At 34.3% G+C, this 61,088-nt stretch overlaps 5 protein-coding genes and 1 long non-coding RNA gene across 6 annotated transcripts; 4 read left to right on the forward strand and 2 right to left on the reverse strand.

Moving 5' to 3' along the window:
• Positions 1-7,106: 7,106 nt before the first annotated feature.
• On the forward strand, positions 7,107-9,918 carry LOC132614322 (ankyrin repeat-containing protein At5g02620-like). Its single transcript, XM_060328736.1, has 3 exons — positions 7,107-7,868; positions 8,583-9,061; positions 9,231-9,918. The coding sequence occupies exons 1-3, from the start codon at positions 7,235-7,237 to the stop codon at positions 9,735-9,737; spliced, it is 1,620 nt and encodes a 539-aa protein (XP_060184719.1). The 5' UTR covers positions 7,107-7,234; the 3' UTR covers positions 9,738-9,918.
• Positions 9,919-25,650: 15,732 nt separating this feature from the next.
• Positions 25,651-28,770, forward strand: LOC132614299 (uncharacterized). The gene is made up of 3 exons (XR_009572245.1): positions 25,651-26,692; positions 27,469-27,516; positions 28,455-28,770. It is a non-coding gene; the product is annotated as an uncharacterized LOC132614299 (long non-coding RNA).
• A 7,682-nt stretch (positions 28,771-36,452) lies between these two features.
• On the forward strand, positions 36,453-39,413 carry LOC132613432 (disease resistance protein RGA2-like). Its single transcript, XM_060327454.1, has 3 exons — positions 36,453-37,839; positions 37,973-38,962; positions 39,271-39,413. The coding sequence occupies exons 1-3, from the start codon at positions 36,453-36,455 to the stop codon at positions 39,411-39,413; spliced, it is 2,520 nt and encodes an 839-aa protein (XP_060183437.1).
• Positions 39,414-39,968: 555 nt separating this feature from the next.
• On the reverse strand, positions 39,969-42,515 carry LOC132615933 (protein DUF642 L-GALACTONO-1,4-LACTONE-RESPONSIVE GENE 2-like). Its single transcript, XM_060330539.1, has 3 exons — positions 42,232-42,515; positions 41,369-41,866; positions 39,969-40,751 (listed from the first exon to the last, which is right to left on the reverse strand). Exons 1-3 carry the CDS (start codon positions 42,314-42,316, stop codon positions 40,228-40,230), a joined length of 1,107 nt encoding a protein of 368 aa, XP_060186522.1. The 5' UTR covers positions 42,317-42,515; the 3' UTR covers positions 39,969-40,227.
• A 553-nt stretch (positions 42,516-43,068) lies between these two features.
• On the reverse strand, positions 43,069-45,651 carry LOC132614765 (protein DUF642 L-GALACTONO-1,4-LACTONE-RESPONSIVE GENE 2-like). The gene is made up of 3 exons (XM_060329290.1): positions 45,529-45,651; positions 44,247-44,744; positions 43,069-43,865 (listed from the first exon to the last, which is right to left on the reverse strand). The coding sequence occupies exons 1-3, from the start codon at positions 45,614-45,616 to the stop codon at positions 43,342-43,344; spliced, it is 1,110 nt and encodes a 369-aa protein (XP_060185273.1). The 5' UTR covers positions 45,617-45,651; the 3' UTR covers positions 43,069-43,341.
• Positions 45,652-54,026: 8,375 nt separating this feature from the next.
• On the forward strand, positions 54,027-58,471 carry LOC132613433 (NAC domain-containing protein 86-like). The gene is made up of 3 exons (XM_060327455.1): positions 54,027-54,234; positions 56,583-56,842; positions 57,900-58,471. The coding sequence occupies exons 1-3, from the start codon at positions 54,027-54,029 to the stop codon at positions 58,263-58,265; spliced, it is 834 nt and encodes a 277-aa protein (XP_060183438.1). The 3' UTR covers positions 58,266-58,471.
• Positions 58,472-61,088: the final 2,617 nt, after the last annotated feature.

Genomic DNA, 61,088 nt, shown 5'->3' on the forward strand with positions numbered 1-61,088 from the left:
TAATTTTAAAATTGGGCCGGTTCCGGTTTCTAACTTTCCAACCGGTTAAGCGGTAACCGGTTCGCTTTTTTTGACTGGAGACCGGTCGGTTTTCTAACCGGTTGCCGTTCGGGCCGGTTGGCTTAGGTATTTGTACATATCTGATATAATATAAAATAATTTTCATGAAAAATAGTGTTGTGAAAAATGTTTTACTTTGAAAAACTATTTGGTTCATTAGTTTTCGATGTTTGAATGAATATAAACTATCTCACGATAATAGTAGGATGTGGAGTATTGAGAATGAGGATGTTTGTTAAGCAAGCGCATATTAAGAGTTGGAAAAGTTAGTGAAATCATATGAATTACGTCATCAATAACATAATAGTTAAATCATATGAATTACGTCATCAATAACATAAGCTAGGTAACATATTTTGTTTAATTTAAGGCGCCAATAGAAAATAATTTCGCCTATGTACTAAAATTATTTAACAACATACTCCCTTCTTTTACATTTACTTGTACAGTCTATTAAAACTAAATTTTCACGTTTATTTATTCACTTGAGCATATTAAGAAAAAATATTTTTTTTTCTATTTTTACCTTTAACATTTATTACTCGTCTCAAATCATTTCTTTAATACGTTGAAATTATACATCAATTAATATGGATATTATAGTAAACTATACACTTCATTTATTATTTCTTAAAGAGAATGCATCGTCCATTCTGAACAAGTAAATGGAGGGAGTATATAATAAAAGCTATCAAAAAATCATTGAGAGGTTTGATGGATTGTTAGGATTTCTCCATCATTTAGTTATAGGTTTGGGGGTTGATCCCGAGAAATGAATAGGTTTTTTTTTTGATAGAAAACATTTTACCCTTAATAAATATACACGGTGTGTGGTTATCGCGAGTCTTTATTTGATAAAAGACAAGATGCCTGGTAATAAAAGATATATAGCTTTAACGAAATTAAGTTGTCATCCATTTCACATGCAGATGGACATGGTAACAAGTATATTTATTTGTGAATCGAATAGTAATGATCATTATCAAGGGCTATAAATATACCAGAGGATGCATGGTATGATGAGCTAGGCTTTTGGCGACATAAACTACCTCTCAGGTGATTAAAAACAGCTTAAAGAAAGAAAATGAAATTTCCCTAGAACTTTTTCTTTTCCACTTTATCCAAGCCAAACAAAAGCATGCACGTTGGTTCCCAATAACAATGATTACCGGACAGCATGATAAGTATTATTACATTAAAAAAATTGGAAAGCTAAGGCATGATTGAGAGCTTTAGTGGGAATCTTGGAAAGTTAAGGCATGATTGAGCGCTTTAGAGGGAATTTACAGTAAGTTTGATGTTACATCCTTGGCATGAATCACTATTTAGTTTGGTCTAGAAGCTGGTTAGTCATACTTTTGGAAATTAAGCCCCTACTTTTCTCTTTTAGTTAAAAAAAAAAAAAAAGGAAACTTTATTAAAGCATAAAAAGTTATTGTAAAATATTAGTATATGGAAGTCTAAATCCATGTTTCTTTGCTCCACTTTATTAATTTAGAATGTTAGTGAATTTTCCGTATGTCCTTATTATGACGAACCGCCATGACGCTTGTATAATATAATCAGAATGATATCATCAATAATTTAATATCTCTTTTGTCTCTCCAAAAATTAAAGAAAAGATTCATTGCCTTACTTTCCAAAAGATGATAAGGATCGAGTTTCCATAGTTGCATAATTTCCAAAATACAACACAAATGTACAATAATCAGTGACGATACAATATAGAGAATTGTAAGGATGGATAAGATCGGTCACCATTTAATATACGGGTTCGATAAAATTCTATAATTTTAGTTCAAATACTGTATTTGTATTAAAATTTAATATATATGTATAAAATTAATTTAGAACTCAGTTACTGACACATAATACCGTTATCCTAAAAGTTATAATCCATAAAAATTTAAATAATTATTCTATCTCTGCCCTTATCGGGAAATCCATAAAATTAAAATCATTTTATTGACAGATTATTGCAAATAGCTATTATACCCTACAAGTACATTATTTCAATGGAACAGGTGAATGAGCAATAATAAAATTATATATTTTCGTATTTTAATTCGAGAAAGAAAAAGAAAAAAGATCTTTATTCAAATAAGGAAAATCCTCATAAGAAAATATTGCATAAGGGGGTTATCGTTCTCATTCAATATTTGGAGGGGCTATTGTTTCCCAACCCTTACATCTTAGGGGGTAAAATGGGATTGACTCCACCGTAACTATAGAATACCAAAAATATTCATATGAGTGAGCATAGACTTGACACATTAGGATAATACTTTTATGATACCTAGTAGAGATTTACCCTTTTTTCCCCTTGAAATTACATCTTTACCCTTGGTCGTCCATTCTTCATATATATATATATATATATATATATATATATATATATATATATATATATATATATATATATATATATATATATATATATATATATATGTATATATATATATCTATATACATGTATGAAAGTATTAATATGCAATTTAAAAAAAGTTAAATAAAAATGTGTTGGATACTTGAAAAATATACCGTGGAACCATAAAAGAAGACAATAAGAGCCTGTTTGGATGGGCTTATGCCTATAAGCTGAAAATAACTTATAAGCTAAAAAAAATAAGTTGGGGTAGTCTAACTTTTTTTTTTTAGCTTATAAGCTGATTTAGATAAGCTAAGTCAAATGAGCTCAATTATTTTTTTGAGCTTATTTTAAGCTCAAAATGACTTTAAGCTGGCCAACAAACACTCAAAAAAATTGAAAACAGCTTATAAGCAACTTATAAACAACTTATAAGCCAATCCAAACGGGCTTTAAAACACCCCTCCATTTGGCAGCCCTTAATGATTGGTCACTTGCCGTGGAAGAGATTATTGAGCAGTGACCAGATTCTAATGAGGCGATCACAACTCAAGGCCATAATGCTCTTCGCCTTGCAAGGCTAAATGGCAGTAGGAAATTTTTATCTTGGTTTGCTTTATAGAACGGTGCAGTATGCCAACGACCTCCATTATGCTAAACAGTCGAGTGACCCAAGCGTTGTCACACGTCACCCTTACTTGGAGCAAACGGATCTATGGTCGCGGGTAACATTATATAATACCATATTGCGATACTCTTTCTTTCCTTTTAGTAGAATTAAAATAAAAAAAATAAAAAACTAACTGTGCAAAAAAAAAATGAAAGTTTTAACAAGAGGAATAATTAATTAGGATTTTTCTGAACCAACCAACACCACCATAAATAAGTAAGATAATGAATATCATAAAAGTGATTGATGTAGCAATCAACAAACAAATAGACGCATAAGTGTAACTTCAGAAAGAAAAAACAAAATTGTGTACGTCCTATTGCAGCCTCTATACCTATGCTTATTTGGGATTAGTGTGAGTTAAGAGCCCATTTGGATTGGCTTATAGATTGCTTATAAGCTGTTTTCAGCTTTTTTGAGTGTTTGACTGGCCAGCTTAAAGTCATTTTGTGCTTAAAATAAGTCCAAAAAAGTAATTGGGTCCGTTTGACTTAGCTTATCTAAAGCGGCCAATTAGCAGAAATGCCCTTATTACGGGGTGGTCTTTAAGTTTTGCCCTTCAAAATGGTGGTCTTTAAAGTTTGCCCTTCGTGAGGGACTGCTTGGTCACGGGTTCAAACCCCCACTCAGGCGAAAATTAAAAAAAATAATCACAAGGCATAAGTTCAGAAAAAAAAAAGACAGAGTTATATAACTCTGCCTTAGGCGGGCATAAATTCTGCCTGAGGGCAGAATTTGCAAATGCTACCCGTTTCTACCTTAAGGCAGAATTTCCATGGGGAATTTGCAGAAATGGGCAGAATTTGCAAATTTTGCTCCATGCAACTTCTGCCTTAAGGCAGAAATTCTGCCTTTTTTTTACAACTTCTGCCTTGCGAAAAAAAATTTAAATTTTCACTGAGCGGAGATTCGAACCTGTGACCAAGGGGTCGCTAGCGAAGGGTAAACCTTAAAGACCACTAATTTGAAGGGCAAAACTTAAAGACCACCCCAAATGAAGGGCAATCCACAAAAAAAAAAGAGATCTAAAGCAGCTTATAAGCTAAAAAAAAAAAAATTGGGCTACTTTTTTAAGTCCATCCAAACAGGCTCTAAGTCCTTATTATACTATACACGTGAATTAAGTCCCTATTCTACTATAACTCTTCATCCTAATGTGTATTACTCCAGTTAAGTCCTTTCATTGTGAGTTTTTAATCAAATTAATAAAATATTTAAGGGCATAAAGGTCGATCAACATTTAGAGGATATTTTGGTCTTTCAACAATTAGCGAAAATTATTCGTGCTTTTAATATATGTAGACTAGTCTCTATAAACGTGCAGTTGCACGTTATTCGCGGTCAATCTCAATCACAGTAAATATATTAGATAATATTATTTGCAATACATTTATTTTATGAGTCATAAAAGTATTACAATACATAGTATAAGATTGTATCTACTTAATACTTCTTTGAAATTGATGTTTTCGATATTTATCTTCTTTTTTTCCCATATATAAAACATTTTACCACTAAGATAATCTAATATTAGAGATTAGGTGACCATATGTTTATCTATTGTCAATTACAGATATAAAAATGTTGAAAATCGTTACTAAACAAAATTAGATTATAAGAATATCAATCAGTTTTAATAATATTTATTTCTTATTTTAAAAAAATTAAGTTGATCAGCAAAGTAAGACGTAATAATATTTTCTATTAAAAAAATCAAGTACATACATAAAAACATGTACATATAAACAATCCATAAAATAAGTGTATATCAATTCACCAATCTGCACCCTATGAAGAATAAGTTGACGTAGTTAAACAAACCACAAAAACATATATAGGAAAATAAAACTCATACCTTATCCTATACAATGCAACAACAACATACCCAGTATATTCCACAAGTGGGGTTTGGGGAGGGTAAGATGTACGCAAACATTACCTCAACCTTTATGGGGTAGAGAGGTTAATCACTACAAAAAAAAATGGATAATTTGCGGAGGTTGAAAGTTGCAATTCGCAAAGGTTTTAGCCTCTGCTAGTTGCTAAAAGAGGATAAAACCTCGGCGAATTGCAATTTTCAACCTCCACAAATTACCTTTTTTTTTTTTTTTTTTTTTTTGTAGTGGTTGTTTTCGATAGACTCTCGGCTCAAAAGAAATCCAGTCAAATGTAGGAATGTAAGGGAAATTAGACAGCAAAGTATCAATATACCGAAAACATGGAGCAACACCTAGTAATACACACATAAGGATAATGATCTATGCGATACCAAAATAATACTACTAAGAAAAAGGAAAAAGATGGAAAAGCTAGCCCTCCATCTCTCTCACACACAGCGCAACGAAACTCAACTACCTACTAACATTCTATCCTAATCCTCAACCTCCAAATCTTCCTATCTAAGGTCATGTCCTTGGTCAGCTGAAGTTGTGTCATGTCCTGTCTAATCACCTCCCCCCAGTTCCTCTTTGGTCTACCTTTACCTCTCCTAACTCCTGCAATCGCCTATCTCTCACACCTCCTAATAGGCGCATCCTCACGCCTCCTCTTCATATGCCCAAACCATCTCAGTCTCACTTTTCTCATCTTGTCCGCCACGTAGGCCACTCCGACCTTATCCCGTATATTTTCATTCCTAATCATATCCCTCCTAGTATGAACACACATCAATCTCAGCATTCACATCTCCGCGAACTTCATCTTCTGAACGTGAATGTTCTTGACTGGCCAACATTCTGCCCCATACAACAATGCTAGTCTAACTACCACTTTGTAGAACTTACCTTTCAGCCTATGCGACACCTTCTTAATGCAAAGCACCCCGAAGGCGAGCCTCCATTTCATCCACCTTGCCCCAATACGATATGCGACATCATTGTCAATCTCCTAGTCCCCTTGTATTATGGACCCAAGATACTTGAAACTTCCTCTTTTGGGTATAGCTTGTGCCTCGATCTGTACTTCTACATCTGTCTATTGCGTCACGTCACTAAACTTCCACTCCATGTACTCCGTCTTGGTCCTGCTTAACCTGAAATCTTTCTATTCTAAGGTCATTCTCGAAACTTTCAGCTTGTTATTAACTCCACTGCGCGTCTCGTCAATCAAAACGATAGTGTCTACAAATATCATACACCACGGCACCTTCTCCTGAAGATGTCGCGTCAATTCGTCTATCACTAAGGCAAATAGAAATTAACTAAGGGTTGATCCGTAGTGTAACCCCATCACGACCGAAAAGTTAAAAAGAGAAGAAAAAGACGTGAGGCCTAAAGAGGAAAAAGAGGGAAAAATCAAATCAAGTGGGGCCTAAATCAACGAAAAAAATGAGGCGCCTCTGAATTACTTGTATTAGCCAAAAACTCTTCCGACTTTTTTGAACTAACAGATTGTATTAATACTTATATATACATATATATATATATGTATGTATATATGTGTATATATGTATATGTATATGTGTATGTATATGTATATGTATATATGTGTAAATATGGTGAGCCAAAATTCGATTTCAACAACAAATATGGAAGTAATTGCATTTTTAAGCATCCGTAAAGGAAAATGAATGAAATGCTATTACATTTAAGTCTGCTAATGTATAAAATAGGGCTTATTGTGAAGGTGTATGATATCATGTTGCTCGGTGTACATTTACATGATATAAACACGTACTAATATGTTGTACTTGTATCATATTATTCCACTAGATAAATATAGTATCATTTTTGCAGTATATTGATGAAAGTGAGCCTAATATTTCTTTTTTGGCAGTATTTGCATATTACAACTCACAAGGTTAGATCTAATTATTTTAATTTCATTGAACTAAACAACTCTTTATCTTAAAGTTATCTTTTTGCGAATTGGTAAATAATCTTTCTAAAAAAATTATACATGACTTTAAAAACCCTGTAACTATAAGTCTTCCTTTATTAGCCTAGTAAGTCATTTTTTATCCAATATAAAGACAAGGCCAGTGATCCACACACCTATATAAATGTGGCAGTATTATTCCATGAATGAATTCATCTATCCCTGCAAGAACTTGAGAAAAGAAGAATTCCAATATTTATTGTCACTTCCATTTTCTTTAAAGTTTGAGAATAATTAAACTCCACTTTAGGTCTACAAGTATGCCAATGGATGAAGGGCTATACAGAGCAGCTCAAAGTAGTGATATGAGGGTCTTAAGAAAATACAAGGGCCAGCTCACCACGCAGTTAACTCCATATAAGAACACGGTCCTTCATATTGCAGCTCATTACACTGATTTCTCTCCCAAAGAAGCCGAGGAATTTCTTGCTATTGTTGGTCTAGACCTGTTATTCTGCTTGAACTCTAATGAGGATACTTGTATTCATGTGGCAGCTAGGAAAGGCCATTTCGATCTCATCGAAGCCCTTATTCGCTACATGAAAAAAAATTGCTCAGCTGACCGCGAAAGTCGTATTGAACCTGTCCAGCTCTTGAGGATTTCCAACAGTAATGGAAACATGGCCTTGCACGAAGCTGTGATTCATAGGCGTCACCGGGTGGTGGAAATGTTGGTTAAAGAAGATGCTGACTTCACACATCCGCCCAACAAAGCTTCGAAAAGTCCACTATTTCTGGCTATGGAGAAGAAAGACAAGGTTTCTGCTGAATTGATCTTGGACAACTCCAGTTCACCATCCTATGAAGGCCCTTGCAGCACTACGGCGCTACATGCAGCTGCATTAGTCCTATATGGTGCTTATGGTATTTCCCATTTTTTACCTATTGGCGCAGGTAATCGGTCTGATTTTCAAGATTATAAATTAAATATTTTATAAAAGGTTACCTGTAATTATCTTTTTGGTGACTCGGAAATACAAAAATTATTTTACCTTGTCAATATGGGTTAAACATTTTTTGTTTATCCTTTTTATATCATCACCTATGCACGATGTATAGATTACACTATATACAGTAATAGAGAAACTGGGCTACACATTTAATGGGGAAAACTACAAAAGATTGTATATTCACTTCCATTTACCTTTTGCATTTGATCATGACTCATGAGTATTAAAACTTGGGCAATTATGCAAATACTAGTTTATGTAGAATCCTTACGTTTTTAAAGAAAAAAGGTACTCATATTCTGTAACACTAGTATTATCCTTTTCTACCTGTGTTATTCAAATTTTTAATTTTAATTCAGATTTGTTTTACTAGAGATCTAGAGTTGAAGATCAACTTATTATTATTATTATTATTATTATTATTATTATTATTATTATTATTATTATTGCAACAAGTAAACTTAATTTCGTATTTGATAAAGTATATCATTTTAATGTCAACAATTTCAGTTGTGGTAAGCCCTGTTTGTTCAAGTACTTCAGCAAAAAGTTTCTTTGGTCTCCTCTTAATATATATACAGTGTGTGTGTTTTTAATTATTTATTCTTTCACATTGGCTCGCGTGAGCTTAACTTATTCGGACTATTCCTTTGGGCAGAATGCTTGGAAATGATACTAGGAAGGAACCCAGCAGGATGCTTGGAAAAGATACTAGAAAAGAACCCAAAATTAATAAATCAAGTAGATGATGAGGGATGGAGTCCGCTCCATTTCGCGGCATTTTTAGGGACTTCACGGACAGTGAGGACATTATTAAAGAAAGATAAACGGATGGCATATGAAACCATAAAACAAGACAATAAAACACCCCTCCATTTGGCAGCCCTTAATGCTAGGCCATTTGCCGCGAAAGAGATTATTGAACATTGTCCAGATTCTACTGAGGCGGTAACAAGTAAAGGCCATGATGCTCTTCGCCTTGCATGGCTAAATCGCAGTACGAGAGTACGAACTACTGTTGATCTTGGTCAATTCAACATTCTGCAATCTGTCTTGGACCACCATGCTGAACAGTCAAGTGACCCAGGCGTCGTCATACATCACCCATACTTGGATGAAACAAATCTATGGTGGCGGGTAACACTATTTAATACCATATTGCAATACTCTTTCTTTCCTTTTAGTAGAAAGAAAAAAAAAAAACTAAGTAAGTTTTAACAGGAGGAACAATTAATTAGGATTTTTTTGAACCTATGCAGTAGTTGGAAAAGTGATTAATAGAAAACGTTAATTATTTTTTATTCAGGGGAAAGAAGTAAAAAATAAACTCGCAGAAGACAAAGACTCCTGGACAGACAGAATAAACACACATTTGCTAGTGGCTACACTCATAGTGACAATTGCTTTCGCTGCTGGCTTCACCATTCCTGGTGGATATGAGGACGATTTTCCAAATGAAGGCACGGCAATCTTATCGAGGAAAACAGCCTTCCAAGCGTTCGTGGTAGCTGATACACTTGCCATGATATTTTCTACGTTTGCAGTAATTCTGCACTTCATTGCATCCCTTAAGCGAGGGACTATGACGTATTATCGTTACATGTGGGCTGCAATATTCATCACAATTGCTATGGTAGCAATGATGATAGCATTTACGACTGGCTTGTATGTTGTGCTACGTCCTTCCCAAGGCCTAGCCATAGCTGCCTGTGTCATGTGCTCTGTGTCACTTTTCGGTTTTATGTTTGTATTCGATGTGGAAGGGCTCTTACATACTACTAGAAAACATGGAAGGGCTCTTATATACTACTAGAAAACATGTCCGCGCTTCGCGCTGTATATAAATAACTTTTAGAATTCTCTGTTATGTACTAGTTTCTCGGCATGTGCGTTGCACGTGTATGCCAACTTATGTAGACATAATCTTGTAAAGTAATATCCATATTATTAAAATAGTGCTACATGATAATAATGTACCAGTTTCCATGAATGATCAATGTATATCGTAGTATGATGATTTGTTTGTTGAGGTCAAGATGATTGGATATCATCTGAATCTACAAAACAATCAAAGTTTTAGGATACTTATGATTTTCGTACTTATTTTAATTTTATGAGGTACAAACATGCAATTAAGTGCATCCTGACCTAATACTTCCTTATATACATATGCTTGAATATGGATAAGTACATTTTTGGGTCATCTAATTATAAGTGCTTAATAAGCATCAACAGTTAAAAAGCACTTTTAGATGTTAAAACTGATAATTACCAGTTAGTCTGCTTCGTAAAAGCTGTTGATAAATACTTTTTTTCTATAAAAATGACTAAAATCTCCTTAAAGTTATTTACAAAATTCTAAATTTAGAAGTATTTTGACATGAAAAAAGAAGAAGGAAGAACGACAAAAATATAATAGAGAGATAATTAAATGTTACATTTCAGGAAGAGCATTTTGGAGATTACAAAAGATATCAAACATAAAATCGTATAAGATTCGGTCAAATCAAAAGTCCTTATAAGCTGTAAATTATAAAACCATATATCAGGAACAACCAACTTATGACTTTTGTCTTATAAGCACGTTCGGTGCTTACCTACGTAAATAAGTCAAAGAGAGTTTTCTAGCTAATTTAACCAACTTATAAGTTTCGCCAAACATCCTTTCACACTACATGGTGCGACACCAATAGAGTTTAAGGACACGAAATAAATAAACTCTCTCTCTATATATATATAGAGAGAGAAAGAGAATGTGAACAACTTAATCACATCATAATTAATAATGTGAATAATTATTTAGAGAATATAAAGCATGTAAATAATTCACATTTTAATAATGTGAAAAAAAAAAGAGCACTTATAATTTAAACAGGGTTCATATCTACCCCTCGAAAATCTGTGCAATTAAATATTGCGCAACATTAAATCCTAATTAAATTGTACGTAATGCATTAAATCCTTTGCAGTTAGAATCAATTTAGGTATAAAAACTCGGTAATAAAGAAATGCATTAATATGCAGGTCATCTGACAATCTCCTAATAAATTTCTACTTGCCGCATCACAAATTAAAACCTCAATTCATCAAGATTATCTTGTCTAGATCTTGTGTTATGATTCATTCATTCCTCGAGTAAAGCTTCATATTTTTCCCATAATATCCTTTTTTACTTTTCCTCAATATTTAACTCGCCGAAATATTTAAATTTCACATAAAACGGACAAAGAAAATTATTTGATTACAATTAAAGTATTTTTAAAGAATAGAAGCTATCGAACAAGATAAATTCGTTGAATGTCTAGCTAATCAAATTAACTAAACTACAATAAAATGATAGTACCAAACATTGTACCCAACTACAAAATCAAAGACATTGTCACAAATGAAGAAAAGCAAAAACTTGACTTATGCAGTGCAAAGAGCAACCCTGTGAAAACCACAAAAAAACAAACTGGAAAATTGTATTGTGAACATGAATTAGAATGCTTGCATCACAAAAATATCCCAATGAAATACAACATAAATTCACCTCGGGCTAACATTGCCAATGCAATGAGGAATTGTTAAGAACTTGTTGTTCATGTTTCGGAAAGGTAAAAAATATTCCTAGCCAAACTACAAATTACGTTTTTCAAATTTCACAATTTTCATGGTCAAACGGGCCTTTAGTATGTTCAAAACTACTATCAGACACCATAAAGGAAAATCTTTAAACTCGATATCTTCACTTATTTGATTACTATTATGAAAAGAGGCACAATCCACATGACTTCAAAGAGCGATCTTATAATTTAGGAAAACCACAAAAGGAAAATATTAAAAATATGAAGCAACCCCAAAGAATATCCTTAAGGAATTAAGAACATAATAAAATTTAACACGAAAAGATTGTCCATTGGCTTTTCTAGGAATGCAACTTTTAAAGCTTCAGAGTATAACTCATGAAGATACTGAGAAATAATTCTAGAGGAAGATGGACAAATATAAAGGGAAGCAAGAGTCAATAAGCAGTGAAACTCAAACAGCCAAAAACGGCAAGGTTTTTTTCCGATAATTTATTAGATTTTCAAATATGGATAGTTCTGATGAAACAAAACAGAGAAATTGACTCAAACTTTCTTTCCGAAAAGATTAGGAAAAGATGCAAGCAAATAAAAAAGAGAAGACGAAAAATCTACTTGCCCGAAACACCATTAAAATAGTTATGCCGCGGCCCGACATTTTAACTGTAATTGAACCAAATGGTGTAACTCCAAGAAACAGGAATAACTAATAATCGAAGAACAAAATGAAAAGTAAAAAAACTGATCATTGTACAGTAAGAAAAAAACAGATAGTTGTACAAAAAAAAGTGGTATGAATAGGGATCCCAGCGGCACCGCCGTAGCGATGGGATGGCCGCTGAGGCGGCCAAGCTTATTTTGTCGGGACCGTCCCGACGGTCTGAGTGGATGTAGGGAAGGCGGCGCTGTGGCGGTCCCGATGCCGCCGTAACGGTATCGGTCCTGTTATTTTCATTAAGTGTGTATTAAAAGCCCTTAGTCTATCATTTATTGCCATTACGAAAATTGAGCTCTTGGGAACTGTTCTAGAAGACTCTTGTGGGGAATTCTTGATGATAAGTCCGGCTAATCTCATTACTAATTCATTATTCTTAATCATCTTAGAATCCCTCTTTCCTTGTTAGTTCCTTAATAATGGAAGATTAAAAAAAAAAAGTGGATTTAATGGATATTCTACCTAGGCTTTTAAATAATGAAATTGATTGGTTTATGCTAGATTATGATATATTTAAGGCTGTTAATCATATATCTTCCATTATTAGTATTGAATCCTTGAATCTAAGAGTTAGGGTTTATACCCTAAATTGGGGGTTTTGCTTGGATTTTGAAATTGGAGGAATCCTGAGTTAATTTAGCCATTAGTTGATGGGTTTTGATCGCCTTGGGTTTAATTGGATATTTTACCCTCGAATTTCCTGTTTTGACCTTGTGGGCCCCGCTTCCCCAAATTCTAGGGTTGATTTTGACCTAATTTGAATGATAGTAATATAGGTATCGATCTTCATGATTTCTAATCTAGATTTCAAATATGCCTAGACTTTCTTAATCTTGAGGCTCAGCGGAAGGGCAAGGCTAAGGAGTGATTATTGGTGTATTGTTGTTCGGCCATCCAGGTAGGTTATAGCTTACCCTTAGTGAGACTTCGTGTAGCGAAACATATATTTAGATGATATTGTCGGATACAGCATGTAAACCTCGGGTATGAAGTTGGATTGTATATTGTCTTAGTTTGAGCCCTGCTGTGTGATTGGGGTTAGCCATCTCGTTGTGTTGTGACTGGATTGTTCTATCATTATTGGCTTGATACCACATGTTGATAGTAGAAGTTTGGGACTGCTGTTCCATCGTGGTTGTGATATTGTAGTACCTTACTTGTTAATATTGATACAGGGATAGAGTTTTATATGACTTATGTAGTCTTTCATGATATTGTTGACGTACCCATGTTTCGTACTTGTGATATTGATTTGATTATTGATATGGACACATACATTGCACGCATTCTCATCCTTCATGATATGCTGTTGATATATTGTTGATACTTGATGAAACACTATGATGAATTGGGCTCGGTTTGGATGAGAGTGATATGAGAGTCCGATCTCCGATGTTTTTTCCGGAATCGTGGATTGAGTGAGTGCATGGACTCCGCGGGTCCCCTGGGTGGTGCTGATGAAAATCCTCCATGGGCAAAGATCCAGAATCTCACCTATCTGTTAGGTAAAGAGTCGGGACGAGTAACACTTAGACTTTGCGAATCACCTTGGATTGTACTACCATGACGTGGAGGTTTCCGTCTGGAGTACATGTGTACACAGCATTGCATTTGCATTCCTACATTATTGCATTGTGGCTTATATTGTGATGATCTGGTGTTTTAGATGTTGGTTTCGGATTGGACATATTGAGATTTGGCATATTTGGGTTTAGATGCTTCTACCTAGGCGATAACGTGTATTTGATTCTGATTATGTTTGACTTATACTTATTGATTTATCTGCTTATCTTGGTATATTGTCTGAATTATGTTAGTTATACTTAGTCAGTCTATGATACCTACCAGTATTGTGGTTTTGTACTGACCTGCACTTGCTTCATTCTTTTATAAGTGCAGAGTTCTATGTTGGATCTTCTTCCGTCTCCCGTGGCTGATATTTGCTATCGGGACTACTTCGAGTCTATAGGGTGAGCACGAGATGTCCGCTGCCTTGAAGACTCTTCCTTATTTATGTCTTACTTTTCCATTCTGAGATGTATTATTATACTTCCATACTTGTATATTTCGGATCTAGATAGTCTTGTATGGATTAGACCAGACCCTGGATGTATTTTCTCATTTCCGCACTATCTTCCATATTAGTATCGTAAAACTTACGTCATTATTCTCTTCTGCTTAATTGATTTATTTATTTATGCCTTTATTTTTGTTGGGTTGAGGGTTCGCTTACCGTGATGGGAAAGGTAAGTGCCCGCACGACTTAGCTGAAGTTGTGCCATATCCTGTCTAATCACCTCCCCCTAGTTCTTCTTCAGCCTACCTCTACCTCTCCTAACTCCTACAACCGCCAATCTCTCACACCTCCTAACTGGCGCATTCTCACCCCTCCTCTTCACATGCCCGAACCATCTCAGTCTCGCTTCCCTCATCTTGCCCGCCACAGAGGCCACTCCGACCTTGTCCCATATATCTTCATTTTTAATCATATCCCTCCTAGTATGAGCACACATCCATCTGAGCATTCGCATCTCCGCTAACTTTATCTTTTGAAGGTGAACGTTCTTAACTGGCTAATATTCTGCCTCATACAACAAGACTGGTCTAACCACCACTTTCTAGAACCTACCTTTCAGCCTACGCGGCACTTCTTATCACGAAGCAACCCAGAGGTGAGCCTCCATTTCATCCACCTTGCTCCAATTTGATGTGCGACATCATCGTCAATCTCCCAGTCCCCTTGTATTATGGATCTAAAATACTTGAAACTTACTCTTTTGGGTATAGCTTGTGCCTCGATCTTTACTTCCACATCAATCTCTTGCGTCACGTCACTGAACTTTTACTCCATGTACTTTGTCTTGGTCCTGCTTAGCCTGAAACCTTTCGATTCTAAGGTCGTTCTCCAAACTTCTAGCTTATCATTGACTTCACTACGCGTCTCGTCAATCAAAACGATATTGTCTACAAATAGCATACACCACGGCACCTCCTACTGAAGATATCGCGTCAATTCGTCCATCACTGAGGCAAATAGAAACGGGCTAAAGGCTGATCTCTGGTGCAACCCCATCACGATTGGAAAGTGTTCTGAATTACCTCCAACTGTCCTAATCCGAGTCTTGACACCCTCGTACATGTAAAGTCTTTTATAGATGAGCAAAGAGGTTTTAAGAATAAGTAAAGATTGTTCCATATTTCGGGCCAACATAGAAAAATAGTTTGGGATATTACCAATTATATAGAGATATTACCATACAAATATAATTGAATAGTTCTTGGTATTATGTTTTCAATGTGAATTTATTTTTGTATTATCAAATTCTAGTTAGCTTATGATTAGACTGAATACAGAGAGAATTATCATAAATAAGATAATATAGTTGAGTTGTGTTCCTAGTAGCTAGTGATATATAGGACAACATTCCTAACAGTGCTAACGTATTTTAGGCAGTATGTTTTCCTAGTAGTAATAATGGGATAACATTCCTAACTTATAGAGCCAAGTTTAGTCAAAGCTAGTCCTGACGTATGTTGAGTAGTAATGTTTAACAAGAAATAGAATTAGAGCTTATTATTAAGGGTATAAAGGTCGTTCGATATTTGAAGGATATTTTGATCAATTAACATTTATATTCATGCTTTTATTATTATTATTATTATTATTATTATTATTATTATTATAATAATAATAATAATAATAATAATAATAATAATAATAATAATGAGGATATGATAAAAAGGAAGAATATATAAGCAGCCTCTTAAATTTGTCAGTTTTTTTTCATTATGATACCTATACTAAGAATGTATACTATATATTAAACACTTTATTTGTGCTAAAATTAACCTCCAAGCATGTGAGATCCACTCTTCAAATCGACTTATTCTACCACATCACACAACACCTCATAATGTACACCGCCCTACCCTCGTACAAATTACCCTTCCAAACCCCACCAACCCAACCAAAATATCGTCGGCCTCACATTTCCGCTCATACTTGTAGGAGCGAAGAAAAATGCAACATTGAATTCTTCAATCACATAGGCTTGGGACACAACATTGTCGAATTTTGGGACGTCTAGAGACGTACACTCACACTCAAAAAGATGTTCAATGCATGTGATTGTAATGGCTTGGCCATCATGTATGTATCCTCTAGTGTGAGAACCCTTGGAGTAGGATCATGTAGGGCTAGTTATCGGGTTGTAACGTTGGTTTGGGACAAGGGTAGGATATCATTTGGATAAAGAGTGACTAATCCTTCCCTGAGCTTTGCATTGTGTCCGGTTTTTTTATATTTGTATGCTCAGAGGCTGATGTGCTTCGTTATATTGTCCCTTTCACTTGTACTTGTGCGACTTCTTTTTGCAAGTCGATTATTTTTACTTTGGGTTGTATGCCCTAGACTCTGTGGGAACTAAGAGAATGGACCTGGATTTTATGCCTGAAGTCCTGATGCTAATTCCGGTTGTATGCCTGAATGTGTAAAAAATAAAGAGGAATAACGGGTTGTATGCCTGAGATCCCTAATGATGACTAATGATTTTTTTTTGGCTCCTTCATGCTTTGGAGGTCATCCTTTGTCTGTGTTTTTCTGGGATTTTTATATCTTTTTGTCCTTGACAGCTTTAGCTTGGATCTTTATCCACGGTTACACATTTCTATTGCGCTCAGGGCGGTTGGGCCAGAAAGGGATAGTGTGTGTAGCACTCAGAAATTGTATAGGCTTAAGATGTGGTTGTCAAAGAAAAGGCTTTAGGATCAAAAGGGAAATGCTAGGAATAATGTTATTTAGAAGGCTAGAAACTCTCAATCGGGTCAAAGAAAGCCTATGATCCTTTCCTACATCAAGTGCTACTCAGGATTTCACCTCAAGGGACATTCATGCCAAGTTTTAGATCACAATGCAATACAATTTGAGCTTAATCTAAAACTGAACACATAATGCACATGAAACGATGAGGTCAGTTTTGTTCTTATCTCAGATGCATGCAAGAGAACATTTTCAAGTGCCACAAAAGTATGAATAAGAGGTACCAAAAAAATATATGGTTTACTGCGAAGCCAGTTCTTTCCATCATACCAGTTGTTTTTTGTTCTTTCCTACGCACACTCATGACTTTGTTGGTACCAACTAAGTCAAACTATGATTCTAAAAATATTTTTGTATTTTTTGAATAAGGGCTACTGAACCCAAAAGGGCTGCCTAAGTATCTCATTGAGATGAGAATAAGGTGAATGAAAAGTAAAACTATCCATGATGGGACAAATTCAATGTAAGACTGTCCACAATAGGATGAATGGAAAGTGAAATGACTGTCCATGATAGGATGAATAGGACGAATGCAATGGCCCTCTTAGCTACTGATCACTGTCCAAGATAGAACGAATGCAAGACTGACGACTTTCCACAATAGGACGAATGCAATGGCCCTCTTGGCGACTGATGACTATCCATGATAGGACGAATGTAAGAATGACGACTGTCCACGTTAGGACTGTTACATCTCGCCCTTCGAGAAAGTAAGTACGTTACGTATTTCTTAATGTAAGCCCGGAGAGGCCATGGAAATCTTAAGAGGTCAAGGAATACTTTTCACAAGTGTTAACTATGTATTCAAAGGCTCTGGGCTCAAGTGACTCGAAAAAACTAAATTTGTCGAAACTTCGAGAAGATTTGGCAGAATTTTGGACCAAAATTTTAGTCCAAATTTGGGGAGGGATATCTCCTAGTATATAAGGAGTTATCAAATGCATAACCTATCCAAATTAAATTTCATTGAGTCTAGTTTCTAACACAATAAACCCATCATCGATACGACATCGGACTAGAAAGTTATGGGTGTTTCAAAACAGACTGCCAGAGGCTTGCAACCCTTCGCGTTCGTGAGCCAAAGGCCTCGCGATCGTGAAGGCCAGTTGGTGAGGCTGTAGAAACCGACCTCTCATACTATAAATAACTCACTCCACCCATTTACATCCCATTCTTACACCCTTAGAGGTCCACAAACATCAGGTACACCTCTCCCAACATTCCTTTTCATTAAAACCAAGAAATCATAATGAGGTTATGTAAACTAGGCTCGGGAAGTGTGGGTAATGTTGTGAGCTTGGATTTCATCTTTGTATCATCGTTTAAAAAAAAAATAGTCCCATGGGACTATTTTCTATTTATTAATCCAAATCCAACAAATAAAGAAATGCATAAAAGCAAAAAATAAAAAAAATAAAAAATGGGGAAAAAAGGCAGGAACTAAAACTTGGAATCGGGTCAAATGAATCCCTAAAATATCGGCATTTCTAAATGTTGTCGACTTCTCTACTTCAGGCAAATCAGTGGAGCTTCTTCAACAATCTCTACTCGATTTTTCTCCTGTATGCTCTTCATCTTTCCTTGCTTCTGTGTTTCTTTTTGCTTGTATCTCTCCTTTTTATTATCGCTTGTTTTCTTCATGTTGATGTCATTGTTGTTTCCTCTCCAATCGGAGCTCTGTTGACTTGACAAACGATTTTCGAAGTACTCCAGTGTTAAATTGTTGCGCTCCACACTTGTGGTTCACACATTTCCAGTCGATTGTAAGTTCCTTTTATCCTTTTGTGATACCTAAACACTGTTGCTTTCTTCCCAAATTTGTGCATAAGATTCATCTTCTCCCTTCATTGTATGCCTATGTTTGTACATCAACTGTTGTCTTCCTATAGCTTGGAAGATGATAATGACTGCCTTTCTTTTGTACTTACATGACATGATGTTTTTGTCAAACTCAATTATAATATCACTGTGGGAAAGTTGTATCTCGGGTCCAAACTAATAGCAAGTACTAATTAACTCAATTGAGGTAAAATTCCTTCTCTATAATCAAAGAATTTAGTTAATTCGCAGTTATATTTGTTAGATTGTCGCGTGTTAAGCCTAATTGGCGAAAGATGGCGTAACCCTCTTATGGGATGTTGTTAATGGAATTATATGGATATTAAATTAGATCAAATGCCTTTGATGTTGGTTTTGGTTGTTGTTGAGATCATGGGAACATAGTAAAAACAGAAAAAATGTTGCTCGAATTCTGTTAACCCCAAATCAAATAGTCTCAATGATACATCACATTTGTGTTGGTGTATGAACAATTAAGGCCTAACTAAGGTCATATATCTCCATGTAGGGTCAAGGGACGAGCGGGCTCCGGAATAAGGAATTCCTTCAAGTAGCGGATCGACGATTTAAGGGATGTAAGGTTTTTATTTCCCTCTTCCTTTGGCACGAATCCAACTAGAACATGAACACGAGTGTTCCATAACAATTCACTCCAATCATATATCACTTCTTATAGATGTTCTTTATTGGATTACTTACTTGTTTCCCAATTATTTTGATTTACATCTTCAATGATTCTTGAATTATGATCATGTTTATTATCCTTAAGTTATTTCTTTGGATTCGATATGAAATTCATAATTCTTTCGGAGGTTACCGATCTTACGTCACATCGAAAGGCCCGATGTTAGTTCATTTGTACATATACATACATACATATACATACATACATACATATATATATATATATATATATATATATATATATATATATATATATATATATATATATGTATATTGCACTATTTTACTATACCGCGCCGCACTATAGTCGGCCGTGCAAGCACATAGAAGTGCAAACCACTACAGTGGGCATGTTATAATGTTACCCCAGATGCAGGATGATGATGACATGATGATGATGCTACTATATGTATATACCTGCATATGATTTTTTTTAAAACTCATGCGTTGCATATTGAATGCCCTCAGATGGCTTATGTTACTTATATCCTTCTATATTTACATCTTACTTATGTTATTATTTCCTAGCTTACATACTCAGTTCTTTTATCCGTACTGACATCCCATCCTACGAGACACTGCATTTCGTGATGCGGGTCCAGACAGGCGTAGCAGAGGACCGCCGCCATAGTAGAACTTCCAGCTTCAGTGGGTGTCAGCAAGTGCCACTACTCCGGACTTGTTATCTTTTGGTATACTTATTCTTGCATCTCGTACTTTCATACATTAGTTTGCGTCGTAAGTTCACCGACATAAGCTCGAAGGACAAGATAACTTCTACGGATTATAAATAAGTGGCATGAAGATTAGAGGTTAACCGAATTGAAGAGTATAAGTTTTACCGATGACATGCCCTGTTATTTCGGGCTATGGTTTGAAGCATTCGACGTAGGTAAGTAGACCAGAGCCACGGAGGATTTTAGTCATATTCAAGTAAGCAAATAAAGAGGTCATTGTATAAGAAGATGGAGTCCCGAAATGAGTTCAGACTTAAAGATGACGATGGTTGGAAATAATATTTTAGGGTGCACATAAAGAGGCTATGGACTAGTGTTGTATCACATGACCATGATAATGAATATATGAAGTCTGCTAGAGGTGATTAATATTTAAGTAAATTGAGACAAGAAATCATTTATATTGGTAATTAGTTAAATGTTGAGATGTTGTGGGAATTAAAAATAATTAGGCAATGTTTAGCGGATGACATGTCTACGTGGGTCCCATAAGGGGAAAGATCATTTTTATAAGCAATTATTGGATCTATACATGATTGGTTTAGGGGCTGTTAACGTGGAGTAAATTTGGTCGTTTATATAGGTTACTCAACTAATCAAGTGGCTAGCTAATTAAGTGGGAGGGGCCCACGTGTCTCTTTCATGATTTAAGTAGACCAAAAATATTCCACCTTGTCCCCTTCACTTGGAGAATTTGTTTCTTTCATTTTGATGATTAGTTCTTCCACTTTTGGGATTGTTTTGGAAGCAAAAATGTGCAGAAACCATTTATGGTAACTTTGGGGAATTTCACAACTTTTTAGTAGCTTAATTCTTGAGAATAGGAGGGCAACAACGTCCCCATGTTGCAGTAATATAATACTCCCTTATGCAGCAACATGGAAATATTCACAAGATCAAAATATAATTTCCATCAACAACGCGACAAAACGGAACAACGAGATCGAAGCGTGCACGAAACTAAAAGAATAGTTCTTGGCATATAAGGTTGAAGTGCTAATTGAGGCGAATTCGTTATTGAGTGCGTACTGGCGACAAGAGGTATGTTAAAGCTAATCTTTCCTTCTTTTGGCATGTCCTTAATAGTAAGTAAAGTGCAACGAAAAGTCTCGATCTGTTTCCACTCATGATAACCGAGAATGTCCTTGATTCTTATTCACTTCTTGATAGAAGAGCCTTTAGGTGTAATGAGGGGTTATCCCTCATATTCAATATATTCCGAGTGAGTCGTTGACATACGGGATTACTTTATGCTATTCTAGTGTGTTTAATACTTGTTTATAATGAAAGTTTGTAGTTATGAGAAAACTATGGCAGATAAAATCCTCGACAAGGTATATGATGGCCTTATGTCTTCCTGAGCATTTACATATCATTTTCCAGGGAATTCTTAAGTGCTAGTTAACAGGTTAGTCACTTGATAATTGAAAGACTAAAACTAATTGTAAGAAGTACTTATGTGATCTTGCATAGCATTGGATCGAGTTGCACGTTCAACAATACTTGCATAGAATTAGATCGGGTTGCATGTTCCGCAATACATGCATTTGAATCGGGTTGCATATTCCGCAACACCTGCATATGATATGGATCGGGTTGTACGTTCTGCAACACATGCATTATTTTTAGATCGGGTTGCACGCCGCAACACATGTGCAGATAATGGTAAAGACAATAAGTTAATTAGAGCCATAATATGATATAGACATATGTGTTGTTGAGATCATAAGAGCATGATGATAGACCTATGTGTAACGGTATGTTAGATGTCCATTGGTAAGTCAGAGATGCCAGGTTATATTCTTAACCTTTCTTCTTGTGATATGTGGTTATTGTATTGTGTTTCATACCTTACATATCAGTACATTCTTTGTACTGATCGTCCTTTTTCCTGGGGCGCTATGTTTCATGCCACGCAGATTTGGATAGACAAGAAGAGGATTATCTATAGTAGGTTGCCTCTAGACTACAGCTTTTGTTGGTGAGCTCCATTTCCTGCTGGACCATTACCGAGTCAGGCTTGTATATATTATATTTTGATATTATGGGTATGTCGGGGGCCCTATCCCGACTCATATACTTTGATTATGCTCTTAGAGGCTTTTGCAGACAAATCCTGTGTATAGTTTAGTTATTTTTTTTGTCAGGTTGGGATGTCGGCCTTGTAGGCCCTTGTACCTACATATATATGTATGTCCTTTGGGTTGTTATTACAAAGATATGCTAGCCTAAATGGCCCCAGGCTTATTTATGTATGATATTGTATTCACAGGTTGGCCTCGTTGGCCTTGCTTGTCCTTCGGGACTAGACTATCAGAGTTACAGTCTGGTTTGCTCGGCCCTAATTAGGTGTCGGGTGCCAATCATACCTTCCCAAGGTTGGGGTGTGACACTTATGTTATCATGATATATGTGTTCATATGTTATGGGTACGTCGGGGCCTTGTCTCGACCTTTACGCTTTTGCATGCACACTTTTAGAAGCTCATAGACACAGTGGGGTATGTAGATGTTATGTCTTGCCTTGTCGGCTTTGTTTTGGTTTTGATGTTCTCCTGATAGCCTTGCCGGCTTTATGACATTCATGATGTTGTAGCGGCCTTGGTGACTCGCTTATATAACACACACACACATATATATATGTTAGATTATTGCTTATTTCTATATTTAGGACTTTTCTACATGCAGGTGTCCTTCAAGTCATGTTTGAGTCATATCATATGATAATCATGGTAACTGTTACGCCAGGTGGTATCCGGCCAATAGGTCGGTGCCCGTCTTGCTCCTTGTCTGGGTGTGACAAGGACGAATGCAATGGCCCTCTTGGCGACCGATGACTGTCCACGATAAAATGAATACAAGACTGATGACTGCTCATGAAGTAAAGTAAAATGGCCCTCTTAGCACCAGAATGTTTGTCTACGACAGGACAAATTCAAGGTAAAATTACCCTCTTGGCAATGGAATGTTTTTCCACGACAGGACGAATGTAATGACCCTCTCGACAACTGATTACTGTCCACGATAGGACGAATACAAAGTAAAATATGTCCATGATAGGATGAATGATGGTTGTCCACGATAGGAAGAATACAATGTCCCTTTCAGCATATAAATGGTTGTCCATGATAGGACGAATGCAAAGTAAATTTTGTCCATAATAGGAAGAATGGAATGGCTATCTCGGCATGCAAACGATGGTCCACGATAAGATGAATGCAAAGTAAAATGTTTCCACGATAGGACGAATGCAATGTCCCTGTTGGCGACAGGTGTTATCCTCGACTGGATGAATGTAAAGCTGAGTAAGCTGAATATGTCCCTTTCTAAGGTGGACAAACGTAATGTATCCTTTTCTGAGTTAGACGTGTCCCTCTCTAAGGTGGACAAGTCGAGTACATCCCCTTTTCAGGTGGATGAGGTGGATATGTTCCTTTCTGAGGTTGACGAGGAAGCGTGTCCCTTTCTAAGGTGGAAGAGTCCCTTTCTAAGGTAGACGAGGCGGCATGTCCCTTTCTAAGGTGGATGAGGAGGTGTGTTCCTTTCTAAGGTGGAGGAGTCCCTTTCTAAGGTAGACGAGGCGGCGTGTCCCTTTCTAAGATGGATTAGGAAGTGTGTCTCTTTCTAAGTTAGACGGGAAAATGTGTCCCTTTGGCGGGTGAGTTGTACTTTCGGCGGGCAAGGACTAGATTTTATTTATTTAAGTGGTGTCGAACCCGAGAAGGGTTGGCTACGTATCACACCGGTGTGGTGAGAATTAGAAACGCGTAGTTTGTGAAGATATGTTATAAAATGTATGATCTAAAGGAAATTATCTCTGAAAGGACTATGTAAAGAAAATCACGAATATCGATTAAATGTACAAAATACAAAATTATAGACAAACTCAGAGTGATGCCTCATTGAACCTAGTGCCAGCTGACTTTTAAATCGAAGGAATGTCTCTCAATTATTTTGGGAATCAATTGTTGTCGTGTTTTTTCCCGGAACGTCTCCAGAGACTTTGTATTATTGTGACCATCCGTTTGCAGGGACAGTCTTCCTGCAAAAACAAAAACAAAAATCCAATGGGTGAAAGTAAGAAAGTCATGAAGGATAATAAATAGAGGAGTGTGACATCATGGTCAAAGACTCCCCTGATTTATCCGTTCGGACAGAAGTTTGGCGCTTCGTGAGATCTGAGCTATGATGTTCAAGAATGTTTTATCCTGCAAAGTTCACAGAAGAAACCATCAGAATAAAAAATATAAGATCGATAGGAACTCGAATTAGTCCATATGGCCAAAGGAATGTCGATTTGTGATTGGAGATCGATGTTGCTCTCCAGTAAGTTCCAGGAACAACATTGTCCCTCCTGTAAAATGAGAAGGATCGACTTGTGTTTTGTGAAAAAGGTGTTGATGGTTCTCACGAGTCAATAATTTTTTTGTATGTATAATTTTTTTGAAAATTGTTTAAGTAAGGAAAAATAAGAAAGGGAAAAACACGTTAGTACGTAAAGATAATAAATAAAGACACAACAAATAAAGTCATTTAGCATAAATAAATGAATCGATTTGTAAAATAATCAAGTAATAGCGCATCCTAATATACACGTGACCTTTTATGCCAAAGGTGGGGCTAGGAGTTTGAAGGATGTATATGCTGTTACAAGATGTTTGGTTTGCCCCCAAACATATATATTTTGTACAAACTGTATTAAGCCGAATAGGGGATACACAATAAAGGAAAGGGATACAAATGTCATTCCTGCACATGGAAATTTTTAAAATAATACATGTGGAAGATCCTTTGCTTTCGGACTTATCGAAAATTCTGAGCATTTTTCAGATGAAGAATACCTTTCTTTCGACTCATGATACCTGCGAAACAGAGAAACGGTTAAAAACTCTCCAACCCCAAGAGCATAGGATTCGTATAACTTGGCACGTGCATCCTTCACATTTATCAAGTAGTTGGATGAATGTCTTTAGGTCGTGGACCTTTTTCGACATGAGGTGGTGTACTAATGGACTGAATACACCTCGGATATTAAGCCAACTTAAGTCAATGCACCTAAGAAAAAATGGATTCTGGTTTTTCTCTATCTTAGGTTGACTAGAGTGGGATCTGAAAAGAGACTTGTACCCGAGCGGACAACTCGAGCTGGAATAATGACAACCATTGGACAGCTCGTGAACTAGTTCATTGTCATGAAATTCCGGAAAGGATTTTATAGTAAAAGACTACTACGAAGATCGCATAACCGCTTTGTGAGTGTGTGAAAAGTGTTTGTTGCCATTTGGCGGAAATATGCCATGAAATGCAATGTCGGCACACGTATGAAATAAATAGATAAATAATTTAAAAGTTAGTGTTACATCCCGTATTTTCATGTGTTGGAAAGCGTGTGAGTTAAATGATATTAGTAATGGGCACGAGGTTATCCCCCAAGCTTATAAGTGGTTAAAGTTATGGTACGCATGTATCGTAAGGAATTGAAATTTAACCAATCGAAGAAAATAAATTTCGTCGAAGTTCAAAATTTATTTAAATGGAATACGGTCTAAGCTATAATATCCCGTATTTTTGGACTAGAAAATTTAATCGTCCAACGTGAGCAAATTTACCCGAGCCCGGAGAATTAGATCATATCCAAGGATAAAAATCAAGAGCTCGGTGTATACGAGGAATGAAGGCCCAAAATTATTTAAGGCAAAAGATGTGACAACGGTAATTGCAAATAATATTTTATGTGTGTCATTTGGTAACTACTGAAATGTTTCTTTTTGAATAATGTTAAATATCTTATAAGGGGGGCTAATATTTTCAGTTGGTTTTCTCCACTAAGTGGGGTCTACTAATTAAATAGCTATTCTTATGACTAACATGGAAAAGCACCAAAGGTTTGGTCAAAAAGGCCCATACGTGTATACATAGTAGACATACTAGCTATGACTCATTCTATCTAAATTAATAATAATTTATGTTGAAGATGGGCCTTATCTATTTTATATTACAATACTAGGACAAGAACACTTCCTCCTAGAAGCATTTCTCACGATTGAAACCATTTTGATGGAAACAAAGCCATTCATTGGAATTCTCGGCTAAGCCCCATTTGGAGAAGTCCAATAAACATATATGGTAAGAGACCACTAATTGTTGTCTAGTACGGGAGTTTTAGAGTTCAGCAAACACAAGTCATCAATTGGAGGAGCCTCACATATATAGCACTACATGTTCATTACAAGATTCATTTATTTCAAGTTAAGCAAAGAAGAAAAATTTCTTTTGGAAAAACAAATATAAGGCTCTCGGCCAAGGTGGGTTCTAGTCGAGCAATGGAGGAGTGATGGGGAGAAATTATGCCTCAAAGTGTTGAATTTATTCAAGTGATTAGCAAGGTTAAGGAGCCAAGTTGATTAAGGTAAGATTTGATCTCTTTTTTATACACATTTAGGAGGATGCTAAACTCGTTTAATTTGAGAAAGGTGTGTTGAATATGAAAGATTGTAAATGTTGTTGTTGAAATTTAAAGTTAGCCGTGTGAAAGGCTTATATGAAGTAATGTTCAATCTTATTTTGCATATATTGTGGATGGTTTGAACGTGTGGTAATGTGTGGAAATGAATAAAAATCATGGAAATTTTGTATGTTGGTATTGAAGCCGTGTAGGGGCTGGTTTAGGGGAAATTGGTGGATTGATTTATTTGATGGTTGGTTGATTGTTGTTATGGACGTGTGGTGAGGATGAAGTTTAATGATTCAAGTTGAAATTTAAATTGTTTGTGGGCTGTTGTAGGAGCTAATATGATGCTAATATAGTTATTATAATTGTATAAATGATGTTTTTAGACGTGTGGATTATTAGTGTGATTCATGAAATTGAAAGAAAGAATGTGTTGTTGTGATTCTTGTAAAACTTGGTAGATGTATGTTGAACACAAGGAATTGGAAGTATAATGGTGTCCATATATTGTTATTGGTATTTTTGTGTCTACAGGAGAACAATTGAAAATTTGGGATAGGTGAACATATAGGGGAAGTGCTGCCGAATCTTCGCTAGAATTTTTGATAATAGAAAACTTAAGCGAGAATATATATATATATAGACTGAAATGTAGGTCCTATAAAAGAGTGAACTATGGACTTGCGAATTAGAAAATGTAGTTACTAACGATAACGTCACTTTTACATAAATAGGCAAAAAGAGCGACGAGGCGAAAAGGATTCACGAATAGTCGCCAACAGGTATGTAAAGTAACCTCCTTTCTTTTGGCATGTCTTAGTTTTACATAGGCTAGATTAAAGCCTTAAGGAAATTCCTATGATTCGAAATCCGAGCATGATATGATCCATATGTATTCTTGGGCACTCTTATGCATGATTTGATAAAAGTATGAACCTTCACGTCTTTGGAATAATCGCTTTCTGAACTTTGTATAGAAAGGTTTCACTTTAAGGATTTTTCGTAATTCTTGAATGCCATTTCTTGCACATAAATGCTCGGATTACCTCAATACTTTTGTAGGAGCCTATATGGCATGTGATATGTATGTTTTCTATAGGCGAGCCCGACTAGGGTAAATAACCATCCGTGGGCCCCGCGACTTTCCTTTATGAAATTCGGAAACTTTTGAAAGAATTTGTTAAGACTATTATTTCGATTTCCAAATATGATCATTTTACTTATGTTTGAGTTATGATAATGATTTTATGCATATGACTACTCACGACTCTATTCGTGCATTCTGTTATTCGTTTCGCCGAGTCCCGGGCCGGTTCTGTTATCGTGCGCGCTTTGATATACTCCGGAGTTATGCTGTGTTTATGGTTCACCGAGCTACTCGCAAAAGAGGGTCGGGTTCCACCTATATTTGGTGTTATGTTGTGTATGGTGTTATGTTGTGATGTGATATGTGACGGGGATACGGAGATTTGAAACTTTCTGGTGTTATGCTGTGTTATGGCGCCATCGACGGGTGGGCGACCATATTCTTCTGTACCCTATGCATTACTTACATATTTTTGAAAGTAAGCAAATTTTGATATGTTGGATTTGCACTTATGTTTGATACTTCCATTTCGTTTATGTCTCAGATTTGCTTTCTGTATATTCTGCTTTGCATACTCAGTACATATTTCGTACTGACCCCCTTTCTTCGGGGGGCTGCGTTTCATGCCCGCAGGTATAGACGCACAGTTTGGTGATCCACCAGTTTAGGATACCCTCTTCTGCTGTTTGGAGTGCTCCTCTTATTCCGGAGCCTACATTTTGGTATATATTCGGTCTTTGCATATGTATATATTTGTTCAGGGGTACGGCGGGGCCCTGTCCCGCCATATGATACGGTTGGTCTGTTTAGAGGTCTGTAGACGTACATGTGGGTTGTGCCTACTTCTGTTCAGATGTGTTTGTATGATCCTACTCGTTATGGCAGCCTTGTCGGCGTGCATTTTGTATATGTTTTGGGGCCGTTGTGCCATTTGATAGCCTTGTCGGCTTTTGATACATTTGATAGTCTTGCCGGCTTTTTGATATATATATATATATATGTCCGCATATGGTTGCGTTGAAATGTGTTCGATACAGTTTGATATAGTTTAAGACGACATATAGTATTGTGGCCGTATATGCTATCTGTATGTGATTCGATTTGGATAAGTGTGTTACGATTTGATATGTTTGTCTGTCTGGGTGTCCAAGTAGGGCACCAGTCGCGGCCCACGGGGCTGGGTCGTGACAGTTAGCCACAAAAATGTCACGAAAACCCTTTTGGTTAGAACTTTGGATAAATCCCCAGCGGAGTCGCCATCTGTTACGATTCGTTTTTGACCTTGCGGTAAGAACGTCCATAACTTGGCTATTTGTGTGAAAACAGAGTCGCCACCTAATTTTTACGGAATTAGTAAACCATTTTAAAAAGATATCACGAAACCTTATTTTTTGAAAACCAGAGAAAGGATAAGGGTTTTGATGATTCCTCGGGGAAGGTATTAAGCACCCTAAGAAATCCGTAAATACGGTTACCGACGGATTTAAACATTTTTGTGGCTAAAATAACAACTTATGTGCAAGAATAAAAGAATAATTTTAAAAAAATTATTTATGTAGTAACAAAATACAGATATTGACATATGTATATGAAAGTATATGTAATTAAATGTTAGTATAAAATGATAAGTAAATAATGCTACATAGAATAGTGTCAAGTGTAAAATAAAGAAAAGAGATGATGTTAGTATGAATAACGTTAGTATAAAAATAATGCTAGTGTATGATAAAAGTAATGTTACTATAATTAGTAAAATAATGTTCATATAATTAGCAAGATAATGTTAGTATAAATAAAAGTAATGATAGTAATAAATAAGAATATGTTAACGCAAATAGTAAAGTTGCTTTAGCATATTTGGCCTATCATGTTAGCATTGATAACATAAGTAAAATGACATTATAAATATTTAATAAATATAAAATAAAGGATTAATAGAGTGTATATAAAATGTATATTGGTGTATATAGAGTAAAGAATGTATAAAAAAGAGTGTAAAAATGTATATCAATAAGTATTTGATAAAATAATCTTTAAGAAAGGGGATGAAGTTAATTTGACTTGTAAAAAATACCATTTTGTTTTATTTGAAAAGTAATTAAAGAATGGAGAAAACATTATAACAAATGACCAAATGAATTGTAGCAAAAAGTTGATAGAATAGTCATGTATAGAAAATGAGATAAAATGTGGTGAGTTTAAAAGAACAAAAATGAATAGCTACTTCCAATTGAAAGATGGCCTAATGTTTTGCCTAGCATTAAAGATGTAAATTTAACCAGGTGTGTATTTAGTTAATCTAGTAATAAAAATATGTTTACGGCTTAAGTTTTGCCAAAACGAGTAGTGAACTTGAAGTAAACACAAGTAATACTCTCCTGTCCGATATTCCAAAAATAAAGTGTTCACTATAATATGAGTTTATGTTTTATACAATTTTAAAAGATACATAAAGTAAATACAAACAGTGGTTCAATGAAGATCTTCGGATTCTTTTTGGGCGTTGTCTTCGGAGTGTATTTCCGGATACCTACATAAACACTATGTAAAAATGTTAATAAAAAGTATAAATAAATAAAATGCAAACCTTTGACAGAGAACAACTATAAAACATGTAATTTTTTTTTGGGACCACATCCTTGATAAAATTAATATATCTCTGTCTTTTAAAAATGAAGGCCTCAAAAATTGAAGGTTATTTTTTTCATAGGCCAAAAGTGTAGCATTTTTTCAATATTAATAAACCAACAAAAACAAAAACGTGTCAAAAACAGTCAAAAAAAATTCCATAATAATAACAGTGGCGAACAAAGTAGCAACAATGAGCAAACAATACGGTACAAGTCACTGGAAAAACACAAAAAATTAGTAGCCAAAAATGGTGATAGAAGTGGGTTATATAAGCGAAAATAATATTTTAACACAATGGAGCATTAAGAACATAGATTCTCAGACCAGCATCTATTTCTCCCCTCGATCTTTTCTTTTTGTGTTTTTTTTTAAAGTAAATATATGTCTGTGCAAAGTATTTAACAATTAAAAAAATTTAGAGCAAACAATGAGTGAATAAAAATGTCAAATATATAGTAAAGGAAATCTTAAAAAAAAAAAAGAGTGGAGAACCCAATTTTAAAAAATTCCGTTCATAGCGTGCGTGAGTGTAGAGAAAGAGATAATAGAAAAATTTTACTAAAGAAAAAGAAAGAAAAGATGGGAGCTTTTTTAGGGAGAAGAACATCATTGAGGGCCCGTTTAGCTTAACTTAAAAAAATACAGTTTATAAGCTAAAAAAATAAATTGAATGAATTTATTTTAAGCATAAAATGACTTATAAACTGGCCAATCAAATACTTAAAAAAGTTAAAAATAGTTTATAAGTTGTTTTCAGCAACTTATAAGCTAATTCAAATGTGCTCCGAGTGTAGAGAAAGAGATGACAGAAAAATTTTAGAAAGAAAAGATGGGAGCTTCTTTAGGGAGGTGAATTTTTTTGTTTTCATTCTCAGGGGAAGAGGGGCGGCTGAGTGGATAGTCAAATGATGGGGGAGAGGTGAGAATAATAGGGAAGAAAAAAGTTGAAACGAAAGAGAGAGAATTGAAAAGGTGAGAGAGTTAAAAAGGGCAAAAATAAGTTTAAAAAGGAGAGAAGCAAGAGGAAAAAATCAAATCAGGTGGAGCCTAGATCAAGAAAAAATGAGGAGAGAGTTAAAGATGGGGTAGGTGGAATAATCGATGGGTAGATAAATTTAATTTTACACTGAGTAGCCTAATAATTAATAGAAAGTAAATTTTGAGATGCTTTTGAATTATTTGTATTGGCAATAAACTCTTTCGGCTTTTCTGAACTGATATATATATTACTACTACTAATAAGCGGGAATACAATAAACTCTTCGGGTAAATGTGAAATTATCGAAACCCATATGATCTCACTTTATTCCATTCTTGGTGACACGTGGAAAAATCCAAATCCAACATTCCCTGCTACCCTTTTTCTGAGCGGTTGGTCCATACTTGTGCGCCTTATTACCTGAAGTGTAGCTTTTGTAAATCAGGCCAAGTTTGAGTCATTTTTTATGCCCAAAAAGGTTTTGAATGTGCTGATGCATTGTGACGGTGACATGTGACTAATTTGGTGAAAACATTGTGGAGCACAGTATTAATTTATTGGCCAAATCTATCTATGATTAGCAATAACAAGTGTAGAGATTTTGACCAAATATTTGATCCGTTAATACACTATTTATGACAAAAAATATCATATAAATATATATATATATTCATCATTAAAAGATTTTCCTTCATTATATAAATGTGATTAAGCTTAGAATTTGACAATTAAAAATGAAAAAATAGATTTTATTCATCATTTTTGCCTATAACAGCGAAATATTATTTAAATGTCAATATTGTTATAGGTATATAACAACAATTCTCTATAACAGCCAAAAAAATTCAGACCCAACAATGCTGTTATAGAGAGATTTGACTGTATAATATATATATCGGCTAACCATTTTTTTATTTTGATTAGAAGAAGCGGCTGATATTAATTATGCATATGTTAAAATAATGGAATTTATATTCTATACAAAACTTTTAGGAAGTACTTCTAATTAGAAATGATAGGTCGGTTTTTTCAATAATTAACACAATATCAATTATTTGACACTTTTCGTTTTTTGAGAGTCAAACGAGTTGGTCTTTGACCGTAATTTTTCCATATATCTTTTAAATATTTTAAATTATTAATTATAGTGACTTATAGTACAGGACAAAGGGAGTATGAAACCAAGTCTGTTTGTAAAACACAAGAGGTAGACATAATGAAGGGTTGAGCTACTATAACATATTGTTTTTAGTCTGATTCAATATGAAAAACAATTTCAAAAGAAAATTAGAAAAGGAAAATGGTTGCCTTTGATTATTAGAAAAAGGACTTACATTCGTGCCTTTAATTTCGCAAAAACAATAAAAAGTTGGAGATAAACCGTTGAAATAAATAATCATTGCACTAAGAAAATACAAAGTTAGGGATAAATTATGCATCGCATATTTAATACGAAGAGACAAAAAGAAATACGAATTTCGAACAAATAAATTATTATATATGATTATATCGCAAAAAAGAATTCTTCTTTACGAAAATATACTTAATCAACACAATCAATGAAATTCAGTTTGGAGTAAGAAGTTAGTTACCATTTTATCCTAGAAATATATTTTTGATCAGAGCAGGTTGAGGGGGGGAGGGGGGTGGGTGGATAGAGGTAAACGTGAATTTAATATTTAATTTATAAATTTCATAAATAATTATAATTTTCTTCATGTTGGGCCCGGGCAAAGCCCAGGCTACCCCACTAGTATATACATATAATAGAAATGAATCAAATAAAGTATTAATCATCATATATTATTAAAAGTGGAAAGTTCTTTAGTGAAAAATTAGATTACTAAAATGACCATCAAATGTTGAACGACCATTTACCCTTTATTTAAATACTACTCCTGTAATCTTTTTGTACTAAAAGAGTAAATTTACTTACCTTTCAATAAATAAAAAGTAGATGGTGAATAACAAAACGGTATAATTAATTTGGTACATTAGTATGTAGTCATTAGGAATTGGAATATACACGTTACGTCAATTATTGATATTGAAGACCTCATTGGTGATGCACACTCATACTAATGTATTCTGCCAAAAATGACCAAAAGTCACATTAATTACCCCTCAAACAAAAACTAAAACTTCACGTACACATAAACAAAAACCCTCCAAATTCTTGGCAGCATTGGTATCATATGCAATAAGGTCTTTTAGCCACACTATTTTGGCCATAATGATTCAAATGAGATAAATTCATATGATTATTTAGGATAAATTTAATAATTTATGCTTACTTAATGTCATTTCTATCTTTTTTTTTCAAAGTTTATCTTAATTTAAAATTGTACAATAGAGATTATGGTGATTTCTATCTTTCTTTCTCAAAGTTTATCTTAATTTTACATAAGTGTGGCCAAATTTAGGTCAAATTCGTGTGGTCATTTAGCAACTCTCTATGATATGAATGACTACCTTATTTAATGTTATCAAATTTAATGGTAATAATACCTATACTGAATGATAGGAAAGAAGAGCTTCTGTCATTTTACAGTCTCTCCAAAATCGTGCTAAACCAAACACATTTCCGGATGATTATATTTATAGGTAATTTAAAAATTAATAGTGGGTATGCGATTTATTGAAATCTATTAAATGCTAAATAACTCCTACAGAAAATAATTAGTGTGAAATAACTTACAGCAAGTTATGGCTTTGTACACGTTGCCAAACTTTTTGTTTTCCTTCATTTATCAATTAGCACTAATGATGAGTTTTTATTAAATTTTGATCAATAAGTATCTTCTATAAATGGCACCAAGAATGTGTGGCAGAGCCACATAGTGCCGAGGGTGTTCATCCGAACCCTCTCGGCAGAAAAAAATATTATTTTTACAAGGTTAAAATTATTTTTTATGTATATCTAGTAGATGTTGAACCACATTAGGTTTCTTCGTATGTTTACTTTTTTATATTTTAAACCCCTTCGGCGGAAATCCTGGCGGAATAACCCGGCTCATCTTTACCTTCGGCTTCTACTTTCATTTTGGTGTTCATTCTTTTCACAAACCAGTAAGTAGTACGGTGAAGCTTTTACATACTGTGTAAATTTTATGACATCACATTTTCCTGTTTGTTATGCAAAAGGAAAATCTGCTTTGCGTCTTCAAGTTGTAGCAGTGATACAAAACAGACACGAGATTGTGCTTCAAGTTCGGAGTTGAATGAATCAAATCCTTTCTGTTCTGTTTAGGAAAATTGCAGAAAATATGCATGGGGACTTACATGTGCCTTCTTGGCTTAAAATACTAAATTCTGCTTAGGTTTTTATCATTGAAGATGAGAAAAAGAATATACTTTCATTAGAATGTAGAAATGTGAACAGTATTCGAGCCACGAACCTCTCTCCATTTAGTCTATGCCAGTGGCGCAAGAGTTTGTATTTGTCTTTAAGTTAAAGTATTACGCCGGTAAAGTCGAATCAATGTAACGTTTATGAGATTTTCTAACTTCAAATAACTAGGTAATTACTTTATGTATGTTTTGATGTCTATTTTAATAACTCAAAAAGGTTCTTAAATATGTGTACCATTAAAATTTTATCTTTAACAATACAAAATACATGCTAAGTATTTTGCGATAAACGTGCAACTCACGTTAGTACTAAATAATGGAGGGATGATTCAGCATAACTTTGTCTAAATTCCAAATCTGATTCAGCATAGCTTTGTCTAAATACCAAATTGGAAACACTAGTCAAATTTGGTGTGAACTGCCTTTTTGAAGGTGAAGCTCTCCGTTTGATAAATGTCTCTGAGAGGAAATTTGGTTGCTCCCTCCGGCCCAATTTATATGACACTTTCTTTTTTAATCAATCTAAAAAAGATGACATATTTTTTTTGTTTGATAATAATTTAATTTTAAACTTTACTTTTTATGCTTAATGAGATATTTATAATCACACAAATATCTTTCACTTATTTTAGACCACAATATTCAAAGTTTTTCTTTTATTTCTTAAACTCAATGCCCAGTCAAACTACATCACATAAATTGGGACGGAGGGAGTATTTTGGACCAACTGAGAAATTGTGGCAACTGGCAAGCATGTCAAGTTTTGTACAATTAGCAATATGGTAAGATTTAATCGTAAAAAACACACATGAATTATCACTTTTCACAATTTTCACACCCCACTATTAGCATCTATGTATTAAAACATACCTCAAAACTGATTAACCCAACCGTCAGTTGTTCCCTTTTCATAACTAAATACTCAACTAGGTGTGTTTTTAATACATAAATGATGATAGTTCCGGTAGGCAAAGGTAACAACTTATAAATGTATTTTTGACCAATATCTCATATGAGGGCATGACCCTAGATAGGAAAGTGTGGAGGTCGAGAATTAGAGTAAGGGATTAGTGGGTAGCTGAGTATTCTCTTTATTAGTAGTATTAGTTAGTAATTGCATAGATTTTTTTCTTCAAGGTGTACTAGTATCTGTTTCTTCTTTTGCTTTTATCTTGCAACTTTATTGTCATATTTTTCTTGATATCATGCTTTTTTTTCTTCTTTTGCTTTTGTCATGCTACTTTATTGTCATATTTTTCTAATCTTTTTTCTTTCGAGCCGAGGGTATATCGGAAAGAAGCTCCCTACCTACAAAGATAAGGCGAAGGTCTGCCTACATTTACTCCCCAGACCCCACTGCTGGGAATGCAGGTGTGTTGTTGTCATTGTTGTATCTCATATGGAAATGCTGCAGCACCTTCTATGACTGACCTTAGTTAGTTCAAGGAAACTTCCAGTTTTCTAAAAGTAGTTATCTTTTTCACTTTTCAAATTTGTTGATGTTTCTTCCAGTTTGTAAAGTTTTCATCTTTCCACCAAGAAAATTATAACCTATAATTTTCCCATTAGTCAAGAAGGATCAAATCTCTTCAGTTCTATGTAAAATTCTAAAGTTTGTACTTTACTTTCTCTGCCAAAGGAAATTGTAAACCAAGAACCAACCATTCTTTATGGATCTTTTTCAAGAATCTGCAACTTTCCCTTCCATCACCATGGATGTGGAAGTCCTAGTAGATATGCTTCGAGTGAAATTGTACTCTGTTTCTAACATTGCAAGGGCTTCGAATATGCATTCCCAACTCAGAAAACTAGAGCACTTTATTCGACTTTCTGAAGGTAAATGTCATTTTGATAATCTGGAAGCCAAGAGGATAAAGCTCGAGCTAAAGCTCGTTTTATATGATGCTGAACATGTCATTGACGAGTATGAAATTTGGTCTTTGCAAAACCGGTTGCTTCCCAGTTCGACATCATCAAAGGTCTGTGGTTTTTTCTCTTACATTGCCTATCGAATCCGATTGTGGCTTGAAATTCGAAAGCTCGTTAATAAATTGGATAAGATAGGCAAGTACAAAATTTATATCAGGTTGCATTCTGGGGGTTTTAGTCTTTTTAGAGCAAGAGGGCTCACGCATACACGTGCATTTCTACATTTCTCTGGTGTTGTGGGGAGGGACATCGATAGAGATACTGTTGTTGAAATGCTTTTAAAATCAGGTGTTGTGGGGAGGGACATCGATAGAGATATTGTTGTTGAAATGCTTTTAAAATCAGGAAATGAAGCAAACCTTTTTGTATTTCCGGTTGTTGGAGTTGGAGGCATTGGAAAGACTACTCTTGCAAAGTTGGTGTATAATGATCCAAGGATAGTTAGTCATTTTCAATTGCGTTTGTGGGTTCATGTGTCTCGTGTGTTTAAAGTAGAGAAATTGTTGGAACACATTGTGAATTCAGTTAGAGAAGATATATGTGAGAATCTTGATGTGAATGAACTGCAGAATCTAGTTCAGGAGACTGTGTGTGAAAAGAATTATTTGATTGTTTTAGATGATGTGTGGAATGAGGACCCAGTGAAGTGGGATGAATTGAAGAAGTTGTTGATGGTGGGTGCTTGTGGAACCAAGATTCTTGTAACTACTAGGTTAGAGGAAGTAGCTTCGATGATGGGGACAGTTCCTGCATACTGTTTGAAGGGTTTATTAAGTGAAGATTGTCTGACTTTGTTCCTGAGAAACGCCTTTGAACAAGGTCAAGAAGTGCTATATCCAAATCTTGTTGGGATTGCATCAGATATAGTGCAGAAGTGTGAGGGAAATCCCTTGCTCTTAATGATTGAAGGATCTTCATTGTGCATGGAAACTCAGGAGTGGAAGTGGAATAGGATTAAAAATCATGCTATGTGGAACTCAAATCAGAATGACAAAATTTCACCTGCACTAAGAGTCGGCTATGAACAATTGCCATCTAATCTCAAAGTCTGTCTTGCTTACTGCTCAATATTTCCCAAGGGCTGTGTGATTGAAATAGATAAATTAATACAGTTGTGGGTAGCAGAGGGTCTCATTAGTCAGTCTTCTAATGAATCCGAAGATCTTGAGGACATTGGACTTCGATATTTCCAAAAGTTATTGTCGAGATCCTTTTTTCAAGATGTTGAAGAATATCGTTCCATTTTTACCTCACTCTGTAGATTGCATGACTGTACATGATCTTGCACTGTCAGCAGCAGGGTTTGAATTTTGTACGGTAACTTCTCATATACAAAACATTTCTGATGAGGTCAGACATGTGGCATTTTCTGACTATGGTTTGTCAGGCAAGGAACTTCCAGCATCCCTTCTCAATAACCAGGCATTAAGGACCATATCCTTCTCCGTCGATGGCACAGGGCCAATGAGTACATTGTATGTTGAGAATTGCATAGCAAGATTCATGCAACTCAAGGTTCTAGATATCAGTGATTCATGTTTTGATGAGCTGCCTAGCTCTGTTGGCGAATTGAAGTACTTAAGATATCTTGACATAAGTGCCAACGGTAGCATTAAAGAATTACCCCATTCAATTAACAAGCTGCTGAGCTTACAGACACTTCGAGTTTCTCATTGTGCACAACTTGAAGGGCTACCTAAAGATATTGGAAATTTGATCAGCCTAAAACACTTGTATATAACCACCAAGCAAGCCTGTTTTCCTGATAAAGCAATTGGCTGCTTATCATCTCTTCGTTCTTTGTTTATTTACAGCTGCAACAATCTCGTATCTTTGTCTGAAGGTCTGCAACATCTGACTAGCCTTCGCACATTGGCAATCATCGGCTGCCCAAGACTGACCTTTTTCCCAAGTGCTATGAAACACCTTACTGCTCTGGAGAATCTGTTGATTGTTGACTGTGAAGAACTTACATTGTTGGAGTGGCAAGATATTGAAGGGCTTAGGATGCTCCGGTCACTGGTTATCGGAGGCTTACGCGAAATGGAGTCAAAAGATGTTCAATGTCTTGGGAGCCTTCAGATGTTGGTGCTCACTGGTTTACCACAGTTAGTTACTCTGCCTCGATGGCTTGAAGGTGCTAGTTCTACTCTACAGTATCTGAGGGTAGAAAGGTGCCCGAATTTTGCAGCATTGCCAAAGTGGCTGGAAAATCTCACCTCACTTGAAAAACTTGAAATATCCAAGTGCAGTACATTATTTTCATTGCTTGCCTCACTAACCTGAAGGTACTTAGGACCGACAACTGACTGAACTTGAGTTCAGAATGCCAAGGAAGGACCTCTCATATTTCTCAGGCTCAAATAAATGGAAATTGGCTCAATGACCCAACAATCCTTTGTTGGTTATCATGTTTCATTTTTATGTATTTTCCAGTTTCTTCAGTTTTTGTTTTCTTCCTATCTGCTTGTTCTTATCTTGGCTGTTAAGTGGGCACTCTAATTGCTTTGTTTTATGGGAAAATAAGCTACATTTCTTGGATTATCATGTGCTGATTAGTGTTATGCCTTAAATGGTGGTTTTTTGTGCCTATTATCAAAGATAATCGTGTAAACATTGCACCATCACAGCCAGAAGTACTTTGGAGCTATGTTGCTCAGACTCTTCAAAATGCTTCCGCACCCGTGTTGGATCCTCCATAAATGCACTACATTTGATGGATCCGACACACACCTAACAGCATTTTTAAAGAGTCCAAGCAACATGGCTTTGGAGAAACTGGAGGTAAAATGTGTCAAGACATGATGAATATTAGTAGTACTAGTTCATTTTGGATGTAATGTTAAAGGTGATTCACTCTTAAAGAGAACATTGTATAGATTTCTCATTTCTAAGCGAGCTTTTATGTAAAATATGTAACGTATGCAGCCAACTACAGGGCTGCTTGCTTTCTGTATTACTTACTTTTTGTTTAACAATCCAGCATCTGAAGTCCACTAGGCTCAACTAATACAAGTTCGTGCCGAGTAGACCTACTAAGGTGGTACGGCACTCCCTACTGCATATTATATTTGCTACTTCTTTTCTCAGCTATGCGGATCACAACTTTACTTGATTCTTAGGTACAAAATAAAGAAGAAAGGACATGGATAAAGATCAGGTATTGTCCAAAGCAAACACCTGTTGAATAACCAGAATGGGGTTGCAAATGATTGGAGTCTTAAACTTTTTAAATTCATGGACAAATTTCCATCATATAGAACATAAGTGACATCTTAATTTTTTATTGAGCACTTTGTGACTTCTAGAAGGAAACAAGAAAGGGATTTTACTACTTTTATTGGGTATATCATTCTTGTTCAGACTGAAAAACTTAAAAGAGACATAAAACAATCATAGATATCACTACCCTTTTTCACACGTGTTCACCTGCTTGAAAAGAGAAAAAAGTGTTCCTATTAAAACTTGTCTTGAAATTGACCGTGACCTTCTCTGAGTACGGTCAATTCCTTCTGCTTATTTTCGGACATGAACGAGACTGACATCATCGATGACAGGTCCGCACATGTGACCAAAGTCATATATTTTTGTGTGATAGAATGGATTATAGAAAGCTATTGTTGTCCTAGTTTTATCTGCTTGGAACTCGAGGATTGCAGTCTTGAACCACCCCTTTCCTTGTGATACAAAGGAAACTTCTGTACTCGCCTTGCCAGCGAATGCTTGAACTGTCATTGATCCGTGGCAGTCATTGTTTGCATCGCCAATTGTGAAAGTCAGGTTGTAGAATTGTTTGGGGACTGTCCTTACGATCTGTGCAATGCCTGTTTCCCTTCCTCCTATTAATTCAACTGCTGCATTTCCTGAAGGCACTAAGAAATGCTTCGAGTCGATGTATTTTGCTGGTTTCATGAACTGAACCATCCATCCAGGGATTGGTGAGTACTTGTCTTGTTTCAAAGGCAGGACGAGCACCCCTGTCGAGAAGTTCTTGAATACATGAGGACCAACTTCAAATCCACCATTTTTCACCAAGTTACCTGCAAATGTCCAAGAACAAGGTATTGCATCAGGATCTGATTTAAGGTTATTAAATATATACCACTCTACTTAGCTGTTATGTTGCTCAAACTCTCCAGAAATGCTGTCACAACCCTGTCGGTTCCTCCAAAAAGGTACTACTTTTGGAGGATCCGACATACACACGATGGCATATTTGAATAGTCCGAGCAAAATTTAGCCTACTTGACTAACCGGGACTGATTTCGAAGAGTGGTCTCAGAAAAGGCCATATGGTACAAATAATCTATTGAGAATATAATTAATAAATAAAAATATGCTCTCTTTAATAACTTAAGCTTTTAGATGAGAAGATCATACACTTCAACATGGTATCAGAGTCAGGCCCATCCCAATCATTATTTACCTATTTTGGGCCTCCATCTTATATTGTACACGTCCCTGATGTCCAGTCCTAGGTGTGCGGGGGAGGGGAGGAGGGAGGGTGGAGGGATGTCGAGTCCCACATCTGCTCACTCAGGGATGGAAGGTCTCTTTATATGGTCTAGGCAATTTTCCCCTCATGAGCTAGCTTTTGGGTTGAGTAAGAGAGAACTTGACTTCACATAATCCAACGTACTGTAGGATTGAATCTTACCTTTAGTGTATGTTGCCATAGGCATTTCCTTGATTGCAACATGGTCTATAAGTGGTCCACATGTTGGATCTTCTTGTATACCAGGGTTGTGAAATATGATCTCAATAAAATCTGATGTAGATTCGAAAGCCCACGCGTAAGTGTCACCGCCATCGGCACTGTACAGTGTCTGAATGGGAAGATCACTTGACATGCCTCCAGCCGACACCTTAAGGACCTCATCTTGAGCACAAGTCCTGGTGGCTCCAAATGTGAGGGAATATATCGTGTTTGGCTTCACATGCACATGCTGAGAGACGGAAGCCTCATTCCCTAACCGAACCGCGTGGGCCCCACGAGGGATCGGGAAGTAGAAGCCACCTGGCTGGGGCCCACCGGATACCCACTCCACTATACCACTGATTTCCCATTCGGGCAAGGAGTATTTGCCAACGATCACTGTTTTGTTTAGATCTGATGGCCTTGGCCCTTCCTCGAAGTCTCCATTTTCCAGTAGATCTGTGGAGTATTTGAAAGAGATCAATATTACCTCACAGCTTACACTATATCGGAGATAACATTTGCCCAGATCTAAGTAGTTAGTTATATAAGGAAATAAAATAGCTCAAGAATCCTTTTTTGTTTTGCTGTGACTTAAAGACCTGCATAATTGTTAAAACCATGCATACAAATACAAAAAACGCTCAAGGGCAATCTTATTGGACTGAGGTGTAAAAGTTGGCTACAAACCTCAACGTAGTTGATTCGCTACTCCAGGTTCTTAGTGTAGTCGACAGACCAATAACATTTTCCTTATACAATATAAAAACCTTTTCTAAGCACTACTAATCTCAAAGAAGAATTCACATAAAAGTAGATCTTACCATCAAGATGTGGAATAGTTGCAGAAGCAAAGCTGATGTACAAAGAGAAAATGAGTAAGAAAGATAGAGAGAAGAGGGAAGCCATTTTAGTGCAAGAACTTGGTGAAAAGAATAAGAAAGTCTCGACTAGATTGAAGAGAAAAAGCCAGGAATCTGCCCTATTTAAAGAGTAATGTAAGTAGAAGAGTATAAAATTCAGTAAAGATAAGATTAAAAAAGGAGGAGATATTTATAGCCATTGCATGGTACCACTAAATATGCCATGAAATGTGTCAGGTTGTCTCATTTTACTCTTTGTTTGAGTGAAAACCTGTCATTCTTTTATTATTAAACATAGTTCAAGTTTTCTGCACAGGTAGTTTAGTAATCTTTCACGCTATCAGATTGAGTTGAACTAGACCAACAGATTTTCATATCAAGTTTGAAACAGAATTGACCTACTATATTAAGTTACATTGCACCGACAGTGCATCCTATTCTGTTAGTACAAATTCTTAAACAAGTCCAATACAAACCACGAACATGGCTTACCTAAAGTATTAATTGGTTGCCGTAATTTGCTCTGTATCACTTGGAATAGTTGAAATTGTATATTACAATGAAGCTTCCTTTTGTTTATTCTTGCACTTCACTTCCTTTATCAGTTGAGGACATGTGAATTAGAATGGTTGCTTTCCTCTTAAGATATTTAAGTAAAATTTACACTGCATATTGTTTAGTGATGAGCTCCTCTTGAGTACCTTCCAATGATCCGAAAATTTTGAGAGACGGATGTGATTTGAAATGCCAATGCTTTAAAGTTCATCAATGATGAAAAAAATGATTTTGTACTATCGATTTTGGAATAAAGAGAATACATTATGATTAAGCACTTTATGACTTCTACAAGGAAACAAGAAAGGGATTTTACACTTTTACTGGATATATCACTCTTGTTCGGAATGAAAAACTTAAAGAAACATAAAAACAATGGTAGATTTCACACTCTTTTCACACATGCGTTCACCTGCTCGAGTATTACAAATTTGATCTTGAAAAGAGAAAAAAATGTATTCCTATTAAAACTTGTCTTGAAATTGACCTTTTATTAGTATGCTCACTTCATTCTGTTTATTTACGGATATGAACGAGACTAACATCATCGATGACAGGTCCACACATGTGTCCAAAGTCATGTATCTTGGTGTGATAGAATGGATTGTAAAAAGCTATTGTTGTCCTATCTGTATCTGCTTGGAACTTGAAGCTTGCAGTCTTTGACCATCCCTTTCCATTTGATACAAAGGAAACTTGTGTACTGGCCTTGCCAGCAAATGCTTGAACTGTCATCGATCCATGGCAATTGTTCTGTGCATCACCAATGGTGAAAATCAGGTTGTAGAATTGTTTCGGAATCGTCCGTACGATCTGTGCAATGCCTGTTTCCCTTCCTCCTATCAATTCAACAGCTCCACTTCCTGAAGGCACTAAGAAATGCTTCGAGTCGATGTATTTCGCTGGTTTCATGAACTGAACCATCCATCCGGGGATTGGTGAGTACTTATCTTGTTTCAGAGGAAGGACGAGCACCCCTGTCGAGAAGTTCTTGAATACATGTGGACCAAGTTCAAATCCACCATTTTTCACCAAGTTACCTGCATATGTCCATCAACAAGGTATTTCATCAGGATCTGATTTTAAGTTAACTAAATATGTAATGTATTAGGGGCTTTTGCACAAACGACTCTTTTGAGGCCACTATTTAAATTCTGTCCCTATTAGTCCATTGGGCTAAATTTGCCCAAGGAAAGTTCATCCGATGACTTTTAAAGGCGAAATTTAACCCACTGGACTATAATGGGACGGATTTTAAAGAGTGGCCTCAAAAAAGGCCCTACGGTGCAAATAATCCGACGTATTGTAGTTTTTATAGCTGAATTGCACGTGCACTTCTGCCAGAGCAGAATCATGTGTGTACTTGGTGTTTAACCTCAGCAGTATCTTCCATCAGAACTCCAAATCGGCATGAAACTTACCTTTAGCATATGTTGCCATAGGCATTTCCTTGATTGCAACATGGTCGATAAGTGGTCCACATGTTGGATCTTCTTGGATGCCAGGGTTGTGAAATGTGACCTTAACAAGATCAGATGTTGATTTGAAAGCCCAAGCATAAGTGTCACCACCATCAGCACTATACAATGTCTGAATGTTAAGATCACTTGACATGCCCGCGGCAGAGACGGTAAGGACCTCATCTTGAGCACAAGTCCTAGTGGCTCCAAATGTGAGGGAATATATTGTATTTGGCTTCACCTTCACATACTGTGAGATGGAAGCCTCATTCCCGAGTCGAGCCGCGTGGGCCCCACGAGGGATGGGGAAGTAAAAACCGCCCGGCTGGGGCCCACCGGAAACCCACTCGACTATGCCACTGATTTCCCATTTGGGCAAGGAGTATTTACCAATGATCACTGTTTTCTTCATGTTTGATGGTTTTGGCCCTTGCTCAAAGTTTCCATTTTCCAGTAGATCTGTGAAAATTGATCATCAAAATATTCTGAGTGATTAATTATATCATGAAACAAAATAGTTGAAGAACCTTTTTTCTCTGTAACTTATAGACTATAGACTAGTTAATTCCATGCATACAATATAAAACTGCTGAAATGTAGTCTTATTGGGCTGAGGTGTAAAAGTTGGCTACAACCGAACTTGGTTGATGTGCTACTCGTCTAGTGTATGTTGTTCTGATTCTTCAAAATATTTTCGGGTGCGTGTCGGATCCTTCGCAATATAGCATTTTAGGAGGATTCGACACGGGTACGACAAACAGTCATAGAGAGTCCGAGTAACATAGCTTCTACAGCAATGGTGAAGTTAGAAATTTTGTATAAAATTAAAGTCCGAGCAACCTAGCTTCTAGGGTACTCAAGATTTAATATATATGTATATAAGTTATATTTGACCTACATACACAATATAATGTTCGATAAAGGGTGTTCAGCTACCACCCTTCACCGGCTATAACTCTGTCCATACTCCACACTACCAAATGGAGTCTGCATATACCAATAACATCCTCATTATACATTAAACAGAATTTCTAAAAACTACTGATCCTTATAGCAGCTGGAGTTGCTAACTTCATGGCACTATATGTTGTTCGGACTCTCTAAAAATGTCGTCGGGTGTGTGCCGGATCCTACAAACATAGTGCCTTTTTAGAGAATCCGACACGGGTGCAACAACATTTTTGGAATGTCCGCATGACATAGCAAGAACGTGAACAAGAATTTATATAAAGGTAGAACTTACCATCAAGATATGGAACAGTATTAGCAGAAGCAAAGCTGCTATACAAAGAGAAAATGAGTATAAAAGAATGAGAAAATAGGGAAGCCATTTTTGATCAAATTTTGGTGAAAAGAAGACAGCCGCAATTAGAATGAAGATAAAAAGTCAAGACTATGGTCCTATTTAAAGAGTAATGAAGTTAAAAAGTAGTATAAAATTTAGTAAAGATCAGATTAAAGAAAAAGAAAAAGAAAAGAAAAGCCATTGCATGTTGCCACTAAATTAGCCGTGAAATGTGTCGGGTTGTCTCATTTTCCTCTTTATTTAATTGAAAACTTGACATTCTTTTATTAACAAAGAGTTTGATTTTTGAGCACCAATATAGTTATACTCTTTTTATAACTGTGGTGTTTGGGTCAACTTGCACGCACTGCGATTATTTTTACAGGACACTTACTACCTCACATGTTAACTGCACTGTTTGGGTCAACTTGTACACACTTCGATTAATTTCGCAGGACACCTACTACATCACCAATACAGACATCGAGTAATTTTATCCACCAAAACTTGATCAAATGGAAAATAATGTACTCATATTTTACACTATCAAGTTAAATCGATCTTCGATAACGAATAAGTTGTCATAGCTACTTGGATATGACAACTTAACAAATAGAATAACATGTTATATTAAGTTAAATTGCACTTATAGTGCACTTTTTTCTTTTACAAGATTAATCTAATAAACGAACGGTACGGTGGAATGGTTGAAATACTTCCAAAACTAGAGGTTTCAGGTTCGAGTCTGGAGATAGAAAACTTCTCTGTAGAAATTACTAAATGGTACGAAGAAATGATTAGGATTCCTCCACAATTAACCAGAGTCTCGAGTTTGAACTTCGGGAATGAAGTACTTCTATATACAGAGTGCTTTACCTTCTTCATGAGTCTACCAGGCGCAAATGAATTAGTTAGGTCACTAAATTTCGAATACAAGATGGTTTAAAAAAAAAAAAAAAACTTAAATTCTTAACAAGTCAAATAGTACAAGCCAAGAACGTGGCTTAACTAAAAGTCTTACATTGGTTCCCTTAATTTGCTCTGTTTCAGTTGGGAATTGAAAGTTGAAGATTTGTAGATTTCAATGAAGGTTCCTTTTTGTTTATTCTTGTACTTCAATTCACATGAGATCTCCTAATTAGCCTTTGACTTGTAATCCAATGAATGTGTACAGACAAGTACAAACCGACTTTTCACTAATAATTAATTTTCATTAATTGATGGAACATGTTTTACTAATACCATTTGGAATTTATTAATTTCGATATAAGTTGGTGTCCCTTTAAGTTATGGTTGATATTTATGATTTGCATGTGAACTGATGAGAATCTGAAATGCATTTTTGCTTATCATGTGAAATTGCTCAACTTTGCCTTACATTACACTTTAGGGTTTTTCGTATTTTTGTGGTTAATAAATCGTTTCATATTTGTTCTTGTCGGAGCTTCTTTGTAATGAGTGAATTACCTATGTCTAAATTTTTTGAGAAAAATATCCAAACCCTTCAACTTTTGATTGGCTTAAAATTCCCTTCAGGTTGAAGTCTGAAAAATATGACTTCTTACTGGAGGGATAATATTAGATCAAAAGTTTAATACAGCGCAAATTGCTCAATTTCGAATAATAGGACATAATTGCCACTTTTCCCTTTTTTTCTTGTTCTTTTTTCAGTTGTTGATTAAGAGATAAGCAAATGTTTATAATATTATATACCAATTGGTGAAAATTGAATAGTATAAGGTATATTAACAAATTCATAAAGTAAATTCATAAAGTTTTGTATTCCTTACGTACAATAGGTTTTAAATTTTTTTACAATTACCTCATAAGAAGAATGAACACTTGCATATGAACTAATCTAATATAGAAATATTTACTTGAGCAACACAAGAAGCGGATACAAATTTACAGGTTCACGTATATTCAATAGCTTTTGCCCACATTTTGTAATGTATTAAGAAATTTACTAAATATCTATAACTATTTTACTTTGAATCAAGTTATTATAGCATTAACTTGAGGTTGATGTAGAAAAATCATAAACTTCAAATCCCGAATCATTTTCTCTGACTTGATACGTGTAAACAATCTTTATACAATTAAATCACTTAAAGGTATAATAAGAATATTTGTATCTAACTTATAAGATGATAAATAAGAGTTTCTATCGGAAACACCTCTCCACCCGCAAAGATAGAGGTAAGGTCTGCCTACATCCTACCCTTCTCAAATCTCATTTTGTGGAATTACAATAGGTGTGTGGTGGTTGTGGTAAGATGATAAATAAATTGCTATAAAAAGTTAAATTGTATCATTAATATAAAAAAATAATACACAATTTCGATGCACAAACAAAAAAGCAAATAGCAACAAATAAAAAAAGTAAGTTTTCTGATTGTCATCATACGATATTTTCTAGATTCTAGGTAGGATTTACATGCTGTGGATCCACTTCTAGACTGCTAATATTCCTTTTTACCAGAAAACAAACAAAGAAAAAATAAATGAAAACATTATCCTTAAAGAAAAAGATGACAAAAAAGAAGAAAATAAAAAAAAAGAGGCTTTATTCTAAAATCCAAATTGTCCCCTATTGTACGCCGGTTGGTACGGCTACGCGGCGTGCCCATTTCACCTGCATGCGCTATCATGAGCTCCACAAAAAGCCTAGTGACCTTTAAATTAAAAAAAAAAAAAAAAAAAGAGCTCTACAATTTATTTATTTTTGTTTTCCTAGAAAATCGATATTCATATTAGGGCTTGACTAAATTTGAATTCGCGTCAGAAAATTTTACATCGAGTAAAGCATGAGATCCACAATTGATTTGTTTTCTGCGCACTCGATTTTTAAATTTAATTACCTATTGTCTCACGAATATATAACACTTTGGCCTTCTATATATCAAAAGGGAAGAAAACTTAATTTGCATTATTCAAAATTGAGTAACTTTAAGTTTTAGTAAAAAGCTAATGGGTATTTATAAGTCATTTTCTTGAAGATTTGGAAACATAGAGTTCACCGACTTCACAATGGAACTCCCTTGAGTAAGGGCAAATCCAAAACGATTTGTGTATAAATGAATAAAAGTCTAATGGCAAACAAAATTGAGCAATTTCGAATAGTACAACGCCTAATTTAGACCTTCCCCATAAATTAGAAAAATGTTGGAGTTAGCAGGTCATTTCATGTAATTTAATGCTTCAGACGCACTACATATTCTGAAAATTGCATCTTCACATGCAAGCGGACACATATAGTGACACCTAGAAACAATATCACAAGAACGGGAAAATAAAGTAGCACCAAGTCATTAACCTTCGCCTTATTGTACTAGAATTGATCTGGATAAGTTTATTTGTTTCAAGAACATATGACAATGGCAATTTCGAATCTATATATAATATAAAGCTACGCATAAACAAGGTGATGTGGCACCTCTCTATGGCCTCCCTTCCTATTTATCCTTTTTCTCCTATTTTTGGATTTTTAAAATTTTTCTCCTTCAATTTAATTGACACAAAATGGAGTAATAAAGAAAGAAAATGTTTCATCCGTTTAATTTGCCTAATAAAGCCCAAGTAGCCAAATAAAGGATGATATCTATTTTCTTAAACAGAGCCCACGTAGTTGTAGCACTTAATACCATTTGCAGTTATCTTTTTCTCTTATTTATTTGCTTTAAATTTTGAACCCAAAAGGCACTACTTAAATTTTCTTAATTACCACTTTCCTCCATTATCTGCTTTCTTGGATTTATATTTCACAAATATATGGTTTCTTTCATCCAAATTCTGCTCCATCCTAAATGGTAACTATTTCTTGCTATTACATAATGACAGTGTGATAGAATCTAGAGCATCTACTTTGGTATTTTTCTTTTATATTTTTATGGTTAAATTTGTTAGAATGATGTGTTTGTAGTATTTTCTTCTTAATTTATTTTTTGTATGTTCTCTATAATACTCTTTAGTTTAACTTTTATATGACTTGTGATTGCTGGTACTAACAAATAACAACAAAATGCATAGGGTGGTTAAGTTTATATTCAAGTGAAACTTTCCACCATCCTGGACATTTATCGAATTAAAAAAACTCATGCAGCGTACTCTTTTGTTAGGCTAAACTTTATCTTAAATTTTCATGTTGGCCATCTTCTTTCGGAATTGAAAGCGCTGAAATATATTTTGCTAGAAGCTTCTCAAATTTTGTGTTACATTTAACCTTTTTTATTGACAGTCTGATAAAAAAAGTTCATTTCATGCATGGAATCTTACTGGTTAGATAGGTATAGGTGCATGCCTCGTGTTGAAGTTTGCACTGAATGTACACTCATGAATTTTGACAACAAAAAGAGGGGGAATATGTTGCATTTCAGCAAGTTTCCGAAAAAATAAAACTCTTTCAAATGTGAGAGTGAGTGAATGGCTGGTTTTTTCTTTGCAATATGTTGCATTTCAGCAAGTTTCAAAATTTATAATTGATTTTTTAAATGGAAGAAATTTAAACATTGAAATACATGATATTTGTTATTTTAAGTTTGTAGAATCTGTAAGAAATATACAAAGCTTGAAAATTGATGAATATAAACTATATAGGGGAGGAAGAATAAGGTAATTTAAATTGTTTTATATGCATGATGAAGAATTATTTATGTTTTATTTAAAGATTTATTTATTTCTTCTTTTTTTTCATTTACTTTAGAAATTGAAATTGTGTACTTATGTGATTTAATTTAAAATCGGTGTAAATTATAAGAATAAAAAGTGTGTTCTTTCACTTATAAAAGAGTAATCACATATGAATTCTAAACCTTTTTATGGAATCCAATTGTACTTATGAGATTTATATAGAAACAGCTAGGTGGGTTAGGTGGGTGGTATATATAAAATTGCCTTTATTTATTTGTATTTATTTATTTTACATTCTTTTTTTATGTAAGGAGGAACTATTGGAAAATATTTAAAAACCTTGACTTAAATATGCATATATTAAATATATATTGCACATTATTATTTATATAGAAAAAGATACAAATTTACTTTAAACATCAACATCCATAGAGTTTAACTGATTAAGAAATACCTATCAACTATACAAATATAGTCCATTTATAAAAGTCGATCGAGCCATCTGACTAAGATATGCATATATTAAATATTATATATTAGATAAACACATTATTATTTATATAAAAATGATACAAATTTACTTCAAACATCAACATTTTAAGAAACCAAAGAGTTAAATGATTAAGAAAATACATACCAACTATACAAATATAGTCAATTTATAAAAGCTGGTTCCTATGAATGCTTTCATGAATAACTTCTATTACTTATTTCATCAATTTACATAAATAATATATACATGTATACACACACACACTCTTATTATTATTTTCCATGATCGCGCGAAGCGCGAACAAATTCACTAGTTGAGAATAAAATACCAAATCGGCGTTTCCTCTTCTCAAGCAGCAATCTAGGTAACCTTGTTTTTTAGTTCTTCTTGACATTAACTTCAACAAATTTCAAAATTTAACATAATTAAACTATCAAAAGTCCAGAATGATAACAAAATTTCAGAGTTTTAACATAAAAACTAGCAAAAGTCCAGAATGCTTAATTTTTGTAATTGGTGAGAGCTTAAAAATATATTGTAAATAAATAAATTAGCATTTTTTTAAATCAAAAGATTTCTAATCAAGTGGATATAATATCATTCATCATTTTTCTTTCTTGTACAGTTTAAGGTCTAAATACTTTTACATAAAGTTAATAATCTCTTTAATGGAAAATTCCGCAACTACACGAAACACACAAGTACAAAAAAAAAAAGTTTGAGAACCAAAAAGAAGCTATTTGGTTACCAAGAATAATTTTAATATTTTGTTTTTCTTTACTCTTGCAAAGTTTCTCTCTTGAACAAATAATCTCCATGGTACAAGAAAATCATTCCCCAATTAGAAGGATCCAGCATGATTTTCGAATAACTTTTAGTTTCTCTTTCCAATTTGATACTAAACTTTGACCCTTGGATCTAAAAGTGAGCAGATGGGCATGCACTAGTGAATTGGAGGGATATACACCGGAGAGGAACCAAATCCAACATAATGAACGAAAGTTTTGGCTTTTCTATTTGGGTCATATCTTGTAGTTTTGTGCGTCATTTAAGTGACTCAACAAATTTTCTTAATTAGAAAGTTAATAGCAGGTGTCAATGTATAAATTGGCTCATACACCACCTTCATCCAAAAATTTAAAAAGACAAAAGGACGTAACTCACATATAAAATGTCTGACTGCAAAAACCTAGTGCATGACAAAGGGATAATCGTCTCTATTTGTGAACCAAAATAAGAGAGAAAAGGCCAGAGAAGAATAGGGAAAAATTCTAGGTGTTCAAAGTAAGATGGTAGTTGTGATGTTATAGACATCTAATTCTCTTAAACTTCTTTGAATATTAATCCTTTTGCTCCTTTTCAAATTTTAAACAATTTTTCAATCTAAAATTCTTACAAAAGTCGGGGGAAAAAAGAGAACACTTAGTATTATATTTGTTTTTTAATTTAATTTTTTTTCAAAAAGATAGCTTTTTGTTAGCAATAACTTTTTTGATGTAATTCTTATTATCCATGCTATTTTTGAAATTTGTTGGTTGTGAAGAAACATCAACAGAAGAAATGCATATTGTCTTCGGCTTTTTATTTGGGTTTGGGTTCTTTTGCAGTTTTTGTGCGTTATACTCAATACATTTTCTTTAGGAATTGATGCTTAAGTTATAGTTAGAGAGTCTCATATGTGAAATTTACTTATATATCATATAGAAATATATTCTAAAACTTAGACTTTTATATTTGGGTGAAGTTTAACACCTTAGATCAATTTCTACAAAATTATGTGTAAAATTACATTTTCTTGTGATATATTTTATAAATGAAATAATGTTCTTGAGACTTATTTGAATAGAAGAACTTTGACAAAAGCCTAAATTCCTTTTAGCAAGTTGGATGAACAAAATATTAATTATTTCGGGGTTTTATAAGGTTGAGATCTTATAAGATACTTAGTCAATGCCACCTTTGGTTGAAAAAAATGCTAGGCAAAATCATTTTATGAGCGGCAAGATGTCTATATTACGATATATCCTATGCTTGGAAAATTCAATTAATTGAGAATGTCTTATTGTAAATTCAACGTTTTGGTCCCATATATTTGTCCTACCAAAGAAAATTATCCATTTGATTTTAGACGACTGTGGAGTTTTCTTACATATTGGAGATGCTGAGTAGTCAAAACGTACAAAAACTCTACTAGCATAGGAAAGAGTTTTTTTTTTTTTTTTTAAGAATCTAGAGTCAAAACTAAGAATATATAAAATAGATCATATTTAAGAAAATAAAATAAAAATTGGAATCTGTAGCTTATCCCTCACTAATTGTAAAAGCATCTTTCCTACTCAAAGGTCTCGAAACTGAAGCCTGTACTAAATCCGTTTTTTTATATAGAATGTTTTACCCTATAAAAAGGAATTTTCAAATGTTAATCCAAATTAATCAGGTTCTAAAGTAGATATTGGACATCGAATAAGAAAATTATAAAATATATTACAAATATCAGTACAATCCAGCTGGATAATCCATTATCTGGCTAGTTTTGCCGCTGTAAATTAATACCCTAATCCCTGCATGGATTCATTAAAGACATATGTATGATTTTTTTATTTTATTTTTTTGACCAAAAATTTAGGAATCCAGTTTGGATTCTAAAAGGTACCTATAAACGGTTCATGACCAATCAAAATCTTCTACTTTGCTTCTTTTCCTAAAAAGTCGTCCAATTAATGTGACATCAAAATTATTTTTTATTCTCGGCCTTTAACATCTAGAACCTTCTTATCTTTTATTTCATATTCATTCTTTCTTTATTATGACAACATAAACCTCACAACCAGAAATTATACTAAATTTGTATAATTATTATTAGTACATCCTTTATCATGGGAAAAACGCTCTAAATCATGTATATAAATTCCTTTTCTCTTTCTCCTTCTTTCCTAAGTATTGTAGTACTAGTATTAGTACTTGTTTTAAGAGCATTAGGAATTAGAAGCTTAATTAATTATTTGCAGCTATGGAGAATAATAATTATCTTGATCTCTGCCTTTAATATCTAGAAACTTCTTATCTTCTATTTCTTGTTCATTCTTTCTTTATTTTGACAGCGTAAAAAAAAAAATCACAAATAGAAATTATACTAAAATCCCAAGTACTAGAATTTACATGAAAATTACAAACATCATAATTAATTAGGACATCCTTTATCATGGAAAAAACGCACTAAATCATAATAATATAAATAATTGTCTTTCTCCTTCTTCCTTATTATTCTAGTACTAGTACTAGTACTTGTTTTAAGGTCATCAGGATAAGAAACTTGATTAAAAAAATTTCAGACATGGAGAATAATAATGAAAATTATAACAAAAATTTACTATCAGATAAAGAGTTCTTTGACTGGATTCCATTAGGTTATAGATTTTGTCCAAAAGATTGTGAGCTCATTGAGCATTATTTGAAGAAGAAAATCAATGGTGAAAAATTGCCAACAAATGATTTTCGAGAGATATGTACTATCAATCTTCATCATCCTCAAGAACTTTGCAGTAAGTCCTTTTTTCTTATATCTGTTTTTTTTTTTTCTTTTAAGTTTCTCATCTGGTGCACGGTACTCGTATTAGGTTTCGACTAGTCCAATCTTTTTTAATTTAGTTTCTCATCCGGTGCTTAGTATCTGCATTGGGCCTCGACTAGTCCAGTCAATTCACGCTCGCCTATTAACGGGAAAACGCTTCTTACCAGAATCCCTTCTTTCTATATCCAAGAGTCGAATCCAAAACCTTGAGGAAGAGTAGAGAAATATCCTATCCATCCTACCACAATTTTCGATAGTTCATTTTTTTAAAAAATTTAAGTATAAGTACATTGACATTCAGTAGAATAATTATTCTCTTGTCTTCCCTTTTTATTTTCTTTGGTTCTGACAAGAAAGGCTTCATGCATGGAAAGATGAGAAACTAACTGAGACCAATGTGGAAAAACATGTAACTAATTAATATTTACTCGCACCTAAAGGTGGCAACCGGTTAGGAAACCTGCCGGTTCCGGTTCCAAAACCGGAACCGCCTAACCGGTTCCAAAACCGGAACCGCCTAACCGGTTCCGGTTTACCGGTTTTAAACCTCAAACCGGAACCTGTTCGGTTTGGAGTGATTAAAATCTATTTTTTTTTGTTTTTTGTATTATATATATATATTATAATATTTATTTGTATATTGTAGCTATATTTTCATATGTTATACAACTTTATAATTAAAGTTTAAATATTTACTGACTAACAGCCTAACAGCAAGTCAGCAATACAGAATAGTGCTTTTCGTATACATATATATGTATAACTTACACATATATATACATATATATAGTATATATATTAAGTTATACATATATTTAGTATATATATATATTAAGTTATACATATATATACATATATATAGTATATATATTAAGTTATACATATATTTAGTATATATATATATTAAGTTATATGTATAACTTAATATATATACTATATATATGTACTATATACTATATATACTTATATATATGTATAACTTAATATATATACTATATATACATATCTACTATATATACTATATATACTTACTTATATATATGTACTATATACTATATATACTTATATATATGTATATATATGTACTATATACTATATATACTTATATATATGTATAACTTAATATATATACTATATATACATATCTACTATATATACTATATATACTATATATATTTATATACTATATATACTTATTTACTATATATACTTATATATGTGTATAACTTAATATATATACTATATATACTATATATACTTATATATATGTACTATATACTATATATACTTAATATATATACTTATATATATGTACTATATACTATATATACTTAATATATATACTATATATACTATATATACTTATATACTATATATACTTATATATGTGTATAACTTAATATATATACTATATACTATATATACTTACTTATATACTTTAGTTTTTTTTTTTTTTTTAATTTTTTACCGGTTAAACCGGTTTAACCGGTCCGGTTCCGGTTTTACCGGTTTAACCGGTTCCGGTTTCCAAAATATTGGAACCGGACCGGTAAACCATTAAACGGTTAACCGGAACCGGTTAACCGGTTCTACCGGTTCCGGTTCCGGTTTAACCGGTCCGGTTACCGGTTAAAACCGGTAAGACCAAACCGGTTACCACCTCTACTCGCACCTCGTCTTTATCTGATAAGTCGATATGGTTTTGGTACAAGCATACAGTGTGAGCAGGTTTTTACCTGAAAAAACGTTACGTACCATGACCAACATCGGGTGTTTACATGGTAAGTTGATATAATTCCGTGTTAACACCTGATGTGAATAAGCTTTTACCAAGAAAAAAATTCTTGTATAGAAACCCTAAATCTATTATATATCAGATGCAGAAATGGAGCTATTCTATTTACAGGTTTCGACAGAACCCAACAGCTTTAGACGAAACTTTATTTGTATTAAGAAAATACACTTAATAGAAGTGAGACTCGAACCCAGCCAGGATCTCTCTGACTCTCTGTCTCAGTGACGGAACAAGGATTTTCACTAAGGAAATTCATAATATAAAGAAATAGACATACGAAAAAGAAAACCAAAGAAATTAGACATCTATTAATATATATAAATAAAAATTAATCTGACCTTGTATATATAGTGTGATTTTTTTGACAAGGGGATTCGGATGAACCCCTTGCGATATCCTAGCTCCGCCCATGCTTTTCCTGGTCTCATACCTTGTTGAATTGGAAGCACATGCAGTCATCTCGTCTAAAAGGCGATTCATTTGTTAGACAACTCACACTTTTATTTACTTAATTATGTTTTGAGCTACGGAAAATATGCATCAAAGAGGGGGCAAGTGGTATTTCTTCACTTCAAGAGAAAGAAAGCACAAAAAAGGCAGCAAACCAAATAGAGAAGTCAAAGGCAAAGGCTATTGGAAGGCTACAGGTGTTGATGCTGAAATTACAAAAAATGACCATATTATTGGCTACAAAATGACACTTGATTTCTATGATCAAAATAAAATAAAATCTCAGTGGAAAATGCATGAATTTCGTCTTGATCGAAAAAGTTCTCCACCTGATGCAAATTGCTCAAGTGAAAACCAGAAGGAGGTTAGTAATATGTTGATTTATTTTCATAATTCTATACGTATGTTCTTCCTATATTTTGGTTTTGAGTTTAAATATATATCGCCGCCCAAAGAATATTTACAAGTAATAGCCTGTTTGGTCAAAATTATTTTTCCCCAAAAGTGTTTATTTTTTAATAAGTGCTTATTTCAAAAAAGTGAGGTGTTTGACCAAGCTTTTGGGAGAAAATAAGTACTTTTGGGGAGTAGCAGAAGCAGTTTTTCAAAAGCTAAAAAAATAGTTTTTGCCCAAAAGCACTTTTTTGAAAAGTAATTTTGAGAAAAATACATTCATAAGTACTTTTTAAAAGTTTGGCCAAACAGAAACTGTTTTTCACCTAAAATACTTTTTTGAAAAGCACTACTGAAAAATACTTTTTGAAATCTTCTTAAAATGTGACATTTATAATCTTGAAAATATATAAGATATGCTACCTATTAAAGGTAAAGATAACATGATGGCGTAAAAAAAATTCTTATTACGATCGACGGTTTCTATAACTTAAACTCGTTTGTTTTTATCATGAGTTTAAACTATATCTATTGTCAATGTACGAAATTTCTATATCATCAGGTCAGCTTTATTGTTATAGCAGGTAATCAACCTTATTCTCAAGATTGCATAACTCACATTTTAAGGAAGTTTACGTGTAGATATCATATTTAAGGAAATTTATGTGTAGATATCATATGAGTAACTTGATAATATTTGTTGGAAGACTTGATAGTATAAAAAAAAAATACACTAACAATATATATAAATTAGTCGTTTTACTTTTCTTTTTGTTTATTTTCTAGCTACTTTCAAAACCTTTCTTTTTAATTTCTTAATTAACTTCACGTCCAGTCAAATATCGCCACATAAAACGGCGAAACATAGGTAGTGCATCGAAGTTTCTTAATTATTCTAGTTTTATAGTATTTCTCAATATTCTTTTTCTTCTTCTTCTTTTTTTTCTTTGTATAATGATATTTTTTGGCAATTATTTTACCCCTTAATCTGTGTGTAGTTGGACAAATATGTGTTGTGCGAGATCTATATCAACACTGCGGCTAAGAACGACAATAACGACGAGGCTGCAAATTCTCCCAACATTGACAATAATATCATTGGTCAAGACGATCCGAGTCTTGAAATTCTCAACATGTATCCTTATGAAGAAAAAATGGAGCATGAACAAAATTTTGCAGGTTTCAACAACAATTTGGAGTTTGGTGGTGATCATCAATTTGGCCAAGAAATTACTACTCCAAATTTGATATCATCATCAAGTAATGTTCATCAGCTTCCAAATTATGGTGATCATGGAAATGTTTGTTGCTTTCAAGGTTTTGATGAGCTTGGTGCAGTGATCAAAGGCGGAGCTAGAATTTGAAGTTTGCAAATTCAGAAATTATTACCGAATTCATAGCTTGTCTCAGTTACTCAGTTCACGGATTAGGGTAGAATGTTAGTAGGTAATTGAACGTTAGTCTCGCTTTCCTGTGGGATAGACTTGGTAGCTTGATGCACTGTACGTGTTTCTCCAAACATACCAGTAGTAAGCATTTTTCTCGTAGTTTCTTGTCCTGCAATTTTTATTACTACTTGTTATTTCTTCTGCTTCGGCTATGCATTATTTTGTGGTTATTATTGTTCCTTTTTCTGAATGCTATGTATAATGCTTTCCGTATTATTTGTTATGTTCTCTTTACATCTGTATTTTCTTTTTCAACCTGCTTTGATATGCGTTACTTGAGCCGAGGGTCTTTCGAAAACAGTTTTTCTACCTTGACGAGAGGAATAAGGTCTACACACGCTCTACCTTCCCCAAATTCCACTCGTGAGAGTACACTGGGTATGTTATTGCTCTTGTTGTCGTCTTAGATTAGTTACTATGTTGTTACTCTTGTTGCCATCTTAGATTAGTTACTATGTTCGTAATTAATTATTTATATATATATATAATCAATTTCCCAATACAATTATAGAGTCCGAGCAAAAGTTATTGGGTTCGTCTGAACCCGTAATTATAATACTCTAGACAAGGCCCAGAGTGGGATACTCTTTTAATTTTTCTTTTCTTTATTTTGCTTTGATTGTATATAACTTTAACTCCCTGCCTTAAACATGCAATTTTAAACAGATGCAAAATTAAATACTTTAAAAATGTTGAGAAGTGAGAAGATTAGTTCTGTAATAATATCAAATGTTATTGTAGAAGTGTGTGATCATCTTATCTACGAATTCAAATAGTTTTTTTTGTTCTTCCGTCATTTCTTGTTTGTGCAAAGAAGAGCAAGCGTGGAAGATTTATAATATTCATATACCATATGTATATAAATTATGTATATTGGCTAACAAATATAAATTTATCTGGAGGAACGGCCAAATGTGTAACTTCTCCATATTGAAAATTATCCAAAAAAAAAATTGATGGGTTTACAGGTTTTTGTTGATGGGCAGTTGGGCACCTAACAGGCCCAATATGTTATTTTTGGGCTCATATCTAAAGTTAAGAAAAATTAGGTAAACAGTGTGCTTAAATGGGCTTGGGTATTTCTATTGACATAGACTGCAACCAAAGGGCCTTTAGCCCAAAATATGTCTTTGGGTGTAAGGGAAATTGACATTTTAATACAAGTAATATATAGTATTGGCATATTTTTAACCCAAAACATGTTAGCATGTTTTAGGCCTAAAATAATTGATATTATATAGCCAATCAACTAAAGATGTGGCTTAATAATAGGGATGTGGAGCAAAATTAGAAATCTCCGCGTTGAATATCACTAAAACTAGGGATTCTATTTCTCATTTATTCACTTACTAGATACCCCTAAAATTATGGATTCAAATATCACCATATCTTCTATCATTTTCGTATAATTAAAACTGTATTTGTTAAGAGGGTCTATAAAGGCAAAAGCATGATCTCCTTCAAACTCTCATATCTCTTAATAAACATATTTTCCATATGTATAACTATAATAATCCCAGTGAAATACAAGAAAAATTGAAAAATAATAAATTCAAACCACATATTTAGTATGTATACCAATGCAAAATTATACAGATACTAATGCAAACAAATGTATATCAATTTATGTATACATTAGGTGTATACAACACATTCAACAAACCAGCAAGTGTATATAATATATGTATACAATTAACAATGTATGTATACAAAAACCAAGTTGAAAAATATAAAAACATGTGTATACATCTCAATCAATATATGTATACTTTAGGTACAATTCGTTCAACAAGCCAGCAAGTGTATACAATAAATGTATACAAATAACAATAGATGTATACAAAAACCAAATTGAAAATAATAAAAATAAACATGTGTATACATTAAGTTGTATACATCTTAATCAACAAACCAACAAGTGAATACAATAGATGCATCCAAAATAAAGTTGCAATTAAAACCCAAATGAGATTTTCAAATATCTACACATATATAGTTAAGGGAGAGAGATTTCCGAATAATAGTATAATTTATTATTCAAAAACCAAAATACATATATCTAATTAAAAATTCAATTATTTTCTTGAAAACAACAAACCCAACTACAAATAACCCTCTAATGAAGAATTTAAAGAATATTAATCATTGTAGAGTTCTAATGGAGAGAATTTTGGGGAAGAAGTTAGAGAAATATAGGAAAGAGAACAAGTATAGGTATACAAAAATTTAACCTTCTAGAAGAGAGAATGTACAAAATTCCTATTTTCACTCAGCACTTTATGGGTCATATATGTCAATTTTTTTAACCCAAAACGTGGAAATGGGTCATCTTATGCCACATTTTTAAAACTTGGTTAATATATGCCAATTTCGTGTACCAAAATGTACACCGTGTCAGATCCCCTTGATGTAACGTGGGCAATTCACAGGAATGTCCCTCATTCGGGGTGGTCTTTAATTTTTAGCCCTTAAATTGCTAGTCTTTAATTTTTGTCCTTCGCGTAGAAACCCTGAGGTTCTAGGTTCGAACCCCGGCTCCGGCATAAAAATAAAAAGTAATTTTGCAAGGCAAGGCTTGGGGAAAGTTATGCCCGATCCAGCCTAAGCGCCTTAGGTATAACTAAAGTTTTGCCGGATTCGACATAAATTTTATATCTTAAGGCAATTTATAAGGTAGTCTTTTATGCCTTAAGGCTTAGTTATGCCTTAAGGCAACCTCTGCCGGAGACAGCACAAGTT

The sequence above is a fragment of the Lycium barbarum genome, chromosome 10 (genome assembly GCF_019175385.1).
Source record: "Lycium barbarum isolate Lr01 chromosome 10, ASM1917538v2, whole genome shotgun sequence".
NCBI classification, from domain to species: domain Eukaryota; kingdom Viridiplantae; phylum Streptophyta; class Magnoliopsida; order Solanales; family Solanaceae; genus Lycium; species Lycium barbarum.

What these genes read in the sequence shown, in the direction of transcription:
- LOC132614322 (XM_060328736.1), top strand. Translation starts at nt 7,235, where the DNA reads ATGCCAATGGATGAAGGGCTATACAGAGCAGCTCAAAGTAGTGATATG. An exon ending in TTTTTTACCTATTGGCGCAG is followed by an intron (nt 7,869 to 8,582) that starts GTAATCGGTCTG and finishes TCCTTTGGGCAG; the next exon opens with AATGCTTGGAAATGATACTA. An exon ending in AAACAAATCTATGGTGGCGG is followed by an intron (nt 9,062 to 9,230) that starts GTAACACTATTT and finishes TTTTTTATTCAG; the next exon opens with GGGAAAGAAGTAAAAAATAA.
- LOC132613432 (XM_060327454.1), top strand. Translation starts at nt 36,453, where the DNA reads ATGGATCTTTTTCAAGAATCTGCAACTTTCCCTTCCATCACCATGGAT. An exon ending in ACAGTTGTGGGTAGCAGAGG is followed by an intron (nt 37,840 to 37,972) that starts GTCTCATTAGTC and finishes CTCACTCTGTAG; the next exon opens with ATTGCATGACTGTACATGAT. An exon ending in ACTTGAAATATCCAAGTGCA is followed by an intron (nt 38,963 to 39,270) that starts GTACATTATTTT and finishes TGTGCTGATTAG; the next exon opens with TGTTATGCCTTAAATGGTGG.
- LOC132615933 (XM_060330539.1), bottom strand. Translation starts at nt 42,316, where the DNA reads ATGGCTTCCCTCTTCTCTCTATCTTTCTTACTCATTTTCTCTTTGTAC. An exon ending in AACTATTCCACATCTTGATG is followed by an intron (nt 41,867 to 42,231) that starts GTAAGATCTACT and finishes AATACTCCACAG; the next exon opens with ATCTACTGGAAAATGGAGAC. An exon ending in TATGGCAACATACACTAAAG is followed by an intron (nt 40,752 to 41,368) that starts GTAAGATTCAAT and finishes GGACATTTGCAG; the next exon opens with GTAACTTGGTGAAAAATGGT.
- LOC132614765 (XM_060329290.1), bottom strand. Translation starts at nt 45,616, where the DNA reads ATGGCTTCCCTATTTTCTCATTCTTTTATACTCATTTTCTCTTTGTAT. An exon ending in TACTGTTCCATATCTTGATG is followed by an intron (nt 44,745 to 45,528) that starts GTAAGTTCTACC and finishes CAATTTTCACAG; the next exon opens with ATCTACTGGAAAATGGAAAC. An exon ending in TATGGCAACATATGCTAAAG is followed by an intron (nt 43,866 to 44,246) that starts GTAAGTTTCATG and finishes GGACATATGCAG; the next exon opens with GTAACTTGGTGAAAAATGGT.
- LOC132613433 (XM_060327455.1), top strand. Translation starts at nt 54,027, where the DNA reads ATGGAGAATAATAATGAAAATTATAACAAAAATTTACTATCAGATAAA. An exon ending in TCATCCTCAAGAACTTTGCA is followed by an intron (nt 54,235 to 56,582) that starts GTAAGTCCTTTT and finishes TTATGTTTTGAG; the next exon opens with CTACGGAAAATATGCATCAA. An exon ending in GAAAAAGTTCTCCACCTGAT is followed by an intron (nt 56,843 to 57,899) that starts GCAAATTGCTCA and finishes ATCTGTGTGTAG; the next exon opens with TTGGACAAATATGTGTTGTG.